This window comes from Mesoplodon bidens (genome assembly GCF_964165515.1).
Source record: "Mesoplodon bidens genome assembly, chromosome: 19".
Taxonomy (NCBI): Eukaryota; Metazoa; Chordata; class Mammalia; order Artiodactyla; family Ziphiidae; genus Mesoplodon; species Mesoplodon bidens.
This window is the reverse complement of record NC_138179.1, coordinates 8350487-8421538: the sequence shown is the minus strand read 5'-3', so window position 1 is coordinate 8421538 and position 71052 is coordinate 8350487. Positions and strand designations below refer to the sequence as shown.

General features: G+C 47.1%; 3 protein-coding genes across 10 annotated transcripts; all 3 read right to left on the bottom strand.

The window, feature by feature from the left end:
* Positions 1 to 20384: 20384 nt before the first annotated feature.
* MRM1 (mitochondrial rRNA methyltransferase 1) lies at positions 20385 to 24556 on the bottom strand. Its single transcript, XM_081218431.1, is given in 6 exon segments — positions 20385 to 20949; positions 20953 to 21095; positions 21300 to 21419; positions 21522 to 21654; positions 23483 to 23576; positions 23782 to 24556. Coding segments are annotated over 6 exon segments (1176 nt in total). The 5' UTR covers positions 24354 to 24556; the 3' UTR covers positions 20385 to 20835.
* An 828-nt stretch (positions 24557 to 25384) lies between these two features.
* DHRS11 (dehydrogenase/reductase 11) lies at positions 25385 to 33714 on the bottom strand. Of its 2 annotated transcripts, XM_081219578.1 has the most exons (7): positions 33456 to 33714; positions 30611 to 30820; positions 27915 to 28009; positions 27150 to 27279; positions 26421 to 26513; positions 26157 to 26222; positions 25385 to 26032 (listed from the first exon to the last, which is right to left on the bottom strand). In XM_081219578.1, the coding sequence occupies exons 1-7, from the start codon at positions 33585 to 33587 to the stop codon at positions 25991 to 25993; spliced, it is 768 nt and encodes a 255-aa protein (XP_081075704.1). In that variant the 5' UTR covers positions 33588 to 33714; the 3' UTR covers positions 25385 to 25990. The 2 variants fall into 2 exon arrangements, with proteins under 2 accessions (XP_081075704.1, XP_081075703.1); XM_081219577.1 differs by having other exon boundaries at positions 25385 to 26222; positions 33456 to 33683.
* Positions 33715 to 36162: 2448 nt separating this feature from the next.
* On the bottom strand, positions 36163 to 68804 carry GGNBP2 (gametogenetin binding protein 2). 7 transcript variants are annotated; one of them, XM_081219377.1, is made up of 15 exons: positions 68639 to 68804; positions 67866 to 68052; positions 60304 to 60384; positions 58495 to 58748; positions 56365 to 56463; positions 51734 to 51859; positions 51531 to 51644; positions 44005 to 44214; positions 42797 to 42971; positions 41446 to 41640; positions 39319 to 39466; positions 38833 to 38958; positions 38602 to 38750; positions 37837 to 38085; positions 36163 to 36807 (listed from the first exon to the last, which is right to left on the bottom strand). In XM_081219377.1, exons 2-15 carry the CDS (start codon positions 67956 to 67958, stop codon positions 36604 to 36606), a joined length of 2223 nt encoding a protein of 740 aa, XP_081075503.1. In that variant the 5' UTR covers positions 67959 to 68052; positions 68639 to 68804; the 3' UTR covers positions 36163 to 36603. The 7 variants fall into 7 exon arrangements, with proteins under 7 accessions (XP_081075503.1, XP_081075501.1, XP_081075497.1 ...); XM_081219375.1 differs by lacking the exon at positions 51734 to 51859; XM_081219371.1 differs by lacking the exon at positions 51734 to 51859 and having other exon boundaries at positions 68603 to 68731.
* Between the last annotated feature and the right edge of the window lie 2248 nt (positions 68805 to 71052).

The following is a 71052-nucleotide window of genomic DNA, read 5'->3' as shown; positions in this document are numbered from 1 at the left end:
GCTCCAGGAACAGATGTCCTGACACGAACTGCCAGGTACCACGCAGCCATCTGATGGCTTACCTGAGCTCCGGTGGCCTGCAGGATAGATAGAGCACAAATGCTGGGGTCCCTGATACACCCACCCGCATACACACACACACACAGTTTAAACTGACCCTTCCGGGTTTCCCTGGTGGCACAGTGGTTAAGAACCTGCCTGCGAATGCAGGGGAGACAGGTTCGAGCCCTGGTCCGGGAAGATCCCACACGCCGCGGAGGAACTAAGCCCGTGCGCCACAACTACTAAGCCTGCGCTCTAGAGCCCGCGAGCCACAACTACTGAGCCCTCATGCCACAACTACTGAAGCCCACGCGGCTAGAGCCCGTGCTCCTCAGCAAGAGAAGCCACCGCAATGAGAAGCCCGCGCACCACAACGAAGAGTAGCCCCCGTTCACCACAGCTAGAGAAAGCCCGCGCACGCAGCAACAAAGACCCAACGCAGCCATAAATAAACAAACAAACTGACCCTTCCCCATGCATTATCTTAATTGGTTTAAACCTCACAACAGGGTCCTGGGAGGTGGGCAGAGCAGATGTTTTGAACCCATTTCTTAGGTGAGGAAGGTTCAGGGAAGGTAAGCAATTGAATCCGGGTCACACTCTCCAGAGCTAGTGACTATGATAATACTGACCATCCCACAGTCGTTCGTATTCATTCAGTGCCCAGCCTGGTGCTCAGCACTTTCCAGGCATCTGACGTTCACACAGTCCCATGGGGGAGATGTTATTATTATCCCCATCTCCCCATTTCACAGATGAGTTAGGCATTTTGGGGAAGCCACTTGCAGCCAAGCCCCAAGCCGCCTGGCTCCATGGACCCTCCCCGGGGTGGGTCCCCTGGATCCCTAGCACCTGTGACAGTGCGTGGCCCACTAAGGGCCACTGAACATTTGCAGCATGTTTATTGACTGAATAAGTCTGCCCCCTTGCTCTTGCCCTTGGCTTCTCCTCCAGGACTGTTCCCGCCCTCTCTCCTGGCTCCTTGCACGGCTCCAGCCAGACTGTGACGCATCTCCCCCAGGAGGTTAGGGTCACAGAACCCACAGGCCCCCCAAGGTGGCTGGGAAGTTAATCCGCCACCTCCCTCTCCACACCTACCAGCTTTCAGGGATTTGTGGTTTGATCCAACGGCTCCCCCTTGCCTCAGTTTCCCCACCTGTGCCAGAGCTGAAGAAAGGAGGCCCCTTTACTGCCTTCTACCCCAAGGGGGTGCTGGGGATCCCCTTTCTCTCTAGATCCCACAGAGCCCCAGACACGCAGTGAGGGGCCTGCAAGGGGAGAGACACAGGACAGGTATGTGGAGCAGTCAGGCCCAGCTCTAAGGTGTGCATTCCTAAACAGGCAAACGCTAAAATCTGCGGGCAGGGGTCTCTCAGGGATGGTCCCCCAAGGGGTAAGGTTTGAAGGCCCCTTTGGAACACTGCCAACTCCAGCTGCCTCCAACCCCAGGCGTTAATCAACCAACATCACTGAGAATTTACTGGGCCTTCAGACAAGGAAAGGAAGCAAGATGCCACTCCTGCAAACTGACAGCCAAGAGGGACACTCACCCGGGCACACTGAGCGCCTCTGTGTGCACAGTCTCGTTTCAGCTTCCTAACAACTCTGAGAATCATGCCCATTTCACAAAGAATGAAGCAGAGGTCTCAGTGGCCTGCCCCTAGTCCCATGGCTAGGACACAGCTAAACAGAGACCTTTGAATTCAAGGCCTTTGGTCTTGTGCCTGCATCTTGCCCTGGGAGCAAAGCTGTTCCCTTGCCAACATCTCTCAAGGCTTCCTTTTTAAAAAAAATATAAAATTATTTATTTATTTATGGCTGTGTTGGGTCTTCGTTGCTGCTCACGGGCTTTCTCTAGTTGCAGAGAGCAGGGGCTACTCTTCATTGCAGTGCATGGGCTTCTCATCGCAGTGGCTTCTCTTGCTGCAGAGCACGGGCTCTAGGAGCACAGGCTTCAGTAGTTGCAGCGTGCAGGCTCAGTAGTTGTGGCACACGGGCTTAGTTGCTCCGCGGCATGTGGGATCTTCCCAGACCAGGGCTCGAACCCGTGTCCCCTGCATTGGTCGGCGGATTCTCAACCACTGCGCCACCAGGGATGTCCCCTCAAGGCTTCCTTGCATAGAGGCTGGAGGCCTTAAACATACCGCTTCCTCCCCAGCATCTTACCTGCCCTGGGCTCCAACGGCAGGTAAGGTGGGCAAACCTCACCTCCAGGTGGGCCCTGGGTTTAGAACCCTGGGCTTTAGTGGTCAATGACAGGACACCCAGCTCAGGGTCCCCCCTACACGGCTGGGCTCCTCCGGCCTCACCCCCTGACCTCCATCCCCACACAGCACCTCTGGTCTCTCTGTCCCTCCCACTGCCACTATTCCAGTCCCTACCACTTGGGGCCCTGAGGATGACCAGGAGTCACGAGTGGGAGGGACAATGCTCTGACCCCGGGCCTGGCTTCTGACTTCGCCAGTGCCCCTCGCCTCGCCCTAACGCCGGCGTCAGGTCCAGTGTGACCCGTTTCCCCCTCAAAGTCACTCCTGCCGGGCCCTCAGGCCACAGCACAGCCAGGAGCTCCGAGGATTGACCGATGTCAGAGCGCCACCTAGTGTGCCCGGCGGGCGCCCCGGCCTCGGCCTGGCCCTGCCCAGTCCATTCACTTTGTCTGGAGCAGGGCCTCTCACGGGGGCAGGGGTGACGACCAGGAAGGGTCTCTACCCTGGGACTCATTTCCCAAGGGCCTCAAATCCAGCCTGCTGACATTCTGTCCTGTGACACTATTCCTCCAGTCACAGAGAGACCCCAGAACCTAGGGAGGATGGTCCCCCTCACAATTCAAAAGCTTTGCCCCATCACAGGACAGCACTGCCCACAAAGCCCTGATCTAACAATTACTGTAAAGCTTTTTTTTTTTTTTTTTTGCGGTACGCGGGCCTCTCACTGTCGCGGCCTCTCCCGTTGCGGAGCACAGGCTCCGGACGCGCAGGCTCAGCGGCCACGGCTCACGGGCCCAGCTGCTCCGCGGCACGTGGGATCTTCCCGGACCGGGGCACGAACCCGTGTCCCCTGCATCGGCAGGCGGACTCCCAGCCACTGCGCCACCAGGGAAGCCCCTGTAAAGCTTTAAGTGAGCTTTCCAATAGCCTAATCACGTGGCATTATTTTGTGTTCATTGGTGAAAAGTACTAGCCGCCATTTTGGTAACCCCTCTTTATTTTGAATAAGAGCCTCACATAATGAACAGTGTATGGAAACCGTGTTCCACCTCACCTCTCTCTCTCTCTCGCTCTCTCCCTCTGTCTCTCTCTGTCTCTGTCTCTCTCTCTCTGGCCGATAAAGTCGAAGGAGCACTGAGCATGGGCAGTGAGGTCAGGCAAATTTGGGTTTGAAGCCTTGCCCCATACCAGCTGTGTGACCTTGAAAAATTCACTTAAACTTTCTGAGCCTTACTCTTCTCACCTGTGAAATGGGGTTGTAATGAGCATCATGTGAGATGACAAACCTGAGGCATTCGGCAGCGTCAGCCACTTACCAGAGGCTCAATACTGGCCAGTCTCATCTTCCTCATCTCCCACGGGGATTCACAGCACCTCGAGCTGGGTCCCCGCCATTTTCTTGGTCTCAGAGCACGTGTCACATGCATCTTGCATCTCTATTTTCTGTGGATGTGTCCATCTCTGCAGCCCGGTGGCAAGCCAATGGTGTGTATCGACCAGCAGCTGAACTGAATGTCCCCAGGCCAAATGGCCACACCTGTGAGGAGAGCCCATTCTCCAAGTCCAGGGGCAAGACCAACCCAGATTTCCAGCCCTGTCCAAACAAACATTTCCTCTCCCAGGGCCTCAGTCTTCTCCCCTGTGAAGCGGTAGTGAAGCTCCTGACTTGATAGGGAATAAAGAGGACATATTTGGAGGTACTTGTAAAGCGTGTAACACCCAGCAGGCCCTCCATAAGTAGAATTTATTATGCTGATAGATGGGAGGCCCGGTTGGTGTCCAAAGCTACGTCGAAGGAAAACAGGAAGAGCAGTGTCATCTCAATTCTGCAACAGAGACATCGGGGCAAGGAGGCTGTGGGCAAGCTAGGGAGGGTGAGAGATGCTTAAAACAGGAAAAATTAAAACCAAGTCAGGGTCTGGGCCAACAACTTATCTACAAATAAGGCGTCCCACAGGCCGGGGGTAACTGGGTCTGGGAGGCCTCTCTTTCCCCCAGGCTGGGAATGGGGATTGGGCCAAAGCAGGGTGGGGGACAAGGGGGCGAACAGCCTCTTTATTAACACAATTATTTTATTTGCTGAAAGGTAATCATCCTAAGTGAGGTCAACGGCAGCTGGCCCGAGTTGCCATGGCAACGGAGCCCTATCACGTCCAGCAGGTGCAAGGGCTGGAGGTTCCTGAGGAAGGATCCCCCCAGACCTCTCTTCTCCCCCCAGAGGAGGGCTGAACGAGACCTGCAGGTGTTTGCTCTTTCCCCTCCCAGCTCCAGTGACAAACCAAGAGTCCCCGGGAGAACGTCCCAGCGCAGGTTCGCAGGGGATCCATCCTAGGGGAGAGGGGCCTCTGCGCCCATCATCTCTTTGCATCTCTAAGCATCGCCTGACCATTTCACAGATCGCTGTGGATCAGAGAGGCTAGTGACTTGTCCAAAGACACACAGCACTTGAGGATTTGGGGGCTGGAGTCAGAAGACTGAGGCACCATTTGTAGTTGCCTCAGAGACAGGGGCTGTGACATTGACAGGGAGGGATTGGACCAGAGTCTTGAATGATCGGAAAAACTGGTGTGGATGAAAAGTTGCTAACCTAGAAATCGAAGACGCCTGGGTTTGAGTCCCAGTTCCCCCCTCACAGGTCATGTTACCCTCAGCACATTTGCTCTGAGCCTCGGTTTATCCAATGCGTTCTGCATCTGTGACTTGTCAGACACTGAAAGCTTAAGCAATGACCAAGACATGTTTCCCCATCTGTAAAATGGGCCAACAAAGGCCTGCCCTGGGGACCCAGGACGTCAGTGGTGCCTGGTAAACTTGCCCCAGCGTACAAACACATTAAGAAGCTTGTTCTGTCATTTTCATCCAACTCTCAAAGGGTGTTAGCTCTGCAGAGAAGGGCACAAAACACGCCCTGCCCCCAAATCCTCCAGCCCTGAAGTCCAGGAGACAGCACAGCAGAGGTAGGCCCAAGGAGGGGTACAGCCAGGGCGGGTCGGGGGGCGCGGGGCGGCAGGGGGCGGGTCCATTTGGCTTGTGCCCACGGCGTCTATTGCCCCCTGGTGGAGGAGTCTGACACAGCTACAAGGGACAACTCTGCGACCAGAAGGGATTCAGATGGGGGTGGGGAAGGGACACACAGGTTCAAAGGGAGCATGTGGGCAGGATCCGCGGGGGCCTGGGGCAGTGAGACTTGAGCTGGGTCTCCCAGAAGGTGGACACGGGGATGGGAGCAGGAAGGAAGACATTTCAGGTAGTGGAAACCGCCCGCAGTAAGAGCCTTCAGACTGTCAGGTGCCACGGGGGTTGGGGAAGAGGGTTTGGGTAGGGGAAAGGGGTGGAGCAAAGGGACTTCAAGGAGCCCAAGAGGACGTCGGAACCAGACTGGGGCAGAGTGTGGACAGCTTTGACCTTGAGGCTGGGAAGTCTGCACTTCCTCCTGGAGGCAAGGAGGTGCCACTGAAGGTTCCTGAGCCAGGACAGGAAAGATCTGATTTGTGTTTCAGGCTTCTCGTTTGGGGAGGAAGTGGAGGCACGAAGGCTATGGGAGCCACCTGCTTCCATGAACAAAAGTCAACACCTCGTGGCCTGACTGGAGACCTTACAAGCCCTTTTCTAACCACTGCACACAGGCCTCAAGCTGCGTGGGGTCCCTGCCTGGAGGCAGGTGCTGGGGAGGGTGAGGCTCCAGGATCTGCTTCCCACTCTGGCCTCCTTCAGTCGAGGCCCCAAATGGACTGAAGAGGTATGTAAGTCCCCTGAAAGATGAAATGGGGGCGTCGGAAGGGGGGCAGCGAGGGAGCCCCCTTTACTGAGGGTCTGCTCAGGTCCTCACCTTTTACCCCAGGTCCTCCTGACCATGGGGCAAGTGCCCTGAAGTAATTATCTCTGTTCCAGAGAAGGAAACCAAGACCTGTCCTAGTTAGGAACAGCCCAGGACCCCCAGGGCCGGGACACAAGCCCAGGTGGGTCTGACCTCAAAGCTCCTCAGACCACAAGCAGGAAGAGAAACGAAGGCCTCAAGGAAGCAAGGCCCCCTCCTCCCGGATGGAGGACCACTCTGGCCCAGCTACCACGGGGAGGCATTCTCAAGACCCCTGTCCCCCTCCTGCCCCACCCCACCCCCTCAGTCTCTCCACCAGCCACGTCAGGATCCCAGCCTCCCATGGACACACGCTCACACACACTCATGCTGAGTTCTGGCGTATCGAAGACATTCACAAAAAATGTCACAGTTCACCCAACTTCCCAGTTTAGATGCGCCAACCTCATCTGAGGCTACCGATCGGAGTCCCTGTCCTGTGCCAGATGACATTGAGTAAAGGGAGGAAATAGCAGAGGGGCCGCCCAGGATGGGGTCCATGCCCCAGCAGCCCTGGGGGACCCCGAGTGGGGGACCTGGCAGACAGGAGAACTTCTGAGGAAAGGGTGGGCCCCTGAACGGGGACAAGGACAGCAGGTCTCAGAGAGGCATCTGGGCAGAAAACAGACTCAGAGGCAGGGTGAGAGGCAGAGAGGAAGCAGACAATTCTAGTTCATAGCTGAGCCTGGCAGCAATGCCCAGGGCGCTGGCCACACTCCAGCCGGGTAAGAGCACCAGCTCGGGCCTAAATTTTAATCAGTGGATCTAAGCCTTGGCCGCAGTCAGCAGCAAGGAAGATTAGCAGAGGGAAGGAGGAGGGTGCACATGGAATCTATCTGGGGGAAGTGGGTTCAGCACCCCTTCCCACTCCCTCAATCTCAACAAGCCTCAAGTGAGACACCATGAAGAACTTACCAACCAGTGAGACCCCAGGATGCCTGAGCAGGGGAGGCTCAAAGCGTTCAGGTCAGCCTTAGCTGAGGAGAGAGGTCTCAGCAGAGGAGCTCCAGTGCCCCCACTGTCCCCTTCAGGCCAGGCTGTTCCAGGGGTGGAGACCACATTCCTGCCCCCCAGGTGCTCTGGAGAGAGGGTGGAAAGTAGGAGGCGACAAAGGGAACCAGCTGCCCAGCATAACTTATTAGCATCTAGGTGAGATTAATCAAACCCAGAAACCTCGAGCACGCCCCTAATTAGTTGCTGCTGATAACTGTATTTGTCATGCTCTCCAATTATTCCACTGTAAATTTCAGAGTTTAATTGCACCTTGTTCTTCATGGAAGTGTCACTGTTTGCACATGCTCCCCTAATTCTTTAGCAAATTTGACAAAATTCAGCATTAAATATAGATTATCTTTAGATTTCCATAATTAACACAACCAAACTGTCTTGGGCCTAAATATTTCTCCCAGCACCATAAATCTGGCCTGTCCCCGGAACCCGGAGGGCTGCTCCCAGCTCTCCCGGCAGAGGCCGTGGTGCGAACACACATGCACATCCGTGAATTCACATGACATGCCTGTGCAGGCCTGGGGCAGATGTGGTGGGTGAGGCTTCACTGAGGGCACACACCCAGGGCCCGTTCCACCCCCAAAAGTGTAGGAGGCTCCATCGAGGCTGCTCGCTGGAGCATCTCAGCTATGTCCCAGGGCTTGGAAGGCCAGTCCAGCACCACGGCTGACCTCTGCCCCTGGCAGGTGGGCTAGAGGCCAACGGCCCAGCCTACAGTCAGGCCATAAACCACTTCACCCCATGAAGGCCAAAGGGCCGCTGGGTGACCTTTATCCCCATTGAGGCCATCCTTGATGTTGGATGTTGCGCTAGGAACATGGCCCCAGCAGACAGGAATGCCCTCTGTGCCCACCCTCTCCCTGGCACCCTCGCTGCCCAACCTCTCCTAATCCACTCTCTCCAGACTCACCAGGTGAATATATGTCCATTCGACTCTAAACATTTACCTGGGGCTCTGAGTTCAGGGGGAAGGGAGGGGAGGGAGGAATTCATGCACCGCCCCCTAACATCAGGCTGTGAATCTTTTCTACCAGCCCCCCAACCGCAAATTAACACCCCAACAAAGCCAGCAAGGTGTCCCATTTCCAAGATGACAAAGGGGCAGCAGGGGTAGGTAGGAGAGGGCAGGGAAGCCTATGCCCGCTCCGGAGCCCTCCCAGCCCTTGGCCCCTTGGAGGATCCAGATCCATATCCTGGGTTTACCCCAAGTCAAGTCCCCTCCCCAGGCTGCCTGGTTCATGGGCAGCAGAGCATCAGGGGTTCAATTGCCAGCCAAGCGTCATATCCCCTGCTGCAGTCATGCGCGCACACACACACACACACACACATTTAGATATATACAGAGATACAGAGACAAGTGGACACAAAGATGCACAGAGACACACCACCGACACCCAGGGACACACACAGACATGCAAAATCACACACTGACACACAAAGACAGACATACACAAACAGAAACACACACCAGCCTTGTAGGAAGATGGGGGCAGCCAGACAGAGAAATACTCTCTCCCCAGAAATCAGTGGCATATCCAGAACCTTGCTGTGCTGAAGGGCAAGAGCGGGCTGGGGGCTCTGGCAGACGGCTCTCCAGTCCTCTCACCCTCTTCAGAATCCTCAAAGTGTACTAGCAGCAAATTTGCAGGAAAATCAATGGCCTTTAATGAGATTTGATTTTTTGCCCCAATGGGGGGTGCTGGGCTGGGGGTTACTGGGTGGGGGATCTCTGGGTGCAACATACAAGGAGATGGGCCCAGGCACAGCTTGCAGGGCTGGGAGGGACTGGGCAACCAGCACTGAGGAGGCTCCAGGGCCAGTAGCCATCAGGACAGGCATTGACAGAGGACCAACAGAGGGGAGATGAGGCTGCCATCCAGCCCCGCCCAACCAGGCCGAGAGGGCCCCTGGGCCAGCTTGGGCGTCTTCAATGGCCAGGCTGGGTTCTGGATCTGGATCCAGGAGTCTGGATTCCCAGCCTCAGAAGGAATGAGGGACTGAGGTCCACCCAGGTCAGAGGGGTTGGCCAAGGCCAAGAACAGTGGGAAGCAGCACCGGAGAGTGGCGGTTGTACAGCTCACTCAAGGTCATTGGCTTTGGAGGGTGGAGAAAGGCAATTATTGAGCACTAGCCAGCCTCCAGGCACTTGTTATCGTCATTCTGCAGAAAACCCTGCAAGAGAGGCAATGGCCCCTTGCTCAGTTGAGGAAAGTGAGGATCAGAGAAGTTAAAGAAATTGCCCACAGCCACCCAGGCTGCAAGTGCCCAAGGCAGCACCTGACCAAGGTCTGCCAGGCCCTGAAGTCTGTGTTCCCTCAATTCATTCTGCTCACAAGCAGCACCTCGCAGGCGACGAAGGTGCCACATCTTCACCTCTCTTCTCCTCTTCCAGCCCAGGGCTCCAAGATCCTGGGGCCATCCAGGTCAGAGCTTGGGTTCAGGCTCCAGGGTGACGGCAACTCAGGGAATCTCCTCCACAGCTCAACCCCAAATTACAAGACTTCCCCAGACACAGAAGAGAGGACACTTGTCAGGTGGAATCCTGTCTACCCCACCCCACAGGCTGAAGTTCCCTCCTTCCTTACTGAATCATAGAAGGGATCAGAGGCCATCAACCCAAACTTAACATCATGTGCCTGAAGCCCCTGTGCCACATCCCGCCTGAGTGGTCATCTGAATGCTTGCACTCCTCCAGTGACAGGGAGCTCACTACCTCCAAAGTACCCCATTCAACCTCTGGAATCCTGTTAGACTGAGCTGCTATCTGACTCCCTGAGCCTCCTACTGGGCCCAATCCTGCCCTCTGGGTCATTGCTCCGATCCATGAAAGCGCTTCTGTAATTTGAATACCACGGCCACTGCTCCTACCACTACCACCCACGGGCTTCCGCTTCTGTAATTTGAATACCATGGCCACTGCTCCTACCACTACCACCCACGTGCTTCCGCTCTCCTGGCTAAACACTTCCTCCTTCCCTCAACTGTTGCAAACTGTCCTTCCCCATTACCTCCCACCCACCCACCCAAAGGTGTCAGCAGAATTGTTGACTGCAGAGAGGAGTGGCAATGGATTCTTGGATGTGACACCAAAAGCACAGGCAATAAAAGAAAAAACAGATGAATGAGACTACATCAAAATTTAAAACTTCTATAACAAACTAGTGATATTGCATAAAAGAGGCAGACTCAGATATAGAGAACAAACTAGTGGTTGCCAGTGGGGGGAGAGGGCAGTCTAGGAATGGGGGAGTGGGAGGTACAAACTACTGGGTGTAAAATAGGCTCAAGGATGTATTGTACAACACAGGGAATATAGCCACTATTTTGTAATACTCTAAAAGGAAAATAATCTTTAAAAATTGTATAAAAATAACATTAAAAAATTTTTAATGTAAAACTTCTGTGCATCAGAGGACACATTCAATAGAGTGAAAAGCAACCTACAGAATGGGAGAAAATAATTGCAAATCACTATCTGATGAAGGATTAATATTCAAAATATATGAAGAACTACAACTCAACAACAACATCAACAAAAAAATAACACAGTTAAAAACTGGGCAAAGGACTTGAATAAGCATTTCCCCAAAGATGATTTACAAATGACAACAAGCATATGAAAAGATGCTCAGGGACTTACCTGGCAGTCCAGTGGTTAAGACTCTGTGCTTCCAATGCAGGGGGCATGGGTTCGATCCCTGGTCAGGGAACTAAGATCTCACATGCCGCCTGGTGTGGCCAAAAAAAAAAAAAAAAAAAGACACTCAACATCACTAATCATTAGGGAAACACAAATCAAACCCACGGTGGGATATCACCTCACACCCATCAGAATGGCTACTATCAAAAACAAACAAACAAACAGAAAATAACAAGTGTTGGTGAGGATCTGGAGAAACCGGAACCCTCATGCACTGTCAGGGGGATTGTAAAATGGTGCGGCCACTGTGGAAAACAGTATGCGGTTTCTCAAAAAATTAAAAACAGAACCTCAAAGAGATGTGCACACTCGTCGTGTTCATGGCAGCACTATTCAGCAATAGCCAAGAGATGGAAGCAAACCAAGTGTCTATCAACCGATGAATGGATAAACAAAAGGTGGTATATACATACTATGGAATATTATTCAGCCTTTAAAAAGGAAGGAAATCCTATCACATGCTACATGGATGAACCTTGAAGACATTATGCTAAATGAAATAAGCCAGTCATAAAAAAAATACTATATGATTCCACATATGTGAGTAAAGTTGTCAAATTCACAGAAACAGAAAATAGAATGGTGGTGGGGAGAGGAATGGGGAGTTGTTGTTTAATGGGTGTAGAGTTTCAATTCTGTGAGACGGAAAGATCCGCAGATCTGTTGCACAACAATGTGAATATACTTAACTACTGAACTGTACACTAAAAATGGTTAAGGTGGTAGGCAAAAAAGAAGGAAAAAGCAAAGATTTTGGAATTAGACAAAACTGGGTGGGAGTCCCAGCTCTGCCGTTTCCTAGCTGCATGATCCGGGGCAAGTTGCCAAATGTCTCTGAGCCTCAGTCTCCCCAACTCAACAAGGACTGAGAGATTCTTACTGAGAGGGGTGCTGTGATCATTATCTCATTGACAAAGCCAGGGAAGGACCTCGAACGTGGTCACTATTGGAGGGATAAATTAGGAGGATGGGATTAACATATACACACTACTATATATAAACTAGATAACCAACAAGGACTACTGTATAGCACAGGGAACTATACTCAATATTTTGTAATAACTTATAAGGGAAAAGAATATATATCTACACACACATATATACGTATCACTGAACCACTGCGCTGTATACCTGAAACTAACACAATGTTGTAAACCAAGTATACTTCAGTTAAAAACCAAAACAGGGCTTCCCTGGTGGCGCAGTGGTTGAGAGTCCGCCTGCTGATGCAGGGGACACAGGTTCGTGCCCCGGTCCGAGAGGATCCCACATGCCGCAGAGCGGCTGGGCCCGTGAGCCATGGCCGCTGAGCCTGCGCGTCCGGAGCCTGTGCTCCGCAACGGGAGAGGCCGCAGCGGTGAGAGGCCCGCGTACCGCAAAAAAAAAAACACAAACCCGAAACATAAACAAAAAAAGAACAACAAAAAAAACCCAAACAAACAAACAAAACCTCCGGGCATGGCTGGAGCATCAGAACCATATTCTAGAGGCTACCCTTGTGTGGGAGCTGCTCAGGCCTCTCAGATTGGAGCTGGGGCAGCTGACAGCCCTGGACTGACTGTCCACCCCCAGCCATGCATGCGCCTACCCACCCCCACCCATTCCCCCTCCTACCCATCTCCTCCTGCTCTCCTTATTCCTCACTCCACCACCAACCTCCTTGGGAGCCTAGAGCACACCAAGCCTGCCCCCACCAGAGGGTCTCTGCTCGTACTTGGTGCTTTCACTGCCCAGAACGCTCTCAGAGGGCTCACCCCTCCTCTTTCTTCAGGTCTTTGCATAAAGATCACCTTTTCAAGGGGGCCTATCCCTAACTACACTATTCAAAATGGAGCCTTCCCCCAAACTGCACTTCCATCCCCCTTTCCCTGTTCTGTTTCTTGCATAACACACTATATAATTTTACTTATTGATTGTTGCTGACTCACACTCACTGCTGTATCCCCAGCTGGCATGTAGTAGATGCTCAATAAATACTTGTTAAACGACAGCATGAGCTAAGCCTTGGCTGTCTGTCCTCAGAGGCCCTCTGGCCCGCCCTCTGTTCCCATCCTAGCGGCAGGGTCTGCAGCTTTAAGGACTCCCACTCCCACGTCCTGGCAGGAGAGGTGGGAGCCCTTCTTGCCTTGCAGCCCCAGGTTCTCCAACGGCCCCTCCATCAGCCTGGGCACCGATCCTGTCCGTCAATGTTGGCCTCCGGCAGCCACACTTGGATGCCCACCCCAATCGATAACTAGCGGCGGCCATCGATCTGCCCTACAGGGTAGAGCCAGAGGAGAGGGAAAGACAGGGACATACAGGATGTGGAGACACAGCCCCAGAGAGGGAGCAGCAACAGGGACCCCCCGTGACAGGCAGACAGGATGGAGATCATCAGAAAACAGACGCAGAGCTGAGAAGGGGAGGAAGAACCAGACCCTGAGCTCAGAAGGGTAAAGAGGCTGACACAGAGGGAGGCCCCCACTAGAGACAGAAGAGCGCGACAAGGAAGAGTTCTGAAGGCCTACCTTGTGCCCAGCGCGTTTTCTCTCAGGCCCCAGCACAACCCTGGGAGAAAGCCAGTTTGGGCACCATTTTACAGGGAGGAAACGAAGCGGAGAGGTTCAGAAACTCAGCTAAGGCCTGAGCCTTTAGATGTGGGAGCGGAGCCAGGATTTAAACCCAAGTCTGGGTGTCTCTAGGACACATGCCACCCACAGCAGCCCTGAGCTGTCACTCTGGCCTCCCAGCCTGAGCATAACACCCACAACTGAGCCGGGAGCTGGTGGAGGTGCTCCCGCACTGGGATGACCCACTTAGAGGTTGTCGAGATGGTTGGGAAGAGGTGGAGTGGGGAGACAGGGTGGGGTGCTGCATGGGGGAGGGGCCTGGTGTTCGGGTGAGGGAGGGTGGCTGTGTGCAGACGTGGCTTGGCCTCCTGAGCAGCAGCCTCCTGGCGGACGCTTGGGCTGCAGGTCCTCTCCTGCCAACCCCAGCTCCCCACCCCCTCTCCCTTCCCTCCTTCCCTCCCTCCCAAACCCTTCGGACTGCCACACCAGGACCTTGGGCCAGTTACTCAACCCCTCAGGGTCTATTTCCTGTCTATAAACCAAAGGTAGTAACAGTGCCCACCCCAAAGCATCATAAGGATTAAAGGAGATGAGGCATGTAAAACTGCTAGCGCATGGCACATACATAATAAACATTCGTCCCATCACCACCACCATCGTCATCATAATCATGATCATCATCATCACCCTGCTGCCGGCACACCGCTTGCGGGTCCCGTACTCACCACGGCGAGACTGTCGTGTACGTGTACTGGCCCCAGGGCTCTGACTTAAACAAGATCCAGCCCCTGGCAGTGTCTGACCTGCAGCTAGTACCCCCATCTACGGGAGGGGCATCTGTGCAAGGCCTGGATGCAGATGGGTCTCAGCAGGGCTGAGGGCGAGGGGTGGTTCTACAGAGCATCCCCTCAGCCCTCCATTAGCTTCTTTGTTTCAGAGAATCAAGAGCAGCTGTGGCTGGAGGACCATTTGCATCTTGCCTCCTCTGAAAGGTGAAAGGTCAGGGCCAGCTGGAAACATGCTGAGAGATTTGCCCCCCCACCCCACCATAGAGAAGAGGACGGGGAGGCAATTAGTCTCCCATCTCAGGACCTATTTGCTTGTTCATTCATGGTTTTTAAACCCCCAGTATGTGCCTGGCCCTGTGCTGGGACCTGGGAACACAAAAGGAGTAAAGCTAACTCCTGCCCCATAGTCTAAAGGAGGGGAGTGGGTGTTCCTAGGCAGTGGGAGGGGCTCAGTGTCTGCAGAGGCCTGTGGGGGCCAAGGGACGGGGAGGCCTGTAAGGCTGCTTGCAAGAAGGGACCAAGCCCACTGTCTGTCTCCCTCGTTTGCTGACTTGTGTCTCATTTTCTTCTTTCTGAAGGAAACTGTTCGGCCCACTGACGTTTTTTTGAGGTACCAGATAAACCACAAAAGGTACCACTTTTTAGAGTCTCCCTCTGACACCCACAAGCCTCAGCAAAAAGCAGGGTGTCTGAGGCGGACCAGCTGGCAGGAGAACGCAGAAGGGGCCAAGTTCAGCCAGACTGCCGAGTTAGGGGGCGGGGTGTGGGAAGCCCGGGCCCGGCCCCTCCTCCCGGCCCGCCGCAGCTGGTGAAGGGTGTCCTCTGAAATGGAATATTGTGACAGAGAGGGCACGCAGGGGGCAAAGGACAGGCATTTCCATAAGAATCCTTCTTGGAGCGTAGTGGAGGGGAACCTTGTTGAGAAGCAGCCTTCCCGGAGCCCGAGGTATAAACCTCCCGGTCCCAATTCAGTGACCAGCCCCACTCCCTTTCCCAGTCTGGGGAGGAAACTGGGACAATTAACTGGGGCAAAGTTCACGCCCTTTCCTGCTTCTTTGACCCTAATGGTCCTCAGGGCTCTGGCCCTGTTCCCCTACCCTAGTTGGCTAAAGAAAGTCCTGCGGTTTAAAACGATAATTCCGAGAGCAGCGGTTGTTCCCTGTAAAATAACAACAACGGCGGTAGAGAGTTTAGCAATTTACCAGGCTGTGAGTATCGTGTCCCCATTTTACAGAACTGAATAAATGTCCTAGAGGACGGCGACTTGCCTTAGGTCATCCAGCTAGGAAGAGGTGGGTCAGGATGAGAACCCAAGATCAAGCTGTGTTCACACCGAGGAGTCACGGGAGAGTCGAGATTCGAAAGGAAGGAAGCAGCGGCCAGGCTGGGATGCAGTGGGGATGAGAGGTTGATGGGGGAGGGGAGAGGAAGGGCAGCCTCAGGCGCTCCACCCCCTGACCAGGCCCCCAGGACCTTGGGGGGAGGGGACAGTGACAGCCTCCCAGCCAGTGGACACCTCTCTCCCACATAAAACTCTCTGTATGTGGGTCTGAACACAGACCCAGCAGTGGGGAGCAGGGAGCTCTAGGAGGCACCTCCCCAAGCAGGATGAGCTGAAGACCACCAGGGAGGTGTTAATGAAACAGAGAAGCTGCGAATAGACCCAGGAGTGATTCCAATCTGACACCTCCACCCAGCCCCCACCAGTAATGAGCTGGGACCTGCCCTTCCCCCCAGAGAGGGGGACTCTTTGGGCATCTCTGTAGCTTCTGATGCCTCCTTTGATCATCATCATCATTATTCTTATCATTGTCATTACTTTCACTGACATAAAAAAGCTCACATTTATTGAGCACCTACTGTGTCGCCGGCACGGTGCTAAGTCCTTTTTATACATCCAATCGTTAATGCTCACAACGACCTCTATGATAGGTACTGTTCCTATCTCCATTTCACAGATGAAGAAACTGCGGTTCAATCAGGTTAAGTGATTGGCCTGAGGCAGACCCAATATTTGGACCCAGGACTGTCTGATTCAGAAGTGTGTGTGTGTGTTTTTCTTTTTTAAAATTGATGTAGAGTTGATTTACGATGTTGTGTTAATTTCAGCTGTACAGCAAATTCTTTCCCATATTCTTTTCCATTATGGATTATCCCAGGACACTGAATATAGGTCCCTGAGAAGTGTGTTCCTAATGCTTTCGCCACTGGGCCTCTGACTAGACCCACACAGTCCTCAGCAGGAAGGTGGGAGGGGTGTCTGGGGAGAGGCTGGGGATCCCAAACCTTGGGGCACTGGGGACGGGCCCACACCTCCACGAAGGGAGGTATGTGTGTGTGGCCCCGGGGCTAGAGCCGGCCTGGTGAGTAAAGGCAACACCGTGTGTCCTGGAAGTTCCAGAGCTGGGAAGAAAGAAGAGCAGGATCCCAGGCCTCCCAGCCTCCGGTCTCCCTGGGTGCTCTCGCTGGGTCTCCTTTCCAACTGTGTGCAGTAAGAGTTGGGCCAGGGGGCTCTGAGGAAGGACCTCCATCTCTGCTCACTGCCTGGGGAAGGGGATGGAGAGGAGTATTGGCTGGGGAGGCCTGAAGTAGTGGACTGGGGGTGCTAGGAAGACCCCTGCCTCCCGGCGCAGGAGGGAGGGAGGGGCTGAGCAGCTCTGAGAGTGGAGTCCCATGTTTGTAAACATCATTAATCAGGGATTAGCAGATGGCCATGCTAACTGCACCTGTGGAAGCCAGAGACCTCAAGGTTGATTACATTTACAAACTGTGGGGCTCCCTGGCGCCTGGCCCTGCAGGAGTGGGGAGGGGGAGTCGAGTTTAGGACCCCAGCCTGGGGGAGGGTACTGGCAATTTAACCTCCTGCCAAAAGAAGAAAAAGATGCCAGCCCTGGAGAGGGCAGGGGTGCTGGCCACAATTGAGCTGCTCTGGGAGCACCAACCTTCTGAGACCTGTCCCCTCTTGGCTGGGGGACCCTGACAAAGGAGGGCCCTGCAAATGTCATTTCAACCCCCGCCCCTCCCCCAACTCCCTCTGTTCTTGGCGGTAAACCATTGTGTATTGCAGCTGAAAGGGGCCCTAGAGCCTATGGGGAAACTGAGGCCAGGTTGGTAGGAGGGCAGAGCCCAGTGCCCTGACCTGTAGGTTGGCCCCCAGGTGCTGTGAGAACACCTTGAAGTCTGGGGGCATGGGGATGAGGGCTTTACGTGCACAATCTCATAATGATCCATACCACAATCCTCCAAGGTGGACACTACTGTCCCCATTTACAGATGAGGAAAACCAAGGCTTGGAAAAGTTAAAGGACATGTCCACATTTACACCACTAGCAAGTGTCAGGCTTGGAACTCAAAGCAAACACTGCTGAACAGCCAAGGTCATGTTCTCAGCCACCACTGTGCTCTCCTCTGGCTGCATCCCGACCTTGCCACCCTTCATACCCACGGCCACAGCCACCCCAGCTCCTGGGCTTTTAACCGTGCTTGCTGAGCTGAGCAGCCTCTATGAAGCCAGCACCTGAGGCCACGTGCAAAGAGAATCAGGCCTCATCCTTGGCCTTAGGGCCTCAGGTGCATTTTCTTCGTCTTGGGAGTGCCTGGTTTGCATGACATAACCTCACACCTGTGTGTACCTGGCAGGTAATTATGGCCTCAGTTCCCTTTGGTCCAAGTGAACCTGTCTCCCCAGAGGACAGCCAGCCTGCTGCCCAGCGGGTGAAGCAGGGAGGAGCCGCCTGGGCCTGGCTGTCTGCCCAGGGGAGTGGCCCTCTAGGTGGCCCAGACCACTGGGAATCAGAAAGCTGATGAATAGCAGGCCCAAGGCAGGTTAGATAGGGTTCCAGACACCACGGAGGAGTCCGTGGGAAGGAGGGAGCTCTGGACCCCAAGGACACCAAACCCCAACTTCTAGGTTCCACGCTGGGTTTAGTTCTAGAGAGCAGAACTAAATTCTGTACCCGCACATGCAGGGGAGCACCAGGACACCTCAGTTTGTTTTCATCAGGTCTATTAGTCTGGGTTCTCCAGAGAAACAGAACCAATAGGATATATATATATATATATACACATCCACGTACAGATACACACTACGTATGTTATAAGGAATTGGGTCATGTGATTATAGAGGCTGACAAGCCCCAGGTTCTGCAGGGTGGGGCTAGACACCCAGGAGAGCTGATGATGTAGTCCCCATCTGAAGGCCAGCCAGCTCAAGGCCCAGGAAGAGGCCATGTTTCAGTTCCAAAAAGCAGGGAGAATTCTCTTACTTGCAGAAGGGTCAGTCTTTTTGTTCTATTCGGGTCTTCAACTGATTGGATAAGGCCCATCACACTGGGGAGGGCAATCTGCTCTACTCAGTCTACCAATTTAAATGCTAATCTCATCCAAACACACCATCACAGAACCACCGAGAACAGTGTTTGACCAAATATCCAGTCACCCCATGGCCCAGTCAGGTTGACACATAAACTGAACCCTCACATCCAGGTTTGTATTATCATGTGCCAGTCCTGGGGCACACAGCCCTGTAGTTTACAGAATACTTTTCATTTTTACAACCTCCCTGTTGGGGACGGGGTAGCTGAAGCAGGTAGTGATGGCACTATCCCCATTTTACAGATGAGGAGACCAAGACACCATCCAGATAGGAAGCCACAGAGTCAGGGCTGGATCCAGCATCTTCTGAAGAACCTTGGGGACAGGTGAAAGGTTGCTTGGCCCAAACTTTCAGGCATGCACTCAAAAGCATAGGTGTGAATGATTTGGAAGCAGCTGGACACCTGCGGGTGGTTTGAGAGCCAGTGATTCTCGCACTGGTTGCACGCTGGCATCAGCTGGGGAACTCTTAAGAAATGCTGGTGCCTGGCACCTTCCCCAGAGATGCCGATCCAATCAGCCTGGTGCCTCTGGGCACCTGGACTATTAAAGTGATGCCCCCACCCTCCCACTCCCTGATCCCAGGACACTAAGGCACAGCCACAGTTAAAAACCACACCAGGCTCTTGGTCAAGAGTGCAGCAGGGATATGGGAGGTGGTGCAGTACCCCCAAGATGGACACGTGCCGGCAGAGGTCAGAGCCTGTGTGGCAGTCAGGGACAGAGCTCAAGGGGGGCCCGGGCAATGGAGATCTATGGCGTTTATGAAAGGATTTCTTCCTCCTTCTTGAGAGGAATAACTTTGAATTTAAAGCCATCTTAGGCATTTTTAAAACAAATTCAAATGTCTTTCTAAACTGGCATCACCATTAGAATTCCAAGATAAATCCATTCCACAGAGAAAAGGGCAGTACTACTTACCAAGCACCTATGATGTGTAAGGCACTGAGTTCCTATCACCCTCTATGTCCTCCCGGCCACCGAAGGAGGTATGATTATCCCCCTTTGACTGAGAAGGGGGCTGAGGCGCAGGTGGGCAAGGAAATGGCCAAGGTCACACAGCATCGGATCCGCACCCAGGGCTGCTGTCCTCCAGATCCATGCTCCAGAGCACTGGTTCTCAACTAGGAGCGATTCTGTCCCCCAGGGGACACGTGGCAGTGTCTGGAGACATTTTTGGTTGTCACAGCTAGGGGGAGAAGGGTGCTACCAGCAACTGGGCCTCTGGGCAGAGGTCAGAGATGCTGCGAAACGTCCTACAATGCACAGGACAGGCCTTCACAAGTTACCCAGCCCAGAATGTCAGTATTGCTGAGGCTGAGAAAACTAGTGGTTCCCAGTCTGGGCTGCACATGAAACCCATCTGGGAAGCTTTAAAAATTCAGATGTTCATGTTGCACACTGACCAATTACATCAGGCTGGGAGGGGTGGGTCCCCAGTGTCACTTGTTTTTTAAAGCTTGCCAGGTGGTTCCAATGTGCAGCCAACACTGCTCTAAGTTACTTATCCTAGTGGTCTCTGTTCCACTTGTGGGACCCTGGGGCAGGAGTACCAAAGTTGTCCGGGTTGTACAATAAACAGTAATGCTGTGAGGTCCTCACCACCTCCCAGAACCAAAGGCCAAGGCTCTGGTTCAGCGGGTCCCTCCACAGAGGCAGACTGACTGATGACTCACCCATGGGGGTTATCGGTGGGCCAGTAGGGTGGGAGGTATTTGCTGATCGTCCCCCTGCCTCTGGGTGGGGAGGGAGGGCCACAGCCAGGAATCTCCCCAGGTGGCTGTGAAAGCGTCCCGAAGACTATGGACCAAAGAGCGAGGCTGCCACCTAATGGAGACATCAGATATAATGGCTCACTGGTTGAGGGCCTGCTGGATACCAGGTGATGTTTTACTGGATTCTCACAACAGCCCTGTGAGAGAGGTGGAGACAAGGGCCCCCAGACACAAAAAGATGAAGCCACGATGAAGCCACGTGCGCAAGGCCCCAGTAGGGCAGGGTTTGAGCCTGGATTAGCACCTGTCTGGCCCACAAGAGAGCCCCGGGCTTCCCTCTACATTCTCACGCTGGTCCCAGAGGAAGAGGACCCCTGGACTGGGCCGCCTGATTCCCTTCTGATGTCTGAACTTCCCCTTGACTTCCAGGCAGGGCCTGGAAAGAAAGAGACCCTCCGTCGCAGCACAGCCCGGAAATTAACAAGCTGCCATCTCCAATTGCAAGTCCAAAGCCAAAACGGGAAACAACTTCCTCTGGTCTCCACCACAAAGCTCCCAGCCCCGGGAGAGCGGGTTATCAACATGGGTGCATGCACTCAGGCAAGAAGGCAAGAGACCCCGGCACACTCAAGCGTGTGGATGTGTGTGCCCCCCCAGCACACACACACCTCGGACGGTCCAAGGCAGCCCCCGTCTTGCCTCTCCTTTTCTCATCGCGAGGACAGTCCTGGGTGCTGAGCCACTCTGGGCACTTCAGACGAGGCCGAGGGATCTTGGGGGTCTTGAAGAGGTTGCTCTCTCTTCCCTTCCACCGGGAAACCCTTCCTCTGGCTGCAAATGGAGTGAAGAAGAATTCCTGCACAGACAGAAGGGCAAGGATGGAGAAGCGGAGGGACCATGTGCCAGGCACTCCCTCACTTCGTCCTCAAGAGGATGCAGGTATTTTCCTCATTTGGCACATAAAGCAACAGAGACACACAAAGACTGAGAAACTTGTTTAGGATGAACCAGCTGTACATGTGTGATTAAAGGGAGAGAAGTAAGGGGAGTGGAGACTCACCTGCAGCCACGGAGACATTTAAGGATTCGAGTCCAGGAGGCAGCTGCCGGCCGGGCCGGATGTTAAGCAGAAGCTGGCAGGAGGCCTGCACCTCCCGGGACAGACCAGAGCCCTCGTTCCCTGCAGGGTACGGGGGCCAGAGGGTTAGGGAGGCCCCAGCTGTTCACACAGGCACTCAGAAAATGCATGTCTGAGCACAGAAAAGCAGGGGCATCTACCTACCCAGCACTAGAAGAGTAGGCCGGTCCCAGAGGAATTCCAAGCAATTAGTGATGGGGATCTCAGAAGACAGGGAGACCTCAGGCCCTGGGCAGCCCACCGTGCCAGCCACGAGCCAGCCCTGCCGGGCTTTGGCCTGAAACAGGGAAGAAGAAATCATGCTCTAGCTCACCAAACCTTCATCAGAGCCCCGGTCTTGCCCATATATTCATTCCCTCGTTGAGCCACCAGATTCAGTCAATAGTTATTAAGCACCTAGAATGGGCAGGTTCTGTTCTAGGCACTCGCATAAGGCAATGAACAAAACAGGCCCAAATCCCAGCCTCGTAGAAGGGTGGTCAGGGAAGGCCTCACCGAAGTGACATTTGAATGCAGACCTGAAGGAGGTGAGGGAGCACCATGTACACATCTGGGGGAGGAATATTCTAGAAAGAGATCAGTAAGTGCAAAGGCCCAGAGGCGGGTGCTTACCTGGCATGCATGAGGAAGAGCAGAACAAGGTGGCCAGTGGACAGGGAGCCACTGAGACAGGAGAGGAAACAAAGGGCCACGTGAGGTAGGACCTCAAAAGCCACTGGAAGGCCTTTGGCTTTTACTCTGAGAGATGCAAAGGCTTTGAAAGGTTTTTGAGCAGAGAACTAGTAACATGGTCTGACTTATGTCTCTACAGAATCACTCTGCCTGTGTTGAGAGCCACTATAGCAGAAACAAGCAGACCACTTAGGTTTCTGCAGTGATACAGGCTAGAGATGATGGTGGCTTGGACCAGAGTGGTAACAGTGGAGATGGTGAGAAATGGTGAGAATGTGGAAATAACATCAAGGTAAAAACAAAAGGATATATGACAACAGGTGGGACATGGTGAGTGAGAGTAGCAAGAATCAAGGAGGGTGCCAAGGTTTTGGGGCCTAAACAACTGAAGGCATGGAGGAGTTGCCATCAATTGAGCTGGGCAAGTCTGCAAAAGGAACAGGAACAACATTTGGAGATCTTGTTTGAAATGATCATAAGACAGAAAAAAAGAGCTGTTGAGCAGGCAACTACATATGTAAATCTGAGGTTCAGGAGCAAGATCCAGGAGGATACAAGTTTGGGAGGCATTCGAATATAGATGGCATTTAAAGCCATCAGACTGGATGCGACCAACAAGAAATGAATATATACAGAAAAGAGATCCAAGGACTGTGACTTGGGAGCCCTGGGAGAGGATGGTCAGGGAAGCTGCTAAATACAGGGCAGTACTGCCCCCTTGTGTCCAGCAAGGGAAGCACAGCTGAAGAAAAATGTGTATGGACCAGGAGAGGGGTTTTATTAATACTTAGGTTTGCCCCTTTCTTCTTAGATATCGAAGTGGTTTTTTTGGTGGTGGTGGTGGTTTTGAGGGTTTCTTTTGTTGCTTTGTTTCTTCGCTTGTGGGAGGGACGAGGGGAAAGGCATGGACTAGTCCCTGTTCAGGTTGCCTTTCAAGCCGCGCCCCTCCTGGAGGAACCAGGAGCCACCTGTTCCTCACAGCTGAGCATTTACTGAATACCTGCTTACTGGGCAGTGAGGCACTGCGTAAACCCGCAGGAGGAGCAAAGATGTACGCCTCGGAAGGGAGTGCGGTAGAAGTCCTTAACATCAGATTCAGCTCCGTGCGTGTGTGTTTTCCTTTTTTTTGGCCGCGCCGCGGGGCATGTGGGATCTTAGTCCCCGACCGCGGATGGAACCCGCGCCCCCTGAATTTGAAGCGCGGAGTCTTAACCACTGGACTGCCAGGGGAGTCCCACCATGTGTGGTTTTTAAAACTCCGGATCCTTCTCTTCCTAAAGGGATTTAGAAGGATGTAGGAAGCGATACCAACACGCCCCCTTCTCTCCCTTTCGTCCATCAGCTGCTAGCTGGCGGCCCTTGGAGAGACTTAACTTGGCTCATTTCTTCTCCTTTACTGACACCCCGCCCCCCCTCCTTCTCCGCGCCATTACCTGTAAAAAACCGGCCAGGTCATCAGTGGAGAACACGTCCATCACCTCCATAGCCCCGGCGCTGGCCTTGCTGACTACAGGACTGAGCGAGCAGCTGCAAGGTTTCCCCATGCCACCGTATGAGGCTGGGTAATCTCAAGCCCGGTGCCGTGCCCTCCCGCCAGCCCCCAAGAGTTAGGGGTGAGAATTTTGGCACTGGGGAGGCCTGGCTGAGGGACCACCCAAGGGTCAAGGTGCTTAGGAATTCGGCTGCGCCTCCAAATTGGGGCACACGGGGAATAAGGGGGGGGGGGCCATGCCTGTTTCTCCGGCTGGTGATGACTTTATCCACTCCGAGAAAGTGAGCGGAGCGCAGCACGGCCCCAAGATTCCGGGGATCCTGTAGCCCCTCGAGGACGAGCCACAGCTGCTGGGGGTCGTCTCCTGGCCGAGCCTCCCCGGCCTCCCCGGCCTCAGCCCAGGGCCGGGGCCGCAGCGGGCTCACTTCCATGCAGACGCCTTGGTGGACCTGGTAGCGGCACAGGACGTCCAGCTTCCGCCGTCTAGGCCGCAGAACCGGGATGTCCCGCGCCTCAGCCGCGCGCAGCAGCTCGGCCCGCTCCCCCTGCAGCCTGGACCTACCGGCCTGGAGCAGGAGCCGGGCCACGCGGCGGCGGGCGGCCCGCAGAGCCAGGAGACACGGGGACAGGCCAAACAGAACCTCCAGCCCCCCGGCCGGCCGCGGAGTCGGCGCCAGGTCATCCAGGAGCAGGCGGCTTAGCTCCTCCCCGCCGGGCCGCTCCCCACGCCCCGCCGCTTGGGAGAAAGGACGCGTGAGGAGGCGACCGCAGCAATGCCAGGTCGCGCCCCCGACGGCCGAGAGCCGTGCCATGGTCGATGCCCCAGCTGCGTCCTCAGGAGTGGTCAACCCCGCCGGGGCCCGCTCCCAGGCCCCGAAAGCGGGTGAAGGGGACCCGAAGGCTGCTCCCGGCCCACCCACTCAGATACAGGAAAGGCCAGCATTCCCAGTAGGGTGCTGGCCAGAACCCGGCCGCGGAACCTAGACAGGCCCCTCCTGGCCCCCACGTGAACCACTCCGCTTCCGCGTTCGGACGGCCCCGCCCCCGGCCTGGAGCCGCACGGCGCATGCCCACAGCGCCCCCTGCAGGGCCGGCTGAGCGACGACCTCCACCGCCCAGTCACCGGCCCGAGGGGTGCTCGCCGCTGAGCTGACCCTACCGTGGGCTGCGTCCTGCACCCTTCAAGGTCCCAGGAGGCTGGAGGACCTCATTCACCCTAGTACCAGCAGAGGACACTTTAAGGGGATGTGTTGGCTTCCCTATTCAACCTGGTTAGTCGTGGTGACTCCCTCCCCACATCCCGTCCTCCACCAGGCGCTGGTGACTTTCCTCAGAAGATTCTCCTACATCCAGCCCCTACTCTACACCTCCATTGCCTGTCAAGCCATCGGCACCAGTCAGCAGGACCCCACCAATAACTTCCTGTGCCATGGCGCTGATTCTCTAAGTGACAGCTCTGTGCCTGACCGGCACCTGCTGACAAACCAACCGGTGCCCTTGGCCCACAGGTAATGGCCAGACTCCTTGCTCAGCACTCAGACCCCCGGGGGATCCAGGCAAGGAGCTACCTTTTCAGCCCCACCTCACTCCTGCACTAAGTTCTGTGCTGTTCCCACAATACTGCGTGCTCTTCCGGGCCTCCCCGCCTTGCAAGCCCTGTTGTCTTCTTTTCTGGCAGGCAAACTCCTACCCGTTTTCAAGACCCAGCCCAAAGGTAATCCACACTCCAGGAGCGATGCCCCCAATCCACCCACCTTCCCACTCTCCTGGAAGAAACTCCGAGACACAACCACTCCTGATCACAGGAAGGGGGAAGACCTGAAAGACACTTCTGAAGCCAAGGTAGGTTGTCGCAGTTTTTCTTTTTTAATGATCACAGTGAAACCCACGTGGGAGGCAGGCCCTGGTACTCTGCTGCCAGAGAGTGGAGTGAGGACCCCTCCGGGGGCTGAGAAGCCACAGTGGGGCTGGAGAACTGGGACGGGGAATAGATGGGGTGGGGGTGGGATGCAGGGAAAGGAGGAAGCCCAGAGCCCCGAAAGCCACTCAGATGGAAGGTGAGGGCTTTCCTCTGCCGCCCATCCTGAAGGGACGGGGGTGGGGTGCAAGAAGATAGGGGAAAGCCCCACTTTTGGCCACAGCCCCTTTCCCAGGTCCAAGGGAAGAGACCAAGGACAGCAAACAAAGGCCAAGGAGCCCAAGACGGAGACCAAGAATGAATCAGCAGGGAAAACAATCAGGGACACCACCTCCTCTCCCCTGCCCATTTTTCAAATTCGGTGGAAACAATTTGACAAGATTATATGAAACCTCAAACAAGTTTTCTAGCCCCTGCTTGGGGTGGGGAAAGGAAGTGGAATCCAAGGGTCCAGAAATCAACACCCCAAATCCAGAGGCAGGTGCCAAGCCTTGAGGGGCAGGGAGGGAAGGAGGAGCTCCCCACAGGAAACTAGGTCACCTGCTCCGTGGGCCTCATCTGGATGTCTCCGATCTGCGGAAGGCACAAGGCTTGAGGCAGCCAGGACACCCTCCCCACCCCCTTAAAGCCTCCCTGCTCTTCTCCTCTGGGGACGGTTGGGCTCCTCCAGGGGATGGACATCCAAGGCCAGACTCACCTGGACGTGTGGCGGGGTGCTGAGGACATAGATGACAGCCTTGGCCACATCCTCAGGTTTGAGACACTGAGAGCACCAGGGGCAAGGGGTGAGATGAGGGCAGGATGGATCCAAGTCCCCTCCCACCACTGAGGTCCTCTCCAGCACCCCCATTCCCACCCCTACCCTGCAGAAGGGGCGACAGGCTGGCTAGAAGGGCAAAGTCTAAAGGCCAGGGTTCCCTCTGCCTTCATTTAGGAAGTGAATGGCTTCACTGGGCCCCACCTCCATGTGTTCATAGGTGGCAGCTGCCTTCTCAGGGTCCTTGTCATGGAGTTTGAAGGCGAATTGTGTCTCCACCACTCCTGGAGAGATGCACTGGGCCAACAGAGACAGCCTGCTCAGGAGCTGAGCCCCAGTCAGAGGCCAGGCCTTGGGGAGGTTGCAGAGAAAGGATGGAAGCCAAAGGGCCCCAGCTTCACAGTGATGGCTGCCCGATGTCCAGCAGCCACCTCCTCCCTCCAAAGCTGCCACTGGGGATTATCCAAATGATTGCTACCAGCTACAGAGCCAGTACTATAAGCCAGTCAGTTTTACAAAGTGGTGTCCCTTAAAACCTCATAACCTGAGAGGTATTATCATCTCCATTTTACAGATGAGAAGACTGAGGCTTGGAGAGGTTGAGCGAGTCACCCAAGGTCATATAGCCTTCAAGGGAAGAGCCCAGAGTCCCACTTTCCAGCCGTGGTTTCCCACAATCCCTTGCTTTCCCTCAGTCTCACCCCACCACGTTCCCTTCAGGTCACCCACCTCCCACCTCAAAGTCCGAGAAATGCGGGAACTCAGGTACTGAGCAGGGCCATGCAAGTAGCAGCAGAGCCCAGTAGATGTGGGCCCAGTACAGACTCGGGAGCTCTAAGCAGCACAGCCAGGACATGGGCCCCCGGGCCGCGAGTGTGTGGGGTGAGCAGGCCTGTGCCTCTCAACCCCCACCAGGGCCAGGCCACCCCTCACCGTGGCTCGGATGTGGGTCTGGGCCTCCCGAAGCTCTTGCCTCAGCCCCTCTGTCAGCGCAGTGACGGCGTACTTGGTAGCACTGTAGAAATGGGCCACAGACTGGGATGGCACTTGGTGGCCAGACATGCTGGGTGGAGGGAGGGAAGGGGAAAGGAGAGAGTGAAGCAGTGCCCCCTGCTGCACCAGCCAACCCCACCCCCTGGACGCCTTCTAAACGGGACCTCCAGAGGCCATCGTCACGGCCACTGGCCCAGCTTCTGTAATTCAAGCAGCTCCCGTGAGCCCCACTCTTCCTAGGAGTCCCCCCTACGCCGACCCCAGCATTCACTCTCCAGTCCACGCAGTTTGTCAAAACTCTCGATTTCATCTGTGTGTTCGCTGATGTGGTTCTATTGGGAGATCTGTGGCACAGAGGCCACGTCTCCGGGGACTCCCCAGTGACAGAGACTGTGCAGTCTTTGTGCCACGAGGTGAGGTTCATGCTGCGGCCTGAGGAATGGAGAACCTCAGTGCCAGGAGAGCCCCCAGGCTTCAGCTGCAACGGGGCTGAGCTACCCCTTTCAGCCAACTAGGGGCTGGCATTTGACACATACTATTCTTCCCCTCACCACAGTCGTGCCATTTGGTTATTAACTGGGTATTAAATCCCTGTCTTACCACCCAGGAAACTGAGGTCCAAAGAGGTCAAATGAGCCACAGCCGACCACCCAGCTGGGAGGGTGCGTGGTGATCTGAACTCCGGCCCTCGGCCACCGGCCTCACCTGTTGATGTTAATGATGTGCCCGTCATCCACCTTCCGCTCCCTCATGGACTGGTAGGCTTCCCGTGTGCAGATGCTGAGGGCCAGCACGTTCACCTGCAGGCCAGAGGGGCAGTGGGGTGTCTCCAGCTTGGGCCCATCTGAGCAGGTGATGGAGCCACAGAGCACCCTGGGGTGGGGTGGGGGGGCGGGTGGCATCCAAAACAGAGTCCAGATCCTACCAGAGACCCATGAAGGGGACAGGTCACCTGGCTTTAGGTTTCTCCCCCTCAAGCCTCCAGCCCCAGCTGACAGCAGAGGAAGCACCTCTCCCTGGACGATGCCCCCCAAACGCACCCACAACCCAGGAACCCTCCCTGTCTTGGCCGTCTCCTGTGCAAACAGCAGGACCTCTACCTTAGGGAATCATCTCCTTTCTTCTCCAAATGCCCTACTCTTCTCTGGGACAGAGTCACTGGCTCGCCTCTCTCCTAAACAGCCTAAAATCCTTCCAAAAAAGACTTTAAAAATCTCTCCTCAGGGGCTTCCCTGGTGGCGCAGTGGTTCAGAGTCCGCCTGCTGATGCAGGGGACACGGGTTCGTGCCCCGGTCTGGGAAGATCCCACATGCCGCGGAGCGGCTGGGCCCGTGAGCCATGGTCGCTGAGCCTGCGCATCCGGAGCCTGTGCTCCGCGACGGGAGAGGCCACAACAGTGAGAGGCCCGCGTAACGCAAAAAAAAAAAAAAAAAAAAAAAAAAAATCTCTCCTCAGGACAGATCTTAGCCTCTCCCCACCTTACCCACTGCTCTCTGTGCCTTTCCTGTCCCTCCCTTGAGACTACAGTGGACAGGAGAAGGCCTGATCCTCCTTCATCCTGCGCCTTCCTTTAACCTCTCTTCCATCTGTAAGACTAGGCACAGAGACTCTTCAGAGGGTGGGGTAACTTTTCACAGGATGGCAAGGGACGTCCCAAGGGCATGGGGGCTTCCTGCCTTCCTTGGCACCCTCCCACTCCTGCTCCTCTGGCAGAGGTGACCCCAGATCCCCGCCCTTCCTGGAACAGAGGCCTGAAGAAGTGTCGCTGCTCTAAAGCTCCTGCCCAGCCCCACCCCTTTAGCCTCACCCACGAGGACAAGCAGCGATAAAGCTTTCAGCAGGTCTTCGCTCTCTCCTCTGGGGAAGAGAGGAGACCAGCCAGGAGATTAGATGTTTCTCTTTATCAGGTGTCAGAGCCAGGCATCAGGACAAATAACTCTCGGTGTAAACCTGCCCCAGCATTCACGGCAGGACATAAGAGGTTTCCAGCCCTGCTTCTGGTCCTCTTAACAATGTGGGTTTCTGAGGCAGAGAACTGAGCTCCTGTGGACGGATGGATGGAGTAAGAGAAACAGATCCCCTTGGGCCAGGGGAGTGGATTCTCCTAGGTATAGGGGCCAGGGGTTCCCTGTGTGTCTAATGATGTGGTTCTATTGGGAGATGCCTCATAAGACGATCCTAAGAGAACTATATAGTGTTCAAGCTGAAAGGGGTCTTAGGGATTTAACATATGTGCCTCAATTTACAGATGGGTAAGCTGAGGCCCAGGTTTAAAGACTCCCTTACGGCAGGTGACGACCACAACCCGGATCTCCCAGAAGGCTCTCTGAGGGCAAAGGCAGTGCTTCATTTCCCGTTTATTGTTTCAAGCTTCATTGCATATTTCTGGGCCCAAGCACCTGTTAGGCGCTAAATCTATTGTGAGCACATGTGAAAAGGATTGTGAGGGGAAAGAAGCATCCCATTTACACAATGCTTTCAACTTCTCAGAATATTTTCATACCCCAATATTGCCTCACAATACAGTCTAGAAGTTGAAAACCCATGTCCTGAAGGCTGTGTTTGGTCCACACATGGTTTTGAAACATTTTAAAATTCACTTCCAATATGTATTGGAAGGTTTCATATATTCAAAAAATATCTGTGGAGTGTTTGCAGGCTGAGGCTATGACAGAGAGTAAAACAGACAAAACTCCTTGCCCTCCTGGAGCTGAGGTTTTGGTGAATGGGAGGGGTGAGGTTCCACATGAAAATCTAGGTCCTCTCTGCTCTCAGAGAGGTCACAGGATCTGCCCGTACTGCTCAGACTTTAGCGCAGCCACCCCCAGACATCCATGTATTTCCCATATGACCCGCCTCCCTCCTTTACGTACCTACCCAGCCCCAGGGGACAGTGGAGTTTGTGACCCCAGATATGGATGGTCTAGGTGTGTTTCATCCCAATTAAATGTGACAAGACTGAAGCTCAGACAGCGTAACTACCTGCCTGAAGCCACATAGTTACTGGCGGGGCTGATCATCTTCTTTATCTCCTGTCTCTCGGTCCCTTTTCTTCCCGTAAGACTATGGTCCCAAGCACTCAGCACAGTGCTGACACTTGGGGACGTTCAGACAGCCGTTCTCTCTCCTATCCATATCTCTTCCAATAGAAGGAAATCAGCCTAGACTTGAAGAACTGCCCCCAGGGGCTCAAAGGAAAGAAGAATGAAAAAGATATGGCCATTCATCCACTCTCTCTCCTTCCAGGGAGGAGAAGCAGGGGAGAGTGCCCCAGGTAGGAAACTGAAGGCCCCTCTCAGTAGATGTCTATCCCCAGCAGCACCCTGGCTCCTGGCTCTCCGCTCTTCTCCCAGCCTCTCCCCCATCCCTGTCACCCCCAGCCACAGGCCTGCAGCCCTTACATTGAACATGTCCTTCCAACCGCTGGTGCTGCCTGAGAGCAGGGTGTCAGGCCGGGCCAAGCCGGCGTTGTTGATACAGATGTCCACACCGCTGTGCTGAGAGCGGACCGCCGAGAACATGGAGAGGATGTCCTCCTCATTTGACAGGTCACATCTGTAGGGCATCAAAGTCCCGGGGTAGCCTGCACTCTTACATTCGGCAGCCAGCTCCTATGAAACCCAACAGGGGTCTAACTGAGGTGAGCCGCTCACTCCACGCCTCCCCACCCAGAGATAACCTCCCACCGGTGTCACTGCTCACAGAACCCTCGCCTTTGGCAGCCACCTTGCAGCCACAGAGATGTTGGGACTGCCTATCCCCAAAGCGTGTCCTCTTTGGTCAAAGTCCCGGGGTTGGGGGGTGGGTGGTAAGAGCCGGGAGGGAGGGGGAGGCTGAGATCATCCATGGAGGAACCTGAGGGATAAACTCGAGTCTTCAGGTCTAAGAGGGGAGAAGGGCTGGGGCTGTGAGCGTGTCAGAGAAGGGGCCCAGGGACCCTGGGAATGGAGTGATATCTCTTTTCTGACTCTCTCCCCAAAGGAACACACCTCCGCTGTAGGGGAGATGCAAGCCTCCCCCACCCCCCTGCTGCTTCTGCCGGTGCCACGAGTCACTGAGCTGGTTACACCAGGGCCTCGATTCTCTTCTCTCCCATCACTGCATCCAGTCCCTCCCGGCAGGGCTTATATCTAAACTATCGCCCTCCCTCCACAAACTGCAGCCAGTTGGCTCAGGGTCCTCACACGTACTTTTCAGCTGAGCCCAACTGCCAGTCGCCCCTCACTCCGCCTATAGAAAGGGTCAGAAAGTCAGGACGGATTCTTTCTCTCTGACCCACAGTGCACCACCCTCCACCCCAAAGTTTCTCTGGGTACTGTGAGCCAAGCCAGGTGGCAGGTGACATTGGGTGCCCCTGTGCATCGCCAGGGTCCACAAGACACTGAGGATCCCTGAGAGAGAAAGATCTGAGAAAGACGGGCCATTGAGAGATGGCTATGAGGGAAGCTGCCATTCAGAATCAGGGAGAAAACAAGCTACGTGGTAGCCTTGGAGGCCAGTGACCGACCGGGCACCTGAGCCTCATGAAGGTGACTACGTACATGTGTGGGAGGGAGAGGGTTGGCGGGTGCAGGGTGCCCTAGAGGAAGGCCGGCTTGGCCAGCTGCCTGGGAACACCTTCCTTCCCCCAGACCAAGCGGAGAGTAAAGGGCCGGGTCAGGTGACCTAGGAAATTCTTTTCTGCTTTAACTTTCCAAGAGTTTAAGAGATACAGTCCTCAGGGACCCAGAAGTCCCCTTTCACCTACTCACGACCACCTCAGGAAATAGGGCTTCTCGTTGTAGGAGGCCAGAACTCAAATTTTGTTTTCGTATCGATGAATGAGTGAATCAACCAATCCATAAAAGCAGACTGTGGACAAAGAAGCCTGGAATTCTCCCCTCCCCTGGCATGCAACTTCTCCCTTCCTCCTCCAGACTCAAAGCCCTGCAGCAAAGCCAGAATGGAGGGGCTCCCTGTCACCGCCTTCTGTGCCCTACCTGTCTTCATCTACCCTCGTGACCAGCCTGGGGATCTCCTTTGGGCTCAGGGACCCCTTTCCTGGCTGGTTTGGGGTCCGGAGGTGGTAGGAAGAGAAGGCAAGAGTGGCTTTAGAATTAGGGAATCAAGTGGTCTAATCCCTGGTCTGATCCTCTAGGCTCCAAAGTGCAGGCTGGGCCCTGAGCGCCTCAGGATAGGAGAAAGGGAGGGGGAGAGTGGGGCAACAGTATAGCCAGATGACCTTGGGACTATCTAGGAGGCTATAAAGTGCACCTTTGGTCAGCGGCAGGGCGCGGGGGCGGGGGGGGGACACCGTCCTCCTTCCGGTACACCTTCCCGCTGTGCCCCCACCCAAGGCCTCCTCACCCTCTCCCAGCCCAGGGACTTTGAGCAAGAGTGGAGATAAAGCTAAGCACTAGCCCAATCCCTGAGAGGGGTCTTGCCAGGGGCAAATCCAAAGTGATCCTATGACGGAAATTTCTTGTATTCTTCCTCCCTGCTCACAACTCTTGGGGCTCCCAACCCACGTTAAGAGAAAAACCAGGAGGTTCAGTTCCAAAATGCTTTGTCCCCCAGGGCTCACATGTTCAGTGTCCTATTTCACCTAGTCAGTCCCACCTGGGACAGTGAGATTGAAGAAACGTCTACCTATATATCCCATTCGTCCCTTATGTCCATCGGTAGGAGCTAACCCTCACATTTCGGGGGAAGATGGAGCTGAGCCTCGTCAGAAAAGTTCCACTCCCACCCCAACCCCATTCGCAGTCCTGGGTGAAAATGATCATGATCAAAACCTCACTGCTTGGCTTTGTGGGCTAGGTCTGGGGACCAGAGGAAGCAATCCAGTAGCCAGCTTAGCCACTGAGGCAGGAAACTTTCTTTCCTTCTCCCTGGCTTAGCCCCTGATCTCTGGCTTCTCCCTTCCTCAGCCAACCCGGGCATGCAGGTCGGGGAGAAGGAGAAAGATGCCAGTGAGTCAGAGAGTTGGTATACTGGGGTAGAGGCCGTCAGGAGAAAAGGGTCCTTAAAAGACTGGACTTTGAAAAGCGAAGGTGGAGTCCTGCCCTGAGGGGTCCAAAAGCAGCCTCCCCTCCACCTAGGCATCCGTTTCTCTTGCCCCTGAGCCTGCTGCAAGTGACCCTGGGGTGGCGGGCAAGTGAGGGCAGCGTGACAGCTTGGCTCCGACCACTCCCCATCCCCCACCTGGACCCTAGCCCGGCAGAAACGACGTCACCCAGAGCGACCCGTTCCCCAGCAGGGCATTACCTCGATGTTGCCCACGGTGCGGGCACAACCCACCACCTTCAGTCCCTGCTGGACCAGGGCTCGGGCCACGGCCGCGCCGACGCCCCCCGAAGCTCCCGTCACCAGTGCCAGCCGGTCACGCCACCGCTCCATGCCGGCCCTGGCCAGGGTCCCGAGCCGCCCGCACACCTCGCTTGGGGAGACCAGCACTTGGATCGCAGAGCTCCGCCCCGGGTCGTAGGGGCCCGGCCCCTCTCTTGTCACCACCGCGGCAACCGCCGCCGACCAGCCCCAGTCAGAGCTGCGCCTGGACCTGCCTCCACTCTGGCCTGCCTCCGCTCCCGGCTCCACCCTCCGCTGCTCCGCAAATGGCCACATCCCGCTGGAGAACCAACAGCGGCCTGGCCACCCCGCCCCCTGCGCCTGCAGCGAGGGCACGGCCCCGCCCCCTCCTGCCCCGCCCAGTCCGCGCCGGGAGGAAACGGCTCCTCGTGGGACAGGGCCGGAGGGTGCTGGGAGTTCGCGGTCCTGCTTTCCTGGTGAGCTCTTACCCCTCCGGGGAGGAAAACGAAGTTTGGCGGGGGCTTGCACCAGGCCCGAGAACGCACGTACTCCTGCTTCCTGCTCGGTCTGCCTTCCCTGTTCCTGACCCCTAAGGCCAGGAAGAGAAATTAAGGGCACTTAAGGTGACTCCAACGCCTTCCTAAACCAGCCCGTGGCTGATGGGAAGGATTCAGCTCAGAAAGGGCTCTGAGTGTCTCAGCTATCAACGCTGGGTGACCTTGGGAGGGGCTTTCAACCCTACCTGATCCCTTGGCCTTACTCACCAAGGAGAACTGATGGTTAAAAATGCAAAGACCCCCAAGTACACGTGTACTGGGGGGGGGGGGGGTTGTGTCCCCTAATGGCCTACAGTCTACAACTTTCCTTAAGCCCTCCCACTCCCATTGGAGCAAATGTTATCACGGTGTATGTAAGGGATTAAAGCAATAGCTAACGTTTATTGAGCGCGTACTGTGTGACAGGCACTTTTATAAGCACTTTAAATATATTAATATGGGGCTTCCCTGGTGGCGCAGTGGTTGAGAGTCCGCCTGCCTGCCGATGCAGGGGACACGGGTTCGTGCCCCGGTCCGGGAAGATCCCACATGCCGCGGAGCGGCTGGACCCGTGAGCCATGGCCGCTGGGCCTGCGTGTCCGGAGCCTGTGCTCCGCAACGGGAGAGGCCACAACAGTGAGAGGCCCGCGTACCGCAAAAAATAAATTAAAAAATAAATAAATAAATATATTAATATGCCCAAGAGCCATATGAGATAGTACCTATTAACACTTTCGTTTTATAGACTATACTGAGACAGATGTGAAGCCTGGCTTGGATGGCAAGCAGTCCAGTATTAGGCCAGGGGATGTGCTCCTAAACTGCCTGCACTCCATTCTCCTTCGTCTCTTCTTAGGTTGTTGGTTCTGTCCAAAGTAGAACTCACTTTTCTGACCACTAAGGATATTCCATCAAAGCATGAAAACTGCCTCACTTCTGCATTCTTTATATAGCATCCTTCCAAAGAGAAAACATCTCTCTGCATAACTACTGGAATCCTGCTACTGCAAGCAACGGAATAAGCAGTGCATGTGGCTGGCTTATTCATTCAACAAGCACTCCTGTGTTTGGCCCCAGGGGCAAAGATGAAAACAAAATAAAACCAGCCCTTGCTTAATTTAGGGATCTCAAGAGAACCTGACTGCGACAGGTGGTGGAGAGGGGTTTGGGCTCAGAGCCAAGGGCTGTGGGAGACCCTTAGTCATTTTTTTAAGGATTCCAGGATGAAAGCACACAAGAGTCAGAAAGGAATGACTCACTTTAAAACTCCGCCCCAATCCCTATACAACACTTTGATTTGAAAAGACAACTCGGGTGGATCAAAAAAAATGCCACCAACTACAAAAGTTAAATCTCACTAAGCTTCTGCTGTTGCCCATTTGAAATCTGATTAGAAGTCTGATTAAGTGGTAGAAAGCCTATAAAATTCACTCCATCCCCACCGCACAGAGGTACTGACCGTCCCACTATTTGCTGCCCACCAAGTATTATCAACCTGTAGACACAAAACTCTAAGCACATGAGTTTACTGAATTACTGACTCAACCTTTTAAATGGCAGCCAAATGCTACTCCTAGGGGAATCTCTCCTTCTTCAGTACTCACAGACAGCTTGTGAAAGCAGTAAACTGTAATGCCATAGTGACCTTATTGTTGGAAACCAGATAAGCAACAGGCGCTTACACAGACTGCAGTGTGGTTAGCTCTCAGTGCAGCCTTCTCCTCCCAGTTCTCTACATGCTGAGTAATTACTTATCAGCAAACCTTTGGTTGAAATTCTGCCAAGTTTTGTTCTCATTCTTCTAGTTCAATATGAACCTCTGAATTTAAGGTGCTTTGTGTTCTGTATCAGGGAATTTATTAGTAACAGCAATTAAAAGTCTCATGAGGAATAAGATGCTAGCCAGTATTTAAAGGTATCACAGCAAACTTATTCTTTCAAAACAGAAGACTGGAAACTGCTTTCCTCGGTTGTCAGCTCTGATGAAGGGAAGAATTTGTCTTCAGCAATCTGCATCTCTCTCCTCATTGGCTCCTCATCCTCTCTAACGTCAACACTGGCCAAGTATCAAGACCACAGGTGGCAAATTAAAATACTGCCACACATTAAGCAGAAACATGTACACCAAATTTTACTATGCGTATTAATAAATATTCTTTATTTTAAATTTTGCACATTGCGCTTTAACATTACATCCCAACATTTCGCAAGTGGATGTCTACTTTGTAAAACCATATATTCAGCTCATTGTCATTTCTGTACAGAAGTATAAGTACAACATTACTTTTTGCCACTAAGTTGCTTTTTAGTAAGTCTCACAGGAAGAGAAACATTTAATGAAAAGGGATGGCTTAAATCATACGGCAGGCCTGCGCAGCCACACAACTAAAGACACAAGCCTGAGGAAAGAACAAACTAAGGAGGTTACCTCCACCGTCTCCCAAAACAAGAAAGAATCACATTAAGATAAAATTTTGCCATAAGTCACTAAATTAAGAGTTTTTTTTTGAAAGAGAAGGCGCAGTAGTCATCTTGAGTGTTTCATTGAAAGACAGAGCTATTTTATTTATTTAATTTGCTCCAGCCGTTGTCAACCAGCCACTACAAATGGGGCTCTTGTGATCATTTAAGCGGCAGTATTTATTAAATTTCTCCTTCAGATGCTGTCGGTATTGTTCTCTATTGCTGTAGAAAGACTGGTTATTAGCCATAAATGACTGTATTTCATCTTGTGAGATAAAGATTTCCTCATCTGAAGTACATTCAGACTCATCCTGCAAATCAAAGCAGTAGTAAAGACTATGACTTAAATTAAGAATGCAAAATGCTATGGTGATGGAGGACAGAGAAAAATGAAAGCAGTCTAACCTTTAGTTTAATTGGAATGTTTACAGGATAAGCATAACGTCATTCTGTCTTAGAAAGTACTAAGTAAGAATAAAAGGCAACTCAACTTGGTTTAAAACTCTGGATCTGTAATTTGTCCTAGAAGCCTACAAGCAGACTCCCAACACACTTCAGCCTTCAAAAGTGATTAGGGATGGTTACAAATAGCTACCAAATTTTAAATAACCTGACTTATCTGGGGCTGGTTCTATGTTGAAACTTTTATCTCTACACATTAAGTAAAATATAACCTTTTTTAAACTTATGAAATACACAGCATCACCATTAAACTTTACAACCATATGAAAAAGGAAAAAGCTAATATTCTAAAGGATTTGGTTCCCTTGGGATCCCATAATGACGAGAGAAAAGATGCCACCCTTCTCCTTCTTTGCCCCTCCTCCAAGTCCCACACAAACTATGCACTGGGTCACTTGGAATCAGGTATAATTCATCTAAAGTATCAAGAATTGGAGTCGGTAATAAAAGATTTTCCAAGTTCAGTTATATGCTTTTATCCTACATGACACCTAAAGGAAGTAACCTAGAAAGTGGGCTCTAGTTCAGATTCTATATTCTTTCCTGGTCTGGAAGGATGGCTACCATAAATTGCCACTCAGAAAGGCAGTTTGCTTATAATAACGCTCGTCAAGGAGTCAGACTCCTGGACATAATGCTAACTCTATCCCCGTCTCCCAGCTAATCTTTTCTACCTTTGAGACAAGGGAAGACGAGGAAATGTGCTCCAGAGTAGTTAAGTGGAAGAGCAGGAATGAAGTCACCAAAAAATAATGAAATACTGCCCTTAACTGCTTAAAAGCCTCCTCCCATTCCCAACGTTAACCCCTCAAATACGTTCCCTCCCACATCTACCCCGTGAACAGTTATCCACAGAAAGATAATCATGGCTTACTTACAAGGAGTTCAACTAAGCTCTTGGCACCTTTTCCGGAATCAGGACCAAAAGACGTTTCTGTATGTTCTGCAAACTGTGGTACATTTTTCCTATGCTCAAACCAAGGCAGTGGCTGCCCACCCTTTTCAGAGCTGCAACAGCTTTCAGGATGTGTATCTTTGGTCTTGTCACGGTGAAACACTGTGTGCACGGTATTTCCTGAGGCCTCTCGATTACCTGGATCTGTAATACAGCTTCCAAGCTTTTGGATCTGAAACCACAGCAAAAGGATTTCTCAGGTAAAAAGGCAGGGAATAATAGCAATGACTATTTTTTAAAGAAAAAAAAATGCCCTGAGAGTGTGTTAAGATTTTAGCAGGAATACTGAATAACAGCAACAGCTGGCAGTTGCTAGGCATTTACTGCACACCAAACACTATGCTAACCCACCAATATAATTTCATCTTCACAGAACCTAATCTGACAGGGACTGTTATCGACATTTCACAGACGGGAAAACAGATCAAGCAAACTGCTCAAGATTACAGAGCTACAAGATTAAAAACTATTATGAAAAGAATGAATTGGATTTATGACTCACATCGACTGTTGGACAAATGACCACGTCAGACACACACATGCATATAAATTCACAAGATGAGCAACCAATGGAACTGCATAGGTACTCATTCTCAAAAAAAAAAAAAAAATCCTAGCAGCTAAGCTGCACACTTGCCACTCCAAGGAAAAGAACAAAGGTTTAAGGATTCCAAGTTATGACACTTACATGTTCATCACATTTCAACATCTTGCTTTTCTTTTTCTTCTTTTTATTTTTTCCTTTGGTGGTGTTCTCTTCAGAATTTGCCCAACATTCAACACAACTATCGCCATCATCCTCTTTATCTTCACAGTGATGAACACAGGAGTCATCACCTGCAGAAATCAATCATCTCTTATTTGGGTGTTTAAATCAGCCATGTAGCAGAAATAATTGGGAAGCTTAATCTGAACCTACCGTGTTCGTCATGATTACAAATGCCTTCGGTGCAGGCAACGTCCGAACCCTCCCGAGAACCAGTTTCACTCCCTTCCATGCTAGATGAATATCCACAATCACTACCATTACAGTGTGGCGATAAGCCTGAGAATAAATCAAGTGAGAGTTACAATTAACATGCCAATAAATATATTACGACATAGAATGAACCAACTGGGAACCACAGAAGAATTTCAAAATTGATGGCTTACTGAAAGTAAAAAGTGCATTAAATAATGGAAATATGATTGGAGCTTTACAATTTTTGATTTTGTTATTATTTAACAAATCAAACACCATAAAGAAAAAGGAAATACTAAGTGTCTGACTAAATGTTATGATATTCTTAGGGCTGTAAAGCAGTTCCTAAATTCTAGGTTACAGGATCTCTAAAAGCTCTTATATTTAAAAAAAAAAAAAAAAAGAATAAACTTAAGAGTTAATTTTTTAAAACTATTTACTTACCTTTCTTTATTTTAGGAGACCCCAAAAGATTGCCACTGCTAGGACAGGTACATGATGTATTTTCATTGGTAACAATTACTTCTACACAACTATTACCATCTTCAGTGCTGCCACAGGCTTTGCAGCTGTTTTCTATGAAGTCTGTTTCCTTTAAGGATCAATATTAAGAGATAGTAAAAAGCTTTACCTCCATAATGGCTATATTTTAATTTCCTTAACCTAAGATAGGAGTTACAAGGTTAAAAATTGACAAAAATTATTCTCATGAAAAATCACTAATTCATTTCAAGACCAAGAACCAACAAAAGTAAGTTAAGACTTAATGGTATCAGGGAAGTCTAGGAGAGCTATTCTCAAAGTGCAATCTGCTGACCCCAGGGGTTCCCTAGGTCAAAACCATTTTCATCATAACACTGAGATGTGATCTGCCGTTTTCACTGTCTTGACACTTACACTGATAATATAAAAGCAATGGTGGGAAAAGTTTCTTTAGCACAAACCAAGGCAGAGGCAACCAAAGTGTGTACTAACGGTCACCGTATTCTTCACTTGTCAAGCACTCTCATCAGGAAATAAATAGATAAAACGATATTTCACTTATGAATGTCTTTGATGAAGCAGTAAAAATACGAATTTTATTAAATACGAACTCATGGCGTAGAGGTCTTTTTATTACTCTGTGATAAATGGGAAGAATGCTTAAAGCACTTTTGATGCATACCAATGTATAACGGTTGTCTCAAGTAAAAGTACTTGTGCAACTGTTTAAGTTGCAAGCTAAACTAGCTGCTTTTTCCTGGAACATCAATTTCACTTGAAAGAAAGAATAAGAGACAAATCATGGTTATTCAGACTTGGATATTTAAAAGACATTTTCTCAAAAAGCAATGAAGTCAGCCTATCTCTTCAAGGAATAAAATGGACAGTCATTGATAAAATTCAAACTACAATCAGAATTTTGAAAACTTGCATACACAAGCACAATGAGCTTGAAGCTTCCCAATACTTAAAAGGCCTTTCTGATGAGATGAGTAGTGGTTTTAACATGATTATATGATATTATATAATGAATGTCAGTATCTGGAAAGATCTGCAAAACTCAGTGAACCATTATCTTTCAAATGACCAATGCATGATGTTACAGAATCATGCATAAATAAAATCTATTCAAAGTGCCAAGACAGACCAATGGGTTTTAATTTAAAAGTATGAAAAGGTCACTGATAAGGTGTCAGGTTCCACACTGTAACTAATCTTTAAGAAACTACCACCACCTGTCAAGTTATAATGCCAAAGAAGAATATCCACAACTATCTGAAAAGATTTATATTAAAATACTCCTCCCTTTTCCTACTATATATATCTGGGTGAAGTCAGACTTTCTTCACATGCTATATAACCAAGCAACATATGCTAACAGACTGAATGAGAATTTACCTGATTCCTTTTAAGCCAAATATTAAAGAGATTTGCAAAAATATAAATTAATGCCACCCTTCTCAATTTTTTCTAGTTATTTTTCAAAAACTGTTACTCATTTTAACATACAGTGGGCTTATTATTTTTAAAAGAATAATAAATAACTTTAAATTTGTCCATTTTAATTTCTAATACAGTAAATGCTGATAAGTATAATCCACATAAACAAAAGCTCACTGGCCTCCCTAATTTTTTAAGAATGCAAGGAAGGGAATTCCCTGGCGGTCCAGTGGTTGGGACTCCACACTTCCAGTGCAGGGGGCATGGGTTCGATCCCTGGTAGGGGAATTAGGATCCCGCATGCTGCATGGCACGGCCAAAAAAACAAAAACAAAACAAAACAAAACAGAAAAATGCAAAGGCGTCCTGAGACTGAAAGTTGAGAACTGCTCTAGGTCATGCATGGAGTTAACTTTTCACATTTGGACTATGATCTAGCAGAATACTAAGGTCATGTAATAAGTTAACTAGCCGACACTGTCTCTAGAAAACAAACACACGACATTAAAGATTTTGGCTTATACAGATTAGAGTAAGAAAAAAAGCCAATAAAGAAGCCAAAGGAGCCACATTCTGGGAAAGCACAGAAAAAGTGCTGAAATCTAGAAAAAAGCTATATATTTATGAGTCAATATCAAGAAATACTACCTTCTCTTGGCTTACTTCCTTTTCATCTGCTGTTTGTAAGGGAGCAGGAATGTCACAGACGCATTTATTTTTTCGTCTGTTCTTCCGCTTTTGGCGCTTCTTTTCTTGCTTGAGTTCTCTTACTCGTTCCTCCTCTGAAAATTCTTCACAAAGTTGTTCCAATCGACTGATACCCTGTACTTTTTCCACAGTCATCTATTATAAAACAAAGCTGAGACTGAATACTGGCCCAAACTTCCCTTTATTTTCCATGGAAATTCTCACTTGTTAATTTTAAGTGATATCACACACATAGAAACTGGTATGTCATGCTGCAATTTTGTCAGGTTAGTCTTCTCACTGTATGAAGAAATGGATGAATATTTACTTTGCTGTGTTTTGTCAGGCAGTCCCCACAAAGAATTTTAAATTTTAATACCTTAAATGATGACAGTCTTGAAATCTACTCGGGAAATGAATATACAACTAATTCCTACGGGAAAGGTAGACTTATACATACTCCAATTTCAAACCAGAAATATTCTAGTTTCAAATTTCAGAATTTTAACACAGCAAAGTAAATATTCATCTATTTCTTCATACAGTGAGAAGACTAACCTGATTAAATGATCTAGTTTCTGAAGACACAAACATTCAAAGAGAAAAGGAATAAGAAATCTGTTCAGCAAAAAACTAGCACAAACCTCCTCAGACTCCCCAGAACAGTGTTTAAAGTTCGTGGATGGGCTTTTGAAGAAAGGGTTTATAGCTTTCGTACCATTTTCAAAAAGGACTGGTGACCAGTTAAAGAGTTACAACCATGCCCTAGAATATAACAAAATATTCACTAGCCCCAAATTTATGTTCTACAGAGTCTAACTGAAAATAATGTTACCAAATGACAAGCATGCAACCCAATACCAGCATTATAAAGAGCCTTCAGTGTGCTTCTAAAAAGTAGCTCTTATATCATGGCATTCAGACACCATTTACTCCATATGATTGGAAAGAAGCAGGCAAACTGGGACTCATTAAATGTTTCTAATTTTGATGCTTATTTTTGGGTTGCTTTTAACTTGTCAACAGTTATGTTTCATAGCAGCTTCTCATTAAATAATCATCAATTTCAGTTTTCCACTTTCAGAATGTCTAAAAATCAAGGCTGGCAGAGTAACGGGATTAAAAAACAAAGAAAAAAAATCCATAAACAACTTCTAAATTTCAGTTCCCCAGCAAACTCCTCTCCTAACCCCCCAAAAGCCATGACCAGTAGATCACAGCTAAGGTAAGGTAAGAGTGGTGATTAACATTAAGATTCAGTCCAATAACTTAACTAAGCAATCTGGACACCGAAGCAGTCCACTGTTGTTACCTCAAAACTCTTGCGTAAAGCATCAACACCAAGATAGAAAAGCATCTGCCACGTCTGTTCTTCTGCCCGTAGTTTTTGCCAGATTCGATGCAGTCTTTCATAAAGATGAATTCCCAAGCAGGTCAGAACTTCTTCTTGAGCTATATCTATTGTCTTAGCATGCCTTTCTCTTCTCCTATAAAGGAGAATAAATCACACATATTTCCTAATACCCTTAAGCTGAAACAGTAAAAGATGGATAACACCTGTGCAAGTTCAGGTTTTAAACACAGTCTGCATGCCTAGTAACAAACTAATAACAAGACAGTTATACATTCAAACTCAATGTATATATAAATACACGAGCACACATGTATAAAACCAATGAGAAATACACATGCAGGTAGAACTCAGCCTTCATATTGCTGAACATGAGGCAATTCAGGAACTGGCCCTAAAGAGATGTTTCTCGGAGCTCAGAGAAGTCATCGTATGTTAAGTGTCCAGCTCAAGTAGGCCTGACAGTTCACCTTCCAATTACAGCAAATGCTGTTTGGTGTTTGTTCTTTTTGTTGAGGAGAAAGACAATACCACCAAAGTGATTCAATCATGGGCAAAAGCCCTCTAGGCCAGTCTTCAGTAGAAGTGTTCATGAACTTCAGTGATAGAAGAAGTGTCTGTATTCTGAATGCCTAGCAGAAAGTAGGCACTCAAATGAGAGTTGATACACAAAACACAAGGGGAGGTGGGTTCAATTTATTGTGAACAACTTTTTTGATTTTCTTTTTACAACAAAGCCAGAGATAAAATTTTAGCTTCCTATATAATTTAGTAGTAATATACTCAGTTCATGAATTACATTCAATAAAGTATTTCTTAACCCCCTGCTGCAAAGACCTCACTTCCTATGCAAAAACCATCATTATAAACAAAATTTAAACATGGAAACGCATAGATGGAGGAGGAAAAAAATCCCTTCTAATCATTTTCAAATGAAAATGATAAGCTATAATAATGAAAGCCAAAAAAAGCCTGCCTACTTCAAGCAACAAGGAGCAGACAACTGATCGACATTTTCTCCCTTTTTTTACTCAGTCAACTAAATGCATATTTTAAAGAAAGCAAAATCTTTACAGGCACACTTTAATTTATACATATATCATATGTACTGAGGCAGACGGAAAAAATGAAGCAAAGCGCTAGATAGCCCATTCTAGCAAATTACATACTCATACCCTCCTGCGAACTCTGGCTCAGCACGACCCAAAAGATGTGCAATGAAGTCTGTCTCACAGCAAACATGTATGTGTCGCTCATGTGGACAGCACCGCAAGCCTTCATAAAGTGCAGCACAGTAGCCCTTCTCTTTGCTGCAATCAAGTTCACCAATAAGGATATTGTATGCTCGGAGGACTTTATTTTTGCAATCAGTGCAAAATCTGTTGAAAAGAAAAGCCTCAAAATTAAGAACTGGCTGTGTAATTATTTCATGAGGTATATAAAAGTGTACTAGACAATGACACTCCCCTCCCATATAGAGCATTAAAAAAAGCCTCCATACACACATTGAAAACATACACATATAAGGTAAATACACATTTAGGGATTACATGGGTATAGCTAGATCTCCATTTGCAAATGCTTTTTAAACTAGAGAAACACATGGGCCTAAACGAATGAGGCAGATAAATACCTGTTAGTGCATAAAACACATGGCCAGAAAATATTAGTTGCCGAGGACTAGCATATCTTCACTTCAAGAGCTATTTGTGCAGGTCAGAAAATAAGACAGAAGAGGCTACCAACCAATGACTCTAGGATTCCTCTCCTTTCAGCCTCTGAAGATAGTTGGTATCTGCAGCCAGTAAACCTTGATTCAAATTTTTACATTTTAATACATCACTAGCTAAGTATGTGGCGTGGGACGGGCAAGAAGAATGGGAAAGTGGTACGTGTAATTTTTCCTTTACTGGTAATTTCCAAAATTTCAAATTCTTTCCTCCAAAAGAAAATGCATATTTCTCAACGCTCAGTCATAATATAGACAACATATATGTAGAAATGTGGTTTAAACTTGACTGTACACAATGTGGTAAAAGTACAGAAGAGCGGGCTTCCCTGGTGGCGCAGTGGTTGAGAGTCTGCCTGCCGATGCAGGGGACACGGGTTCGTGCCCCGGTCCGGGAAGATCCCACATGCCGCGGAGCGGCTGGGCCCGTGAGCCATGGCCGCTGAGCCTGCGCGTCCGGAGCCTGTGCTCCGCGACGGGAGAGGCCACAACAGTGAGAGGCCCGCATACGGCCAAAAAAAAAAAGTACAGAAGAGCATGTGAATGTTGAAGGATGCAGAAAAGTTTTCTTTTAGAAACCATTTTTTAAAAATACAACTTTATAAACAATTGAAAATAACTCACAAATAATAGAATTATGACTACAACCAAGCAATTTACAGAGAAGTAACTTAAGGTGGTGGGCAATATATTCCACTATAAATAGCATCAATAGTAATCAAAGAAATGCAAATAAAATCAACAGTAACATATCATATACATATAATTCACTATTCAATCAGAAAGAAAAAAGAATAAAGCCTGGTTTCTTTATTTTTGAATTCCTGAAATAAGGAAGAATTCGGTCTGGCGAAAAAGCCAGGCTCACCATGTTCATAACTCTGAGAAGATCAGCTGTGGTGGAATGAGGAAACTTTGCTCTCTTTGATTTAGATTCATCTACCCAGATGAGCTCGTCTATTCCCATAGCTTCAGTCAACATGTCTGACTCTCGACTCTAGTTGAGCTCTGCTCAAGTCTCTGTCCTTGCCTGAGGGCCAGACCCATACAGAAAAAATGGGTGGCAACACAGATGTCCAAAAGGCAACACACTAAATTTGTTGTCCAAAACCAAGGGCAACACGGTTCCTTTATGTTCCCTTCCATCTGTGTTAAGAAATCACCATTCAATACGGGGATATATGTATACGTACAGCTGATTCACTTTGTTATAAAGCGGAAACTAACACACCATTGTAAAGCAATTATACTCCAATAAAGATGTTAAAAAATAAAGAAATAAAATGAAATAAAGAAATCACCGTTCACACAGTCACCCAGGATAAAACCTCAGTTAATTCCAACTCCTCCTTAGGGCCTGCTTTTAGGGGTGGAGCCAATTGGTATCAATTCTTTCTAAAATTCTCTTGAAGGTCAATTCTTTTCAATTGCCTAGACAATTTTTAAAAATGCTTCTTAACAGGTTTCCGTGCTTCCACTCTTACAAGCTCTAATGCATCTCTCATACCAAAATAATTGTTTTAAACAAATCTCATTACCTCACTCTTAGCTTAAAAAACTCCCCACTGTCTATGAATAAAGTTCAAACCCATTAAGGCCTTCAGTGACTTCTCTTACCCAATCTACTATTTCCAGCCTTATTTCCCAAGATTCACCTCTCCCTTCATGGTCCCTCTACTCTACCCCATCCCCCCATACACACCAGATATATAATGGACTACTTTTTTTTTTTTAATTGAAGTATAGTTGACTTACAATGTTGTGTTAGCTTCTGGTGTACAGCAAAGTGATTCAGATATATAAATATATATATTCTTTTTCATATTCTTTTCCATTATGGTTTATCACAGAATATTGAATATTGTTCCCTGTGCTAGACAATAGGACCTTTTGCTTATCTATTTTATATATAGTAGTTTGTATCTGCTAACCCCAAACTCCTAATTTATCCCTCCTCTATTCCCCTCACCCTTCGGTAACCGTAAATTTGTCTACGTCTGTGAGCCTGTTTCTGTTCTGTCAATGTTTCATTGTATCATATTTTAGATTCCACATACAAGTGATATCATATGGTATTTGTCTTTCTGATTTACTTCACTTAGTATGATAATCTCTAGGTCCATCCATGTTGCTGCAAATGGCATTATTTCATTCTTTTCTATGGCTGAGTAGTAGTCCACTGTGTGCGTGTGTGCGTGTGTGGGTGTGTGTGCGTGCACGCACATAGGAAAGTTGAATTCTAGTTATGGGAATTGCAGAAGGCTTCTTTAAGGATGGACGTGAAATGAAATGAATATATGTTAAAACAGAAGCTCTAAGCCCATTTTGTAAACAGAGGCAATAATGTTGACAGGTAAAGTTAAATCATTATGTTTCACTAATGCTTAAAAAATAGACACAGAAGTACACAAAAATTAACTCAAAATGGGTTAAAGACCTAAACATTAAGACCTGAAACTCTAAAAACCCTAGAAGAAAACGTAATAATGGAATAGATGATGATTTCTTGGATATGGCATCAAAAGCACAGGGAACAAAAGAAAAAATAGACAAATGAGACTATATCAAACTTAAAAACTTCTGCGTAGCAAAGGAAACAATGAGCAGAGTGAAGGACAACCTATGGAATGGAGAAAATATTTACAAACCATATACTGGATAAGGGGTTAACATCTAGAATAAATAAAGAACTCTTACAACTCAATAACAAAACAAACAAAAAACGAACCTGATTAAAAAATGGACAAAGGACATGAATAGACATTTCTCCAAAGAAGATATACAAATAACTAATAAGCATATGACAAAATGCTCAACATCACTAATCATCAGGGAAATGCAAATCAAAACCACACAATATCACCTCAAACCCACTGTATGGCCACTATCAAAAAATTAGAAAATAACAAGTGTTGGCAAGGATCTGGAGAAACTGGAACCCTTGTACACTGTTGATGGGGTTGTAAAATGGTGCTGCCAGCATGGCAAATATTATATTGGGTTGGCCAAAAAGTTCGTTTGGGTTTTTCCGTGACATTGTACAGAAAAACCAGAACGAACTTTTTGGCCAATCCAACAGTACAGCGTTTCTTCAAAAAATTAAACACAGAACTATCATATAACCCAGCAATCCCAGTTCTGGGAATATATACAAAAGAATTAAAAACAGGATCTCGAAGAGCTTTTTGCACACACTCATGTTCACTGCAGCATTGTTCACAATAGCCAAGATGTGGGAACAACCTAAATGTCCACTGATAGGTGGATGTGGTGTATACATACAATGGAACATTATTCATCCTCAAAAAAGAGGAAAATTCTGTCATCTGTTACAACATGGATGAACCTTATGGACATTATGGTAAGTGAAATGAGTCAGACACAAAAAGACAAATACTGCGTGATTCCACTCATACAAATACTGCGTGATTCCACTCATACAAATACTGCGTGATTCCACTCATACAAATACTGCGTGATTCCATACTCATACAAATACTGCGTGATTCCACTCATACAAATACTGCGTGATTCCATACTCATACAAATACTGCGTGATTCCATACTCATACAAATACTGCGTGATTCCACTCGTACAAATACTGCGTGATTCCACACGTACAAATACTGCGTGATTCCACTCGTACAAATACTGCGTGATTCCACTCGTACAAATACTGCGTGATTCCATACTCATACAAATACTGCGTGATTCCATACTCATACAAATACTGCGTGATTCCACTCGTACAAATACTGCGTGATTCCACTCGTACAAATACTGCGTGATTCCATACTCATACAAATACTGCGTGATTCCATACTCATACAAATACTGCGTGATTCCACTCATACAAATACTGCGTGATTCCACTCGTACAAATACTGCGTGATTCCACTCATACAAATACTGCGTGATTCCACTCATACAAATACTGTGTGATTCCACTCATACACATACTGCGTGATTCCATACTCATACAAATACTGCGTGATTCCACTCATACAAATACTGCGTGATTCCACTCATACACATACTGCGTGATTCCACTCATACAAATACTGCGTGATTCCACTCGTACACATACTGCGTGATTCCATACTCATACAAATACTGCGTGATTCCACTCATACAAATACTGCGTGATTCCACTCGTACACATACTGCGTGATTCCATACTCATACAAATACTGCGTGATTCCATACTCATACAAATACTGCGTGATTCCACTCATACAAATACTGCGTGATTCCATACTCATACAAATACTGCGTGATTCCACTCATACAAATACTGCGTGATTCCACTCATACAAATACTGCGTGATTCCATACTCATACAAATACTGCGTGATTCCACTCATACACATACTGCGTGATTCCACTCGTACACATACTGCGTGATTCCACTCATACACATACTGCGTGATTCCACTCATACACATACTGCGTGATTCCATACTCATACAAATACTGCGTGATTCCACTCGTACACATACTGCGTGATTCCACTCATACACATACTGCGTGATTCCACTCGTACAAATACTGCGTGATTCCACTCGTACACATACTGCGTGATTCCATACTCATACACATACTGCGTGATTCCACTCGTACAAATACTGCGTGATTCCATACTCATACAAATACTGCGTGATTCCACTCATACACATACTGCGTGATTCCACTCGTACAAATACTGCGTGATTCCATACTCATACAAATACTGCGTGATTCCATACTCATACAAATACTGCGTGATTCCGTACTCATACCAAGTAACTGAACTGAAAGTAACAAACAACAGAATGGTGGCTTTTGCAGTGGGTGCGGGGAGGGGTAAATGGGGAGTTATTGTTCAATGGATGTGGTACAGCTTCAGTCATCCTACATGAAAAAATTCTAGAGATCCACTGTACAACAATGAGCAAACAGTTAACAATACGGTACTGAACACTTAAAAACTGTTAAGAGGGCAAGTATAAGTTATGTTTTTTTATCACAATTTAAAAAAATCTTCCCCTTGGTGGGAGCAACGGTCACGGACACCGAAATAAAAATACTTCCAAGTTTTCAAGCTGTAATGGTGTAAATAAATGGTTAAATGTCATACAGTACCAACAGTGAAACTTGAAATATTTTCCCCATATCTTACTGCTTTAAATCCTCAGTCATAATATGTTTGTACGTAATCATAAGTAACATAAGCATAAGTAAACAGCAATTTAAAAATTTATATGTAAGCCACAAGAATGAAAGTGATTTTTCCTGTTTTCAAAAGTAACCTTGCACACAAATTAAAAAAAAGACATTTTCTTAATTCAGAGGTTTCAGTTTCCTAACACCTCATTTCTAATAATGTACTATCATAATATTTAACTGGCTAAAGAGTGTTCTAAAATCTTTAGTATAAAGTGCTCAGAAAAGTCCCCTAAATAAAGTAGAAGTGCCAAGAAGGTCCATTATTCAGACGTTTAGAAATCATTTTCAACTGACTGTACCTCAAAAACTCAACCTGTACCTAAAACAACTAGATACACAAGATTAACAAGGACTTGCAAATCTGGCAGGCAAAGGTTCACTGATGTGCTTACTGTGTGCCAGATACTGTTCTAAGTAAGTCTTATTATGTATCATCAATCCTCACGACAAATTTAATCTTATAATAAATCCTATTAAGACCATTTCTATCATTATTTTTATCTTAAAGAAGAAAAACACTGAGGCACAGAAAAGTAACTTGTACAAAGTTATAATCAGTAGAACCCAGATTCAATGCAATCTCCCTTAATTGTTCTCTTAATTGTACTTCTCCCCTCATCCTTAACGTATTTATAAAATGGACTCCACCTTTCTTATAAATTACTGCCCCCTAAACACAGGAAATATCTAAAACCAATATAGGAAATTCCAAAACATTAGCTATAGTAACTAGTAATTTATCACCCAAAAAAGCTATCTTTTGGGGACCAATTCATATTGAATACAAGGATCAATTCATATTGAAAGAGAAAGGAATCTATAACAGACCTATACATTTGTTTTACGGTTAAAAATCCCCCTCCCAAACTCCAAATAATTGACATATTCTCTACTCTCCTGGGTATAATCAACGAAGGCAAAAAACAAGAAGTTTGTAATTCTAAAAAAAAAAACACTTAATAAACTTAGTATGCAGGTAAAGCCATTAGCTCATTGCCATACAAACATCAATCTTGATAATGCCAGTTTTTATTATTTACGTGTTTTCTAGAAGTATCCCCAAAGTAATTGTGTACATCTCTCCCAAAGTCAAAGAACACACAACCACAAACCCAACATGTGACAAATTTATATGAAAACAGTACAACTCCCCCGCAAGAACGCCATCTCTAGATGGCTCCTTTACCAGTTTCCTCTCCTACTGCACTCTCCCTCCCTAGGAATTTCCAAATGTTAATGACACTTAGAAAATTCCTTTGTAAAGTAGTATTCTAAAAAGAAAAATCTGAAGTTACTTTTATAGTACAGGAAGCACATGAATTCCAACTCTATTTTTAGGTCTTGACAATTAAAGAAAAAATAATTCGAAATATTACTAAGTAAAAGCTGCTATTTTAACGTTAATTTTGAAAAATGACATCAGGAAATGCTTCTGTCATAAAAACAAGGAGTACTAGAATTTCCACAGTGATTAAGTACACTTTACTTGATTTACAGTTATTTTGCGTTTCTTGGAAGGCTGGCCTGGAACCAACAGGTAGAAATTACGAAAAATGGAAATGCTGGCCTAACACAAGATGGCCAACACTGAGAGTCGTCCTATAAAGGAACTGCCTACCCTAACATTAAACTCCGCCTCGTGTCAGGTATTAAGGGGAAGGCTGAAGTACTATTATGTGAAGAAGGTCAGTGACAGGTCAGTCTGGAAGACTGACAGCTAAGGCACCTTCCAACTACACCATGATGATCTTTGGACTTACCTGTGTTTTCGCAGATATGTTTCTAGTGTTTCTAAAAGACAACTAGAGTCAATTAAAACTACTTCATCCCTGCATTCTTGGGACATTAGTTCCCATACATCCATCCAACAACCTCTGCAGAAAGAAACAAATCTTAGTGAGAAGAAGGAACATACAAGGGTAAAACATTTAAAAAAGGTGAGTAAAGGATTGCTTGATTTTACCTGGCTGTCCCCTGGAAAGGTCCATAATGGAAAATGATCCTACACTTGCTGTCCTTCCTGTGGTCTTCACTACTTCTCTTATCTGTACTTAACTTCTCTGAACTGACACTGCTACTGCTCCCTTCACTGTAGTACAGTACAGTACAAAGCTTAGTGACACTGAGATAATCTGAAGGAATAATTTCTATAGTCTAAATTAAAATCATGAACTCTTTAATACATTAAGGTATTAGTAGGATAAGTTTGCAAATTTGTATATAATTACATATTTAACCATATTAAAATGTTACTTAGACAGGTGCTCATATCTTTACACAAAAACTTCTGCTCAACTCTTAAGTTTACCTGATATAATTTAACAACATTTACACTTATCAAGATAGTAACTGGTTAACATACTAAGCATTTTATGAGCAAATTTACTTGGAATGTTTTAAAGTCAAAAGGGCTGAAAAAAAATGATAAAATATTTTCACCTATAAACATGGACCAATCTTCCACAAATTGAAAATACTCTCAAGTGTTGATCTACTTAATGTGATTTTATAGCTAGCCCATGGCAACAAAATTCTTATCTACCTTCACATTTACAAGTAACTGGGAAAGTCACAGATTTATCTAATTATAGTAAATAAATTTTTCTATTTACTAAAATAAAGATAGCATACTAAGAGGAACACTTTACACAGCCTCAATTAGTAGTACTATACAAATAATTTTTTAAAAACTTACTAAAAACTTCCCAGACTCTCCCTCCCCCATAGGTTGCAATGTGGCGCTGGTCACGCATTTTGCTTTGTTGCAGATGTGCATTCCAAGAGAAATATGTTTCTATATTCCATTCAATGATAGTCTTCTTGATTTGTCATGATTCTGAACAACTGGCTCCTGTCTGTTCTTCTGCAGGGTCTCACTACAGTCCTAGAAATTCATTACCTAGGATGCTTGAGATGGAAGAACTCCTGCATCTTTATTTAACCTACTCTATATAGCTAAATAAGTATTTCTCAACCCCCTGCCCACCCTATAAGGTCATACGTACAATTCAGCTCCCTACTCCCATCTCACAAGGGCTCAGGCCAAGGATCAACGTTCCTTATTTTTGAAACAAAAACCTCAACTCCTGCTCTGCCTTGCATGTTATATCCTTCTATTCTCATCTCCCAAATTTGCAATTTTCTATGCCTGAGTGATCCATAATCTAAAACTGAGTAACTCTCTAACTCAAGTTCTCATTATTGAGGAAAAGGTTCATGAAATCAGAGCTGGGGAATGATTATTATACCACCAGAATGTGAAAGCATTATTCTAAAAAAAGGCTTGAAAACAAATTCTACAGCTCAAATCAAGATTTTATCCATAGTCTCTCCAGACCACATGTCTTTGTATCACTCCTTCCTTTCAAGGTCAAGCTCTCTAAAAAAGGAAGTCTTTTCACTTCCTTGTTCTACTCCACCTTCCACTCACAGTTTAACCCAGTACAACCTTGCATTGCATGCACTTTTCTACCCATGCTGATCTAGATTGTTTCCATTCAACCACAGATCTGCTCATCAAGGTCACCAATTATCTCAGTGTTGCTATATCCAACAGACACTTCTGGGTCCTTGATAATTCAGCAACCTTCAACACAGCTTACCAACCACCGCCCACCCCCCGCCGCCCCACACTCTTTTCCCTTGGCTTCCTCCTACCTCTCTGGCGATTCTTTCCCGAGTTTCTTTAGGCTTATTCTTTCTACCATTAAACTGAATTCCTCAGCATTCTTTTCTACTACTCTTCTCTTCCTCTAGGTGATCTTATACAGTTGAACAACATGAGGCTGAATTGCGCAGGTCCACTTATGCACGGATTTTTTTCAGTAGTAAATACCACAGTACTACACAATTTGCAGTTCGTGGAATCTGAGGATACGAAGGAACCATGTACACAAAGGGCCAACTAGAAGTTACACTCAAATTTTCCATTGCATGGAGGGTCGGTGCTCCTAACCCCTGCACTGTTTGAGTCAACTGTAGGGACTTCCCTGGTGGTCCAGCGGTTAAGAATCTGCTTTCCAATGCAGGGGATGCAGGTTCGGTCCCTGGTCGGAGAACTAAGATTCCCACATGCCGCAAGGCAACTAAGCCCGTGCACCACAACTACTGAGCCCAGGCGCTCTGAAGCCTGCGTAGTACAACGAAGATCCCACATGCCCCAACGAAGATCCCACGTGCCGCAATCAAGACCCGACGCAGTCAAATAAATAAATTAATTTTTTTTTTTTTAAAAAGAGTCAACTGTATATCGTTCATCAGCTACAGGCCTACAACTCTGGCCTAGACCTTTCTTTCAGACCTCGCACTTACTCCCAGACAATAACTTGGGTTTACCTGCATGAATGTTAGAATACTCTCAAGAAGGCTGAACTAGATTGTTACTACTGATTAGGCTAAAAGCTAATTAACTGTATTACACTTTCCCCTGAAGAAAATCTAAAGAGAGAAAGGGGGGAACAACACAGGGAAAATATAAAAAGAAAAGTCATAGTAGCACAGAATGGCAGTGACCATCCAAAGTGGAGGAGAAGTCTTGGCTAAGCAGACTATACTCTCTGGCCTGCTATCCACATGGCATGTGGGAATAACTGAAGCTACCTTAGGAGGTGTTGCTTAACTAACTCCACTCACACTGACTGCATAACTCAGCAAACAACCTTCCAAAACATTTGTCTTCCCATGTGGTGGGGCTAGAGCTGAAGCAGGATGTGAAGTCTGTGGAGGTTTGTTTTTTGTGTTTAAGCTGAAATATAGGAAAACGCAGCTGTATGTCAATTTAATAAAAGTAGATAATTGATGAAGCAAAGTCAGGGAGAAAAAGAGAAGAGCTGGAATCCGGAGCAAAAGTGGAAGGACTGGTCTTTGAAGGAAGGTGGCAATGAGCACAGATGTTTAAGATGTTGAGGTAGCTGTTGCTTTTCAGCTCCTCAATGAAGAATATTCATAACAAAAACACAGAAGGCAGCCTTTGTATTATATCATACGACTCTGTGGCTTTAGTCAACAGGTTATTCAGAAAAGGTTACTGTCTAATGAGAAAATTCGAATGGATTCTGCATTCAGAAAGTCTTTAAAGATATTGGTAAATCAGGTATATGAAATAATTATCCTTAGATAAGCACTTTAGGTTGTGTAGCGCTTTACTGGGTTCAGAGCTCTCACACTTAGAAATCATATAATGTGTGGTTCTTGTTTAGATCTTGATTCTAACAAATCAGTGTGAGAAGATACTTTTAGAGAGAGTTGGGGAAATCTGAATATGAACTGGGTATTAGATTATTATAGTTAGAAGTTTTGTTAGGTGTTACAATGGCACTGTCATGAAAGAAAATTCACTGTATTTAGAGATGACTGTGGAAATATGTAGTAGTAAAATAACATGATGCCTGGAACTTGCTTTAAAATACTTCAGCAGGGCTTCCCTGGTGGCACAGTGGTTGAGAGTCCGCCTGCCGATGCAGGGGACGCGGGTTCGTGCCCCGGTCCGGGAAGATCCCACGTGCCGCGGAGCGGCTGGGCCCGTGAGTCATGGCCGCTGAGCCTGCGCGTCCGGAGCCTGTGCTCCGCAACGGGAGAGGCCACGGCAGTGAGAGGCCCGCGTAACGAGGAGAAAGAAAAAAACTTCAGCACAGGAAAAGGTGAACAAATGAAATAAATGTGCCAAATCTTGATAACTACTGAGTCTGGGTGAAGGTATTTGGGGGTAAGAGGGTCCTTGTATAGTCTCTCTACTTTTCTATGTGTTTGACAGTTTTCATAACAAAAGTTTTAAAACTTTTTTGTTCCTGAGTATAGGAAAAAAAAAAAAAGGATTATTAACTATTAACACACCACCCTCTGGTCATCTAGGTCTTTTTACCAGAGTGGAAAATGTCAATTTAACAATGGTGTCAACACTACCAATGAGATATCCAAAAAAACTAATTTTAAAAATTAATTCAGAAGTCTAGTTGTACATCATCCCATTCTCCCCCCAGACAGAAGTTCCCTCTTAGAAACTCCCTTCGAATTCCACTGCTTCTCCTCACCAACCCCAACCCCAACCCCAAGCAATTTTGAAGGGGCAACTGTGACACTGTGCTAGGAGATGGGGGCAGAAGCAGCCTTGGACACTGTAGCTCCTAACCAAGAAGAAAACTGCAAGTTAGTTACATAAATTCACATTGCTATAACTGATTCAAGATGTTTTTTTAAATCCTTGATAAATTATTAGGGAGACCTAGAGACAAGGAAGACAAGAAAAATAATTTATACATTATGACTAGTACATAGATTAAAAAAACGATACCACGACTTTGAAAAATTTAATATTGGCTACATAAATTTTCACAAAGATCTCAACCTCCTTTCTCTGAAACATATTTAATACAAGGAAAAAAAAAACTTAAAAAAAAAATCAAACCTATATAGTCCCAATGCAAAAAGGCTTACAGAACCAGGAGACATTTATTTTGACCAATTATATGGTTTTTATGTCACAGTGTAAACAATTAATGAAATAAAACTAGCAGGGTTTCTTTTCTTTTTACCAAATGTGATCAACATTTATAATCTTAACACTGACAAAGCATCCTGATAATCAATTCTACTTACCCCAAAGGTTTTGGTTTGTGCGTATCTAAGGAGTGCAACTGACATCTCTTGTTCTTTTTACTTTTTGGAATAGCATCTATCATGTCATTTAGTTTGGACCTAATTAAAAATAAACCATTAAAGGTTTGATTAATATTAACTTTTCTTTAGAATTTTCAAAATCTCTACGCCTTTTAGTGAGAAGTATATTTAAAGTATTAGACACATCACTTACCTGGAAAATTTCTCATCAAACTCTAACCCAAGAGTCAGTACATTTATATTCCCTTTCCATTCCCAGCCTATCGAAACACTGAAGACCTGCCCTATTCAACATACTCTTGCCCCTAGACTACATGTGTCTCATTCATCCCTGTATCTGCATTGTATCTAGCAGTGTGCCTGGCACTCAAATATTTTATGACTGATTGCTACCTGACTCTCAGCCATACTCCCTTGTCCAAACATTAGATATCTAAACATACACTATCCTTGGGAATTCCCTGGCGGTCCAGTGGTTAGGACTCCGTGCTCTCACTGCTGAGAGCCGGGGTTCAATCCCTGGTCGGGGAACTATTATAAAATCCCACAAGCCACGTAGTGCGGCCAAAAAAAAAAAAAAGGAAACAATAAAAGATAAAATAAAATAAATATACACTATCCTTGATGAGGAGCCTTCAACAGAAATTTTATGCAGATATAGAAATACATAAGGCTAACTATCCAAACCCTGCATCCATCCAATCAGCAAAGCTTGTCAACTCTAACTTTTAAATATATTCAGAATCAAATCACTTCTCATCACCTCCACCATTACCACCCTTGTCCAACTCGCCTCTCTAGCTTAGTCAACTGCAACAGCTGGCCTCCCAAATGGTCTCTTTGCTTCTACCGTTTGCCTTTACACACCATGTTTCACTTAGCAGCTGGAGTCATCTTTTCAAAACAAAAATCGCATTATGTTATTTCTCTATTCAAAAACCCTCCAAGGCTTCTTTTCTCAGGCAGAGTAAAAATCCAAAGTCTCTACCACCACCTCTCAGTAGGTTTGGTCTTCAGACCTCTTCTCTTTTCCTATTTATACTTACCCTTTGGTGATCACCTCTCATCTCATGGGTTGAAATATACATATAAGTACTATATATACGTTGATGACACAAATTCATATCTCTAGGCCAGAACTCTCTGAACTCTACCTGGACGCCCAACTGCTATCTCAGATTAACACATCCAAAAGTGAGTTCTGCAAAAGTGCTCCTACCTCCTCCAGGCCTCCCCACCTCAGGAAATGGAAACCATCTGTCCTGCACCTTAGACCCCAAATCTGGGAAGCATCCTTGATGCCCTCCTCCACGTCCAATCTACCCCAAAATCCTGTTGGCTCATCCCTCGAACTATATCCAGGATCCAACCATTCCTCATTATCTCCGTGGCCACTAGACTGGTCACTATTGTTTCTTGCATGGACTATTACACAGGCCCGTTTCTCCACCTTTCCATGACGCTTCTACTTATTCTCCACACAGAGGTGATAGTGAGCAAACTTCAAGGGAGACCATGAATTCCTCCGCTCAGAACCTTCCCAAGTCTCCCCATCTCCGAGTTCAAAACAACAAAAGACCTCGAGATGGCACTCCATAATTAGGCCTTTCAGTACTCCTGGGACCTCATCTTTTATGACCATTCCCTTCACTCATCTGGCTCCAGCCACAATGGCTCCCTGGCTGTTCTTCAAACATCCCAGGAAGACGCCAACCTCTGAACCTTTACACTTGCTGCTCCTTCTTTGCCTTCCCCCAGATATCTGCATGGTTCACTCACTCACTTCATTCAAGTCTATATTCAATGTCATTTTATCAGAGAGGCCTTCCCTGACCACTCTCCACATGAATTCTACCCACTCACTGTCTATCTCCCTTACTGGTTTGTCTTTGTAACTGAACATCCTTGACAATTTATGTGTTTGTTTACTGCCTGCCTCTCCCCACATGAGAAAAGAAGCTTTACAGTCACTGGCACATAGAAGTTACTCAATAAAAGGGTTGAATCTGGACTCAAGCTTTGCCCCGACCAAATTTAGAAAAAAAGCTGCCACTGTCACCTAGTTTAAAAATTTAACAAACTCATTGTTTCCTAATTGATGATACTCACCCATGTACATAAAATAATGTATAAAGCTTCTTTGCATCAGTCATGCAGCTTCGAGTTACAGATAGGACTCCCTTGGGCCCCACTGTCAGGGGTTCAAGGGCAGGATTTCCAGACTCTACAAGCTGGGAAAAGAGGCGCTCCACACTTCGACGACAACCAACACATGGGACAAGCTGAGAAAGTGCGCTCAAGACTTCACGTGATGTCACCACCATGGCAATACTTAGATCTTGCTGCTTAAGCATACTATGTCGCTGAGAGAAGAGGGAAAGAAAAATAGAGTTCGTAAGAAAGACATGAAATGACTCTTTCACCACTCTTTCTGGTTCCTATCCTTGTGCAGTGAGTACAGCCTGGGCAGGGCTTGCCATCTCTATCTGCAACTGAGCCAGTAAGGCAAGGCCGTCAGTCTTGTCCATGCTGTACTGAGTTTGCTCCACAAATCCCCCTGTTCTAGAATCTAGGGTATAAAAAACTCCACCTAGGATGCCAGGGCTACGCAGTATGTGACCCAGCATAGCAAAAAGAAGCCCTGCATGTGGAAATTTAGTGCCTGTCAAATGTGCATTAAGCTTAGTACTCTCACTTAAAATAAAAAATTTCAGAAAGGAAAGAAAGAAAAGAGAAAAGAATAAAGATACAAAGCAGCTTTACCATGTCTTTTTCTCAATCTTTAGCAACACACTACGTTTAGCTACACAAGTCAAGTTAGGATAGTGATCATGTAGAGCAGCCATTCTCAACCTGCAGGTATGCGCAGGTGTGCCATGGATTAGTGGGAGAGAACAAGGCCTATCTTACCTATGTAGGAGCCTGCAGTGAGTAACTAAAATGCTGGTGCATATGAATGTTATCTGTTGGTTATGACAAGGAAGAGAAATGACTGAGAACCATGGCTGTAGAGAAATGGGCAAAACTCATAAATATCTTCTACTTAGATGGAGTTATAATTATACTACAAGTAATACCTCCAGTTTACAAAAAAAAAAAAAACAGATGAGAAAGTAAGATAACTCCCAAAAAGGATATTCTCACATTTACTATTAACCTTTAATTCAAAGTTTTCTCCAAAAGTTGAAATAGAATTTTGAAATAAAGTAACCATTTATCTTCCTTTATCTTGATCGTATATAGTGTATTGACAAAGTATCACACTGTTTAAGAATTAAATAAGACTGGGAGTTTTGGCTTAGTAGATGCAAACTATTACACTTAGAATGGATAAACAACAAGGTCCTACTGTATAGCACACGGAACTATATCCAATCTCCTGGGATAAACCAGAATGGAAAAGAATATAAAAAAGAATGTGTATATGTGTATAACTGCGTCAGTGTGCTGCACAGCAGAGATTAGCACAACATTGTAAATCAACTATACTTCAATAAAAAATTAAATTAAATTAAAAAACAATTAAATAAAAATCAGAAAATTCACTGTACAAGATTAATTTTTTTTACTGAGCAAAACAATTACTACAGAAAACAACGAAGTTCTCAATGAAAAGTTGTCTGCCCTACCTTCTCAAAACAGGGAAATTAAACTTAAACTGGTGAAATTAAAGCCTTACAGACATGTAAAATGATAACACACCACCGGCAAGCCTTTCACATCACAGGTAAGTGAACAGACCTGGAACAATAGTAAAAGGAAGTAACTTCAATGCAATCTTAAGACCTAAAGAGTCCTAGGTAAACAAAATTAATACTTACAGGTAAAATTTTAAATGACTCTTTAAAGCACACATACACACACACATGCGCACATGCACACACACGCATTTAAAACATTAATTTTTAAAACTATTACCTGAATGAACTGCTTTAGTTGTGCACCATTATTTTGATGCCCATCGAGATTTAACACATTGTCAGGAAATTCCATCACCATCTGAATATGCAAAAGAACAAAAATCAGTTATTTTATCCTCTTTGAGCACATGATACAGACTATTTTACAGTCTCCTAGGATAGAAACAGACCCCTAAAGCCCGAGTTGCTCCCTCCCACCTCCATCAAAAAGTTAAAAAAAAAAAAAGATCCAAGTTACAGTTTCTAAAGCTAGAAATGGTACAGTCATTAGAAGCAAGGGCACTGAAGTCAGGCAGACATGAATTCAAATCCCAGCTCTATCACTTACAATTTATGTCATAATCCTGGGCAAGTTATTTAACCTGTCTGAATTTCAGCTTCCTCATTTGTAAAATGAGATTAAACAAGAATTTTTCATATCTCTCATCAAATGGGTTGTGAGGATTAAATTATATTTTATTTTATTTATGTTTTTTAAATTTTTTTTAAATTTTATTTATTTATTTTTCTTGCGGTACACGGGCCTCTCACTGTTGTGGCCTCTCCCGTTGCGGAGCACAGGCTCCGGACGCACAGGCTCAGCGGCCATGGCTCACGGGCCCAGCTGCTCCACGGCATGTGGGATCTTCCCAGACCGGGGCACGAACCCGTGTCCCCTGCATCGGCAGGCGGACTCTCAACCACTGCGCCACCAGGGAAGCCCTAAATTATATTTTAAAATGTTTGTTGCAGTGGCTAATAATAGCATTTAATAAGTGAAATAACCTGATATCTTACATTAAATATCCTGATATTTTCAGTTATTCCTTAACTACAGAATATAATAAACCTCACCATGTAAATGACTATATATATAATGACTTCACTACACACACACACACACACACACACACACACTCAGAATAATACCCAGCACATAGTAAATGTCTGCTCTAATCATGAACAGAAAAAAATACACTGAGATATTTATTCGGTTATCAAAATTCACTACCAGAGGAAGAGGGATACATAAAGCTTAAGGATGTCTCAGGATGTCAGATAATGGGAATTAGTAATCAGCACATTTCACTGATTTGTGACACCACCGAAGTACCTTAGTTATGTACCACTAGGAAAGAGCCATTATAACTGGAAGATGTCACCAAACGAAAGAAGCATACCAATTTCAGAGATGTTAAATGTGAAAAAAAAGTATGCCTTCAAAACAATGAAATAAAGTAACACATTTGTATCTTAACTAAAACATTGTTAAACATATCAAACATACTGTGCTAGAACAAACTTCTATTTCCAGATGACGAGGGCTACAAACTCCTACACACCCAAAGAGTGAAGTCAGGATAAAGAGACCATTTGACGCAAAACCAAAAAACTAAAGAACCCCACCCACCTGAATGGGATCTTAAAAAGATTCCTCCCTTCACCAACCAGCACCACAAAGACCTGCTTCTTTAATCAAGTGACCATTCTTTCCCCTCCACATTAGAAATGAGAGCCTAAAAACATGCTTCTTCTAGCAGTAAAGTGAGGACTAAACAACTAAGGCAAATGTAAGCAACAGATATAAGACCTTTTCTTTATTTATTAAGAAGGGTCTACTGGATATGTGAACTAGAAAGACAAGTGGATACTAAGGATGGACAATGATGCAAACACCGATTCAACAATCCAGAGGACTTCAGTGTATTTCACTCAAAAACTGCATGTACAATATGATTCAAATTTTTATGTGTATATTTTCTCACAGAAAAAGAAAATACGTAATATATTAGATGTGGCTATCTCTACGCAGTGAAAAGATATATGACTTTTTTCTTTACATGTTCCTATCTTTCCCAAATGTATTATAATACACATATTACCACTTATTACCAGGGAAAGAGCTACTGTTCCTTGTTTCCAATTCTATATTCATTATACCATGTTCAGAGACATGTTTCCATTTCAATAGCTTTTACTATTCTGGAAGTTTCTTCTTCCATACATACAGACTACATGTCCTTATCTCACAAATTTAGGATCAGTTATCCAGTTTTCAGGTTAATCAACTTCTCTCCAGTTTTCCCTCTCAGAGTTGTCTTATCTTCAAAGAGTGGTGGTGGTAATAATAAAGACATTTAATGTAGCTTTATGCATACTAGCCATTGTTCTAAACACTGTCATATATTAACTTTGCCAACAGTACAAAGTAAAACTGGTCATCTAGTCATCTAAATAATCCCGGTATTAGAAATCCTGACCCATGAAGACTGAAAAAAGAATAGTGCAATTAAGCCACATGATGTTTTCTGGAATCACCACACATGGTTTAAAACACAAAGAAATTAACTGTCAAGTCATAAAAAAGGTATAGGATAAACTTTTAAAGCCACATAGCTCAACAGAACACTGCAAGTCACTCCACATCTACCATTTAAGCAAATAATACCTTGATTTGCATTTCCACTTGCTTTATACAAATATACACCATTTCACCACATATTAATTGCCACCATAAAAAGAACTGAGACAATTACCTGTACTACTTTAAGATCAAAGCTACTCATTTTACCAAATCAAGGTCTCTCCAGTCCAGGTCATAGGTGAAATCCAAAACTGACTCTGTGTAAGTGAATTATTTTTATTCTGATCAACTATATTTTATTGCTGTTTTTTTTGTGTGTGTGTGGTACGCGGGCCTCTCACTGTTGTGGCCTCTCCCGTTGCGGAGCACAGGCTCCGGACGCGCAGGCTCAGCGGCCATGGCTCACGGGCCCGGCCGCTCCGCGGCATGTGGGATCTTCCCAGACCGGGGCACGAACCCGTGTCCCCTGCATCGGCAGGCGGACTGTCAACCACTGCGCCACCAGGGAAGCCCTATTTTATTGTTTTAATAATTAAAGCAGGGGCTTCCCTGGTGGCGCAGTGGTTAAGAATGTGCCTGCCAATGCAGGGGACATGGGTTCGAGCCCCGGTCTGGGAAGATCCCACATGCAGTGGAGCAACTAAGCCAGTGCGCCACAACTACTGAGCCTGAGCTCTAGAGCCCGCGAGCCACAACTACTGAGCCCGCGTGCCACAACTACTGAAGCCTGCGCGCCTAGAGCCCGTGCTCCGCAACAAAGAGAAGCCACCGCAATGAGAAGCCCGCGCACTGCAACGAAGAGTAGCCCCTGCTCACCGCAACTAGAGAAAGCCTGCGCACAGCAACGAAGACCCAACACAGCCAAAAATAAATAAATAAATAAATTTATAGGAAAAAAAAATTAAAGCAGTGGTCAAAGAATACACCTAACATATTGAGACCTACCAGCTGACCTTTAAAATATATATGTATATAAAATTTAATGGATAATACCTACTTTAGGAATCCTCTTTAAAAAGTCTATAAACAGGGTTAAAATTTAAAAAAAACCAAAATCCCTCATTTCCAACCATTTCATTTTCACCTAACTAGTACAGATAAATGTCAAGATCAGGTCTATTACTGCATCTTTCCTGGGTTTCACTGGCTTGGATAATACTAAATTTTGTACATACTCAATACCACCGGGTTAGAAACTTTGCACTCACACTAAGTAATTACTGTCGTTGCCTTTCACTGAGGACAATGGCTTTTTACCTTGCTGTTTACTGGCCAATCACTATATGCTCTTCAATGATGACACCACAATAAGAAAAAGGGAAAAAAGAAAAAGAGGTAGAGGATAGCAGCACTATTTCTCCCCATTCTTTAAAACCACTTCCTTGACTTAGTCTTCAGATTCTAGGTTACCTAAAGGAAGACAGTCATGTAAGTATTTCAGGTGTGGTCTCACAGAGGAATCATTATAGTGTTTGGCTTCATGATGAGGTTGCCTATCCCTAGCAAGCCAAAGATAGAACAAGTCATTGTCCTGCAATTACTGCTTTATAAAGTGTATTGAATCCATTACCCATTTTCACTCGTATCTGTCCTGCTTTCTCCTGACCACAAATAATCTGTTCTTAGCACATTCTCACAAGCTCTAACCCAACAATACTAAGCTTGTATTTATTAAAAATCATTGTCCCTTTAGTTTCACTTTTTTACTTCCTTATCCTCACAGTCACCTGCAACATCTATCACCTTTGGTAAATTAGTTAAATATTTAATCAAGAGTTGAAAGCAAACAATAAATGCTAAACTTCTAACTGATGCTAAATACCTAATCCCCAAAAGGATATTCTACATTTTAAAGTCTTTTTTAAGTCTCAATCAAAAACCCTTATCAGAGTTTCTAGTCCCTTTTAGATTGGTTTGAATTTGAAGGGTAAACTGTGTTCCAGAAATATTGTAGCAATCTGACAGTAGGCATCAAGAATTTTATAAAAGGTTTTTATCCTTTGATACAGTAATTTTCCTCCAAAACCCTGAAAAAAATTGTTAATGCAAAGATTTATGCATTATTTATATTCTTAGAGTATTATTCATAGTAAAAACTAGAACCACCTCTATGTCCAACAAAGGGAGAATGATTACATTATGGAATGTCACACAACAAAATATTACATGGCCACTAAAGCTGTTTAAGAATGACAAGAGAAAATGTTCTCAATATTACATTTAGTGAGAAAAAAGCAAGATATAAAGTGTTACAGAAAATGATACATCTCAACTCTGCATCTGTGTGTGTCTATGATGGGAACTACACCAAATGCTGCTATATTCTTAGCTATCTCTTGGAAGTAGGGTTAAGGATAATTTGTTTGGCAATTATTTTTCAAGATTATTTTATAAGGAGTATATATTTTGACTATTAATTCCTTTAAAAATACTTTAAAAATCTTAATTCTTCAAAGATGTCTTTAAAATAAAATCTGTATTCTGTCCATCTGCTATTCTATAATTCTAATAACACTGAAAAGCATTTTGGCTACATAGCATACCACTTTCCTGAATATTCCACCAGTTTACTTATTTGAGATTTTCTGAAATACACCTACATCAATCAGCACTGTACTCAAGTATTCAAACGCACTTAACTGCCATTATGAGTCTTTTAAATGTGGCTACAACATACCACATAAAAGAGGAGGCTACTTCCTCACATACAAGCTTGTTAATTTCATTTTACAAATCCAACTTAAAATCGCCCAGTTTACCTAAGGCTAGAGGTTTCAGCTTCTGTTACTAGAACGATAAATATTTGTAACTGATTGTAAACATTACAACTAGACTTAACATCTAGAAGCTAACGAGATTCTAAGACTACTTGAAATAATGATCACACAGTGTTTCCTCAGTGTATTACCTATGGACCCTAGGAACAAAGACCAAACCAAAAGTTAACTTCAGGGTGACAATGCCATCAAACTAACAATGGACCCGTGCATAACCCTCTGCTGCAGGCTTCTCCCCTCCCTCTTCCCCAACAGGTGTTTGCTCTACATTATTCCTTTAAGTAGTGTTTGGTAGAATGGTTCTGAAACTTGTTTCCCTAAATATGATGCATTCTTGACAAGATTTTTCACTAACCAGCATTCAATGACCGTGCATAAGCTCCACAACAAAGCAATAAATAGTCTCACTCATTCCCTAGTGATAAAAACCCTTCCACAGTAAAGAAAAGCTGCACCTTTTCCTAAATAAAATGCTATTTTAAGATATTTAAGTTGAGTAAGCCTAAATTTTATTTGCCTGGGTCACAAGTCCACAATACAATAAAAACGAAACTCAACCAACAGGTCAGTCCAATCCCAACTTCTCTAGAGAAATAAGTACAATAACAAATCACAGGGCAGCTTACCTCTTTTTCTTTGGAAAATTTTGGAAATTCATCATTGTGTAGAGAATAGAGTATAAACCCCCCAAAGCTGATTATTTTAAAGCACTACATGATGGATGTATCAATGCTACATTCACATTAAAGGTGATTATGTGAGCATAAGGAGAATCAGTGTCTTTTAAATTTTTGTAAATACTCAAACTTATGTTTGATTTCCCCTGTTTTGATAGTATACACTCAATAGTAATCTTATGTCCAAACACACAGAACTTTTCTTTTTTTTTAACTTCAAAGGCTTTCTGGGACAATAAACGTAAAAGGTTGATACCAAACTATGTGCTCTAGAAAAGTGTCTGTTTTGGAGGGAGAGAGAAGAAAGAAAATATCAACACATGAACTCATATTAGTTTTCAAACTGAGAAATGCATCATTTAATTTGATCAGTGTTAGTTTTTTAAAAAACTACTTAAAATACAAGTCCATTATACTTTTAATGCAAAAAGTGCAGAAATCATAACCAAGGCATACAAGTACACTTTCTAATTCATCAACACAAATTCTATTTACCTTATATCAGCCCAAATCATTCTACCTTTTTCCATGAAAAAAAATGCACTTGGATAATTATAGATACTTTCACTTAAAAAGTTCTAACAAATTAAGTCATTCAATAGCTCTTCTAATCCTTTTAAAGGTACTGCAGCTCAATCAAGTCTTAACTGAGACTGGCAAACAGAAAGGCATAGACTGGCATCTCTACAATGACTTGCAGTTTATACAAAATTTGAAAAAAGTTCAGTAGATATTTGCAAAAAAGAAATTCAGGAACAAAACAGATCAACTGCCTTTGAAAAGGAAAAAAGCCAAAGGTGTTACGATGAAGACACTTAACACCTTATCAAAGCAGGCAAATGTATACTCCAAAGCTTCAGCATCATCAAAACGCAGATTTCAAGATATTCAGAAAAGGATCATTTCATTTCTTAAGAAATTGTGGCAAGCAACTGCACTCATTTCCTGTTCAGATTCAATTCAAATTTCTACCATTTCCTTTTAAAGGAAATACTACAGCAACACAGGGCAGAGGGTCTGTAATGCTGTACCACGCTAAAAAGGAAAACTACTCAGAACTGGGTTTTGACATTCAAGATGAGCAATCAGCTTTTTACAATGCTCTTACACATTCAGTCACTTTGCTTCCTTAGAAAAGGCTACCTGTAAAGAATAACTAATGACAAGAAAGCCCATTTTGAAGAGTCATGGCCTAGCAATACAATCATTTCGAACAGTTTTAATGTACGGGCATATTGAGACTATAACGAAATCAGATCATTTTAGTGGAATCTTTACTGTGCAAGAGCATGTCACTCTGCCCTCAGTAATTATGCTTATGAAGAGCTGTAGTATTAAGATAGAAAACAGACAGGTAGCAGTGCAGCTGCGACATTTCCAGATAATTAAGCCTCCCCGAGGGTAGGTGGTTTCTGTAAGGGATAGGCCCTTGACGCCCAATATCCTTCAACCCGGCTCCGAGGCGCGTGCTTTGGCAAAAGCACCGTCTGCTAAAGGGAAAGGGTGAAGCTACAGGGTTGAAAAAAGAAGGGAGAGCTGGGGAGAGGGGCTCAAAGTGCGTACGGATCGCTAGCCTGGGGCCCCGCAAAGGTTAGCGAGCCACCCACTGCAAAGGCGAGTTTGCGGGGCCTGCCGGAGAGAAGGCCTCGCCTAGGAGTTGCAACACTCTTTCTCCAGTGCGCAGCGCTCGGCCTGGGGGAGGGGGAGGAGGGGAAACAGCTGCCAGGGGAGCGGCGAGCCTGGCCCGGCCCGGCCCGCTCACCGTGAGGGTGTCGTCTATGTAGAGGGGAATCTGCCTCCTCTCGAAGGGGAACTCCTCCTCCCCGTCCCTGCACACTGCCACCAGTCGCGCCATCGTCCCCGACGCTGCCGTTGCCACCGTCACCACCTCCTCCCAGCTGCTGCCGCCGCCGCCGCTCCTGCCGCTGCCGCCTCCTCCCAGCTCCTGCCTGCAAGAGCCAAACCCCGCGAGCGTAAGCACCCGCCGCCGCGCAGCACATTCGCCACGGGGGGGAGGGAGAGGAGCAGGAGAGACGGGAGATCTGAGCTGCGTTTCCCATCACCCGATTCCACACGCGCTCAGCCAATCAGCGCCGAGCAACGCCGGGACCCGCCCCCTTGCACCGCTCTCCCTCCCCACCCCGCACCCCCACCCCGTACCCCAACCCCACCGGCTTCCAGTCAGGGTCCAAAGGAGAGGCGAAGGGGACCCGCCGGCCCCGGGGCTTCCCTAGCCCGTCAGCGGAGTCCCGGCTTTAGGACTCCAACCCCGGCCTCCGCTCCACTGCCCGCAGCCCGCTGCTCGGAGGCCCTCAGCCTCCAGCTGACCCCTTCTCCCCCTTTAAGAGCGCGCCCCGCCCAGTGAGTCCCCTGGGCGGCAGTTGCCCAGCGCGACCCCGCCCCTGGGAGGGGTCGACCCCGCCTCAGCTCTGCAGAGTCCGAGGTGAAAGGCTCAGACCCTTTTCCTATCCCTTCTCAGAGGAGCCTCGCGGTTCTGACCTTCACCGTTTTCGTGGTCGCCTCCCTGACCCCCACCTCGGCTCCCCGTTACCGGCTGACAAGGCCCGCGTCAGGGCCGGCCTGGGCGGGAGCGCGGCTCCAAATGCAGTTTCCTCTCCAGGCTCAGTCAGCCGCTGGCGCCACGGGGAGTGGGAGAGGGAAGGCGGAGGACATGGAGAGGGAAGGCGGGGGACATGGGGAGGGAGGGTGAGGCCGGTAGGGACTGAGAGCGCCGGGCGGGGGCCCCGCCTCCTCTCGCGAGATTCCAGACCCACGCTCCTGAGTCGCTTTTTTCGAAGCCGTAGCGGAGGGGGTGGGGTGGTGCTCCAGTGCTCCCCCGGCTGTCTCCAACGCGTGACCGGCACCCTCCACTGAGTCTAGCTACTCAAATAAATACGAAATAGGGCTGCTGTGAGGGATGAGTAGGCCTAAACTCAGTCCTCCGCTGCGCGAGCCTGGAAACCGCTCTCCCGAGGGCCGAGGGGCGAAGGGAGCGGAGCCGAGGTGACTCAGGACCGATCCGAGGGTCGGGGCCCAGTGAGGACTTGGGTAAGTGGACAGGAGCTGAGGCTTTCCAAATCAGTGAGAGCAAAAGGTGGGAGTGAGGGAGTGGAGACGTGCATCTGGGGGCTAAGGGACAAACTCTGGGTCCTTGACGCCGCTTGCCCTGACCCCCTGATCTACCAGGAGCCCCCCGCATTACTGCTTCCCAGACTCAAGTCGCGATCCCGCCGAGGGGGCAGGAAATATTTAAGTGCTGACAGCTTTTTGTTGTCGTTGTTACACTAGAGACAAATAGAAGACTATGTGGAGAGTGGCTTGTGTATGCGTCCTGGGCAGAGAAACTTCTTGGACTGGGTTAATATTAACTTGGAGGCTCAGAAAGGACAGCGATTCCCTTGGGCAAAGTGCTGGTGCTGGCCAAAGGCCCTTCCCTCTGACCCTCTCCTGAGAAGCGGAGCTGCTGTCAAGACACTGCGTGCCATCAGGTACTCGGTTCCTACCCTGAAGGCTTTGGAGGCCAGTATAGTTGTTGGAAAGTATTCTGCCTATGAAAGTCTTCACGATGTTAAGGATCAATACATTTGCTGCTCTTAAAACTAACTAATCCTGGTAGAATAGGCTAGAGCTGTGATACTGATCTTTAAAAAGTTGGTCACCACATGAAACCGTAGAGATTCGCAACAAAAAACCCCACAGTGCACGCAACCCCTTAGCCATGTTGACTTACGACATTGCGTGGTCACTGTTAGGTTAGGTGACCATAAACTGGAAGAACCATGGTTCAGTCCCAAAGGTGTGATTATCCAGTAAGTATTTATGTCTTTGGCCATGTTAGGAGAGCAGAACAGTGTATGGTCCTTAGCTTAAATTCAATAGGTATATAGGATGTGCATGTAGGTTCTGACAAGTTAGACTACATAGCCAAAACCTGCACATTTTTAGAGAATCTCGTGTTTTATGTAAAACCCTCCTAAGGAAAAAAAGAATACTGTGGCTTTTAAGATCTGTAGGTGCTCCTCTAAAGACTATGTCGGTTAATGTGCCTACTTTATACCTTTTAAACTTACTCTGGATGACGGTTGGTAAAGGACATTGAAAATGACAAGTTCAATATATAGGTGCTAACTTTAATAACCTTCATTACTGAGTACACACTGGGTACTCGCAAAGAAAGAGTATTCACCCTGGGGGTTTAAATCTAAGTTAGAAAAGGCATTAAAACCCAGATATAAAACGTAACAAAACGAGGAGACCACAACAGTCTTTTTCCATCTGAGATTACTTTCCCTGATTTGGATTTGTCTTTTAGATCCACTGAGCACACTGCTTAGTATCTTTGGACAATGTTTCACATACTATAGGTATTTAATAAGTACTTATTGTAAGGTTAAAAAGCTAATTTTGCTTGATAAATTGCTCTTTCTCAAGGAGGTAGCCTGGGCGCTACAAATGTGATAAAACCAACATTTGAGGGGAAAATGCTTAGAAAATTATTTCCCTGTAAAACAATTTTTGGACGTTTTAACTATGTATCTTCATTTTAGAGCAGGCACTCTTTTTCGCTATTGGTCTATCATCAACTAAGCAAATATAATATTTAGTGCTGCAGCAAATATTTCATGACTAAGTATCCGCCTCAGAGAGCTTACCTTTAATTAACAAAATAAATGATTGCATAAAAAAGCCAGGGGCTTCCCTGGTGGCGCAGTGGTTGAGAGTCCGCCTGCCGATGCAGGGGACACGGGTTCGTGCCCCGGTCCGGGAGGATCCCACATGCCGCGGAGCGGCTGGGCCCGTGAGCCATGGCCGCTGAGCCTGCGTGTCCGGAGCCTGTGCTCCGCAACGGGAGAGGCCACAACAGTGAGAGGCCCACGTACCGGAAAAAAAAAAGCCAGTTGTTGAATTTCGACATTGGCAATGTGAAGGGCAAGGCTAAAGAATTTTAA

What these genes read in the sequence shown, in the direction of transcription:
- DHRS11 (XM_081219577.1), bottom strand. Translation starts at nt 33,587, where the DNA reads ATGGAGCGGTGGCGTGACCGGCTGGCACTGGTGACGGGAGCTTCGGGG. An exon ending in AGACCCACATCCGAGCCACG is followed by an intron (nt 26,514 to 27,149) that starts GTGAGGGGTGGC and finishes CTGTTGGCCCAG; the next exon opens with TGCATCTCTCCAGGAGTGGT. An exon ending in CCACCTATGAACACATGGAG is followed by an intron (nt 26,223 to 26,420) that starts GTGGGGCCCAGT and finishes TGGTGCTCTCAG; the next exon opens with TGTCTCAAACCTGAGGATGT.
- GGNBP2 (XM_081219377.1), bottom strand. Translation starts at nt 67,958, where the DNA reads ATGGCGCGACTGGTGGCAGTGTGCAGGGACGGGGAGGAGGAGTTCCCC. An exon ending in AGGAAGTAAGCCAAGAGAAG is followed by an intron (nt 39,467 to 41,445) that starts GTAGTATTTCTT and finishes TGATCCTTAAAG; the next exon opens with GAAACAGACTTCATAGAAAA. An exon ending in AGAGCTTAGTTGAACTCCTT is followed by an intron (nt 36,808 to 37,836) that starts GTAAGTAAGCCA and finishes TTTGATTTGCAG; the next exon opens with GATGAGTCTGAATGTACTTC.